General features: G+C 39.7%; 1 protein-coding gene and 1 non-coding gene across 4 annotated transcripts; one reads left to right on the top strand and one right to left on the bottom strand.

Annotated features, from left to right (window-relative positions):
- The first annotated feature begins 34,052 nt into the window (after window positions 1–34,052).
- Window positions 34,053–34,125, top strand: TRNAE-CUC (transfer RNA glutamic acid (anticodon CUC)). Its single transcript has one exon. It is a non-coding gene; the product is annotated as a tRNA-Glu (tRNA).
- Window positions 34,126–50,618: 16,493 nt separating this feature from the next.
- Window positions 50,619–58,422, bottom strand: TAC1 (tachykinin precursor 1). Of its 3 annotated transcripts, XM_055420222.2 has the most exons (6): window positions 58,296–58,422; window positions 57,151–57,247; window positions 56,653–56,697; window positions 56,159–56,182; window positions 54,565–54,618; window positions 50,619–51,071 (listed from the first exon to the last, which is right to left on the bottom strand). In XM_055420222.2, the coding sequence occupies exons 1-6, from the start codon at window positions 58,416–58,418 to the stop codon at window positions 51,022–51,024; spliced, it is 393 nt and encodes a 130-aa protein (XP_055276197.2). In that variant the 5' UTR covers window positions 58,419–58,422; the 3' UTR covers window positions 50,619–51,021. The 3 variants fall into 3 exon arrangements, with proteins under 3 accessions (XP_055276197.2, XP_055276198.2, XP_088688240.1); XM_055420223.2 differs by lacking the exon at window positions 56,653–56,697; XM_088832114.1 differs by lacking the exon at window positions 50,619–51,071 and having other exon boundaries at window positions 54,482–54,618.
- Between the last annotated feature and the right edge of the window lie 13,667 nt (window positions 58,423–72,089).

Genomic DNA, 72,089 nt, shown 5'->3' with positions numbered 1-72,089 from the left:
ATCACTGCAGATGCTGATTACAGCCATGAAATTAAAAGACACTTACTCCTTGGAAGGAAAGTTATTTCCAACCTTGATAATATATTAAAAAGCAGAGACATTACTTTGCCAACCAAGGTCCATCTAGTCAAGGCTATGGTTTTTCCCGTGGTCATGTATGGATGTGAGAGTTGGACTGTGAAGAAAGCTGATCGCCGAAGAATTGATGCTTTTGAACTGTGGTGCTGGAGAAGACTCTTGAGAGTCCCTTGTACCACAAGGAGATCCAACCAGTCCATTCTAAAGGAGATCAATCCTGGGTGTTCATTGGAAGGACTGATGCTAAAGCTGTAACTGCAATACTTTGGCCACCTCATGCGTCAAGTTGACTCACTGGAAAAGACTCTGATGCTGGGAAAGGTTGAGGGCAGGAGGAGAAGGGGACGATGGAGAATGAGATGGCTGGATGGTATCACCGACTCTGTGGATATGAGTTTGAGTGAACTCCGGGAGTTGGTGATGGACAGGGAGGCCTGGCGTGCTGTGATTCATGGGGTCGTGGAGAGTCGGACACGACTGAGCGACTGAACTGAAACATATTAAGGGTGTGTTTGTTTTGGTGGATGACTGTACAGAATGGAATTCTTTTTCTCTTTTTAATGTAGGTTTCATTATTATTTTAAAATTTTAACTGTGCTAGGTCTTCATTGGGGCACATGGGCTTTCTCTAGGTGATGCAAGGGTTTCTTGCTGCAGTGCATGGGCTGTAGAGTTTGCAGGCTCAGTAGTTATGGCTCACAGACTCTTCAGTTGCAGCGTGGGCACACTTGCCACATGGCATGTGGAATCTCAGTTTCCTGACCAGGGACTAATAGGTGTCCAGGAACTAATACAGGATTAGATCTGTCCTCTGCATTGGAAGGCAGACTCCCAACCACTGGACCACCAAGGAAGTCCCAGAATGTGGTTCTTTGGCCTTGGATAGTCACTCAGTATGTTGTCAAGTAAAACTAGTTGGTAGCTGTTGTAACAAACAAACACTCAGATTTCTGTGGGTTAACAAAATAAATGTTTTGATCTTTTTCACAGTCCAAAGAGTGTTTGATTGGCAGCTTTTCCTGTGATGATTCAGGTACCTATACTCTTTTATATGGCAGTTCTGTCATCCTCCAGTGTATTCTCAAATTTCTATACCAAAAGTTTTGCTTTCAACTACTTAGTAAGTAAAGCGAAAGAATATGGAAGATTCTATGAGACTTTCAAGAAGTCAAGCCTGTAATTGCTTTAAATTATTTCTACTCGCTTTCCATCAGCTGGAACTCTATCACATGACCCAACCTAATAGTCAGGAGGGCAGGAAATATTGCTTAGAGATGTTCTCAGGAAGAGGAGAAAAAACATGGATATTGAACAGTGCCAGAATTCTCTACTGCAATACATTTAGAATTATCTGGAACTAGGTCACCTTAGGAGAAGGCAACGGCAAGCCACTCCAGTACTCTTGCCTAGAAAATCCCATGGACGGAGGAGCCTGGTAGGCTGCAGTCCATGCGGTCGCTACGAGTCAGACATGACTGAGTGACTTCACTTTCCCTTTTCACTTTCACACATTGGAGAAGGAAATGGCAACCCACTCCAGTGTTCTTGCCTGGAGAATCCCAGGGACGGGGGAGCCTGATGGGCTGCCGTCTATGGGGTCACACAGAGTCGGACACAACTGAAGTGACTTAGCAGGTCACCTTAGATGAAGGCATACATCTCTCAGTTTCTTAAGCTTTCTGAAGTTGTTTACTCTCATCTCTAAATAAAACATCTCAGTATTTCTTCCTGTGTAATTGCAGAAAATTGCAATGAAGTCCCTATAGGATTCCTGCTTGTCACCTATCATCCAATAGCTTTTTTCCTTACTTGATGGTTCATTTCTGCTAGTACAGGTTGTTCCAGTTCATGATAAATATGAACACAGCTTTCTTTCTTCATTCTTTAAGATCACACCAACACAAAATAGAGAGCTAGTAGTTGGGATTATTAGCAAAGCATTACAGAAGACTTAGGTGGAGAATCAAGAGGGAAATCCCAACATGGAAAAGAAAGTTACTTGACATTGCTGTGTGAAAGCTCCAGTAACCAAACCCTGCCAAAGAAGCTGCTCCTTGGTTATTTCTCTCTGGATCCTAGGATCTAGCCTAATGGCATCATATGAAGGGCATTCTAAAACTGTCTCCGAGTTTCTTCTTTTGCTCCTCCCCAAACCAACCAACCAGCCAACCATTTTTCAGTTACCAGAAGAATCAACAAAATGATCATTTTAAGAAAATCAAACCTATTTGCCAGTCAATCAAATGACAAAACAATAGGAAACAGACAATCTGTCAAAAGGAAGTGTCTTTCTTTTCCACCATATTATAAACCAAAAAATTCCATTTTTTGGAATGACTCATTTCCTACACAAAGTCATTGGTTCTCACCTTGTCCATCTAAAAGTCTCTAAACAATTTCCCCAAATAACAATTTTCTCCCTAAAGTGCCCTCCTGCTTCCTAGAAAACTACATTTTTGGTCTTTACAATGGTTTTTTATTCTCTCTCGCATTTTTCCTCCTCCCATCAGTGTATATTCGAATTAATGCTTTCATAATTTCAAAAAATTATTTAAAAAGTATAAAGAAAGCTTAACTTTCAAGGATATTTAGGAAAACAGCAGATGTTTTCAAATGTAATTGCACATTAGAATTACCTGGAGAGAATCTAAAACTTGTTCTTCAGATCATACTCCGGACCAGTTAGCATGAAAGGAGGTGGTAGGAGCTATAAATCAATATGCTTTTTAAAAATGTTCTTCAAGTCATTACACTGTACAGCAAGATTAAAAACTACTAGGTTAAGGAGAGCTCCATTCTCAATTTTAAGGAGTTAACTTTTACATGATGGTCAAATTGCAACACGATATATGTGTTTACAAAATTAGAGAGCTAGGTGTACATTTAGAGCCATTTCTCTTGGGAAATAGCCTACAATTGGCTTGGATGATCACTGACACACTGGAATATGATGCACTGGCTTCCAAATGAAATGAGATTGCTATTTTCTCTGAAGGCAATAGCACCAACTATGGTAATCACTTGACTGTCAAATTTGTGTATTCCAAACCTCTCATTACCAGTTGAATTTTATCCATGGGTAATTAAAACACTTCACAATGACTATAATTTAAAGCAAAATAAATTTTATTAAATTTCCTATGGCTCAGATTATTAGACAGCTGGTAAAGCTTTCATAGTCAGTGATGTGAAATACCAAGAATGATTCAATAGCCTTAAGGAGATCTTAAGGACTTCCCTAGTGGCTCAGATGGTAAAGAATCTGCCAGCAATGCAGATCTGGGTTTGATCCCTGGGTCTGGAAGATCTCCTGGAGAAGGGAATGGCAACCCACTCCAGTATTCTTGCCTGGAGAATTTCATAGACAGAGGAACCTGGCAGGCTACAGTCTATGGGGTTGCAAAGAGTCAGACACAACTAAACAACTAACATTTTCACTTTTTCAAGAGATTTAAAACTCTCAGCCCACCCAGTGTCTAACCCTCTATTAATAAATTCATTTCAATATTAGTTCTCTGGGCCCAGAATTATCCTCTTAAAAGAGTGAAAATTGTCTGAACTTCTAGAATTCTACTTTTTCCAAAATTCAATACATGTATATAAAGGAATTAGAGAATTGGGCACACACATATGATATGTTCAGAGTTTTTCCTTCAAGGTGTCTTTCTTACTCTACTTTCAACTTTTGCTGATCAGAGACTGATTGATTGTGTTCCCTCCACTGTGGCTGCCCTTCTTAATTCCACATCTGTATGGAGTATCATTACATTTTAGTTTTTCCAAATCAGAAAATTCCAAGCCATCTTTGATTTTTTATTGTCCTTCACTGCTTAACTCCAGTGTCATCAAAATAATAATTTCTCACTTTGGAATATCTGTCAGATATTTTTCCTTCTCCGTGTTTTCACTGCTGCTTTTGAAGATCAGGCCTTTATTGCTGAACATTCTGGTTGATGTCCTAACTTTCATCATTCTCAATTCACCTTGCTCTTTTATGAACTTTGCCTTCTTGGTTCACCATTTCAGCAATCACCAACTCCTCAGCCTGCTTCTTAGGGCCTATGTAAAGAGGATATTTTCTGACTTTCCAACCTATTTCTTACTATTCCAATACCCACAGATGCTGATGGTGTAGATTTTCCATGTTGTTGTTCAGTCGCTAAGTCATGTCCTACTCTATAGATTATAGCCTGCCAGGCTCCTCTGTCCATGGTATTATTTCCCAGGCAAGAATACTAGAATAGGTTGCCATTTCCTTCTCCGTGGGATGTGCCCATCCCAGAGATCAAACCTGTGTCTCCTGCATTGGCAGGCAGATTCTTTACTGCTGAGCCACCAGGGAAGCCCAGATTTTCCATAGAGGAGTCATAAAAGAAATTTTTTTAATGTGGGGATGGTCTTAAGAGATCATTATTAGTTATCTTGAAAATTGCCTCAAATGTAACATAATACCCCAAAGATGCAGTCTAGTTCATTTACAGAAATCAACAGCAATTTACTTATTTCTCCCACGGCCAACTGCTCTGTGCCTTGTGTATATCACTGCCACTTGCCTCAGCTATAAAGAAATGATAGTAACTCCTGATCCCCATTCACTGCTTGTCACAATGAGCTGCAAAGGAGATGGTAGCCAGATAGATGTGGAACTTAGTACAAGTTTATGTGTCAAAAAGATGTTATTTTCAAAATTGAAATACAGCGTGCAAAGCTGATCCTTCAAAGATTGGCTCCTCCCACACTTATGAAGGTAGTACTGAGGTTAGCTTCCCCTCAGCTGCATCTCCTCTCTGAAAGTGGCTTAGTCTTCAAAACCTGCCCCCATCCCCAAGGGGCAGGCCACTGTGTTCAGATTCTCTGCCTTATAAATCACTCCTCCCAGCCCCTTGCATTCAAGGCAAGTGGAGAGTAAACCCAAGGAGAGCTAAACTTTGTACCTAAGCCAGTGGCCTACAGCTTGGCTGAGTCAATTATGCTTACTCTTCAGTAATACCCAGGAACACCCAGGGGACTGGCCAGGCCAGTTAATGGTAACTGAAGAATGCAAAAAAATCAAATAAAAACAAAACAAAATCAAAAAGCCCTGGAAAAATTTAAGTGCAGTTTCATCAACATTTTGCTCATTTTATTTCATTAATCTCCCCTTCCCTCTCTTACGTTTTTAAAACAGGTCCGTGACATCATATTGTTTCACCATGTTAAATTAATTAAATGAGACCTGTAGACTGAGGTGACTCTAAAGCCGTGGAGATCTACATAAGCAAACCAAAGTCTAAGTCTGTAAGTGCCTCAAGTAACAATGTTGAAACTGAAGGACAACCAATCACAGGCAGCCAATGAGGCTTTAGGCTGTAGTCAATCAATAATTTTCTTACTTTGCTTCCACCTTTTCTCTATAAAAGTCCCCCTGATGGCCTGTTTGTGGAGTGCTCCTAACAACTTTTGGTTTGGCTTTGCCTGATGCCCATCAATTTTTGCTCAAATAAAATCTCAAAATATAATATGCTTTCATTTAACAATCTTTAAATACTTCATTATGCATCTTCATTGTGGCATCACCGACTTGATGGGCATGAGTTTGAGCAAGCTCAGGGAGTTGGTGATGGACAGGTAAGCCTGGCAGTCCATGGGGTCTCAAAGAGTTGCACAGGTCTGAGTGACTGAACTGATGCATCTTTAACGTATGAAGTTTTGTTTACATTTTAACTGAATTAATAGTGTAAGGGAGGAAAAATAATTTTTCCTCTATACTTCTAAGTTCTTGGTTGAAATCCTTTGTAATAAAAGAAAATAAAATTATAAGCACGTGTCCCTTATGTATATACTGTTAACCAAAAAAAAAAGCAAGAGCTGCATATAATAGAGTTCATTTGGAGCCTTAGGAATTATAATTTCCCCTTTAATCTCTTAATATAATAAACTATATATATTATAAAATCAATAAATTTCAATAAATATTAATATATTATTATATAATATTAATATAAATATAATTATATTCATGATAATATTCATATATCATATTTATATTATTATATAATTATTAACATGATTATAATAAAATATAATATTAATACAACATAAATATTAATATACAAATCAACATTAATATTATATTATAACTAATATTACTGTATATTATAATAATTATATATGTTATATTATATATAAATATGGGCTTCCCTTGTGGCTTAGCTGATAAAGAATCTGCCTGCAATGCAGGAGACCTGGGTTTGATCCCTGGGTTGAGAAGATTCTCTGGAGAAGGGAAAGGCAACCCATTCCAGTATTCTGGCTTAGAGAATTCCATGGACAGTCCATGGGGTAGCAAAGAGTTGGACACAACTGAGTGACTTTCACTTCCATATATTAATGGATTTTTATATATATTATGTTTTATATTAAAATTTGTTCTCTATTTGGCATACAAACCCATTTAAATATATTTTATATTAATGGATTTTTCAATATTAATCTTTTCTCTAATTCTTGAATAAACTTAACTTAGTCATATGTATTTTTAAAAGGTTGTTGTGGAATGTTGTTTGCTAGTATCCTATTTGGGATTTGGAGTGGTCCATGATTTTCTGTGTATGTAATCTTCATCAGGCTTTGGTTTCAATGTTGTACTCACTTCAATAAAGGAATCTAGGAGTTTTGCATTTTTTTTTTAGTCTGTGATTTAGAGCAATTTGAATAGATTGACATTATCCATTCTTTAATAGTTGGAAGATTATCACATGTGATGGCCTATAGATCTTGTGCTTACATGGGAGCAGGGTCATTCTTCAACTAGTTCACTATTTCTTCTAGAAAAGTGACATGGTTACTTTCAAAAAAAGTGACATACTTTCAAAAAACCTTTGCTGGTGTCACTTTTCATAAATTATATTTTCCTGGAAAATTACACATTTCTTTGAGGTTTTTGATATATCTGTTCTCTATTTGGCATACAACTGTGAAGTAATCTCTAAGATTTTAAATTTCCTCTGTTTTGGTTGTTACTTCTGACTTGCAGTTTCTTATTTTGGTTGTATGTTCTTAAAATTCTTGTTCAGTTCAGTTCAGTCGCTCAGTCGCGTCCGACTTTTTGCCACCCCATGAATCACAGCACGCCAGGCCTCCCTGTCCATCACCAACTCCCGGAGTTCACTCAAACTCACCTCCATTGAGTGGGTGATGCCATCCAGCCATCTCATTCTCTGTCAACCCCGTCTCCTCCCGCCCCCAATCCCTCCCAGCACCAGAGTCTTTTCCAGTGAGTCAACTCTTCGCATGAGGTGGCCAAAGTACTGGAGCTTCAGCTTTAGCAACAGTCCTTCCAATGAACACCCAGGATTGATCTCCTTTAGAATGCACTGGTTGGATCTCCTTGCAGTCCAAGGGAAAGGTTAGCTAATTGTTTGCCTGTTTTTTAAATCTTTTGAAGTAACCTTATTTTTTCATTTTAAATTGTTCTTTTTACTAACATTAATTTATGCTTTTATTAATTTATTTCTTCTGATTTTTTGTGGCAGGTGCACAAATAAGAAGCAAAAAGCAAAGGAGAAAAGGAAAGATATAAGCATCTGAATGCAGAGTTCCAAAGAATAGCAAGGAGAGATAAGAAAGCCTTCCTCAGTGATCAATGCAAAGAAATAGAGGAAAACAACAGAATAGGAAAAGCAAGAGATCTCTTCAAGAAATTTAGAGATTCCAAGGGAACATTTCATGCAAAGATGGGCTCGATAAAGGACAGAAATGGTATGGACCTAACAGAAGCAGAAGATATTAAGAAGAGGTGGCAAGAATACACAGAAGAACTGTACAAAAAAGATCTTCACGACCAAGATAGTCATGATAACGTGATCACTGACCTAGAGCCAGACATCTTGGAATGTGAAGTCAAGTGGAACTTGGAAAGCATCACTATGAAAAAAGCTAGTGGAGGTGATGGAATTCCGGTTGAGCTATCTCAAATCTTGAAAGATGATGCTGTGAAAGTGCTGCACTCAATATGCCAGCAAATTTGGAAAACTCAGCAGTGGCCACAGGACTGGAAAAGGTCAGTCTTCATTCCAATCCCAAAGAAAGGCAATGCCAAAGAATGCTCAAACTACTGCACAATTGCACTCATCTCACACACTAGTAAAGTCATGCTCAAAATTCTCCAAACCAGGCTTCAGCAATATGTGAACCGTGAACTCCCAGAATTTCAAGCAGGTTTTAGAAAAGGCAGAGGCACCAGAGATCAAATGGCCAACATCTGCTGGATCATGGAGAAAGCAAGAGAGTTCCAGAAAAACATCTATTTCTGCTTCATTGACTATGCCAAAGCCTTTGACTGTGTGGATCACAATAAACTGTGGAAAATTCTGAAAGAGATGGGAATCCCAGACCACCTGACCTGCCTCTTGAGAAACCTGTCTGCAGGTCAGGAAGCAACAGTCAGAACTGGACATGGAACAACAGACTGGTTCCAAATAGGAAAAGGAGTATGTCAAGGCTGTATATTGTTACCCTGCTTATTTAACTTATACGCAGAGTATATCATGAGGAACGCTGGGCTGGAAGAAGCACAAGCTGGAATCAAGATTGCTGGGAGAAATATCAATAATCTCAGATATGCATATGACACCACCCTTATGGCAGAAAGTGAAGAGGAACTCAAAAGTCTCTTGATGAAAGTGAAAGAGGAGAGTGAGAACATTGGCTTGAAGCTCAACATTCAGAAAACAAAGATCATGGCATCTAGTCCCATCACTTCATGGGAAATAGATGGGAAAACAGTGGAAACAATGTCAGACTTTATTTTTTTGGGCTCCAAAATCACTGCAGATGCTGATTGCAGCCATGAAATTAAAAGACGCTTACTCCTTGGAAGGAAAAGTTATGACCAACCTAGATCGTATATTAAAAAGCAGAGACATTACTTTGCCAACCAAGGTCCATCTAGTCAAGGCTATGGTTTTTCCCGTGGTCATGTATGGATGTGAGAGTTGGACTCTGAAGAAAGCTGATCGCCGAAGAATTGATGCTTCTGAACTGTGGTGCTGGAGAAGACTCTTGAGAGTCCCTTGGACTGCAAGGAGATCCAACCAGTCCATTCTAAAGGAGATCAATCCTGGGTGCTCATTGGAAGGACTGATGCTAAAGCTGAACCTCCAATACTTTGGCCACCTCATGCGACGAGTTGACTCAATGGAAAAGACTCTGATGCTGGGAAGGATTGGGGGCGGGAGGAGAAGGGGACGACAGAAAATGAGATGGCTGGATGGCATCACCGACTTGATGGACATGAGTTTGAGTGAACTCCGGGAGTTGGTGATGGACAGGGAGGCCTGGCATGCTGTGATTCATGGGGTCGCAAAGAGTCGGACACGACTGAGTGACTGAAATGAACTGAACTGAACTGAATTTTCTTGTTCTTTTTCTAGTTTTTGAGTTGAATGATTAATTTTTATTATTTTCATTTTATCGATATTTAATGTTATTAATTTCCCTCTGATCACTGTTTTACTTACATCCCATAGATTCTGTTATATATTTTCATCAATATTTTTGAAGAAATTCTGCAATCAGTTTGTACTTCTATTTTGACCCAACAATTGTATAATAGTGAGTTGTTAAGTTTCCAAGTAGAAGGATTTTTAAAATTTTTATTATGAATTTATGGTTTATTGCAGTTACTAGATATTTTTGATTATTTGATGAGACATTTTCTATGAACAGTTTTAAAGAGTGTTCCATGTTCACTTGGTAAATGACGTGAATCTAAGTTTTTGTTTATTCTTGCTTCTCCTTCTTGTAGTTTCTGAATTTTGAAGGTTGTTGTTATGTTATTTGGGTACATAGATTTATTATGGCTTTTTGTAAATTATGGCCTTTAACATTAAAACTTGTCCTTCTTTGTCTTTCTCGATGCTTTTTGGGTTGAAGTATTGCCACACATCTAGATCCCAGGTTTTGATTTGTATTCATAGTATACTCTTGCTCATCCTTTTATTTGCAGCCTTTTGGAATTACTTTATATCTTGTATTCTGCAGTTATATTGACTTTTTTTTGGAGTCACTCTGAATGTATAAAAACACCTTTTCTGATTATAAAAGTAAATGTGCTTTCTGTGAAACAAATGGTAACTATAGAAAGTATAAAGAAGAAAAAAACCCAAGCACTTCTAACCCTCCACTCCAAGGACAACTGCTATTAGCGTTGTACTTCATTTACCTGTTTTTCTCTTCTTTGTAAAACATTTCTGATAACAATATTTCTATTTTATATGTTGCCTATTAAAAAAACATTATTCTTCAAGACATGAATTGCATCTTCCACTTGTAACCATCAATGGCAGTAAATTCATTTTTCTTGTGCATCCACATACAAATATTCAGAATATCCATGCATGCACTTATACTGAAGTACATACATTATTTTTTGAAAACTGACGTAGGGTTTCTTATTACAAACTTAAGTCCTCCAAATTCTGTGATTATGTGGACTATGTTGTCTGCTCTCTGGTCTGGCTAGCCTCTTCAATAGTGGGTCAAGATGAGTAGTGACAGCTGTCCTCCAAACTGGGCTTCTTCTGAAATGAAGGTGGCACTATTAATATTTAGCTCAGGATAAGAGGTATAAACCAAGAGATTCCAGGGAAAACTCGAATCTGTAATCATCTTATAGAGGAGCTCCATCCTGAGGATTCTTCCAGACATTCCTCCTGGTAGGCTGCCAACATTCTGGTACAGTTGAGGATGATGGGGTGTTAGACCTTCTCTCTCCCTTTTTTTTTTTTTGTTTATTGCATATATTCTTTCTTCTCAGCAATCTGATTCTTATCTAACTAACTGATGTTTTTTATTGCACTAGTCAAGAGTTGTCTATTTGTTATGATTATTGATCTTTCCTTGATGTTCTTCAACTTCCAGTTTGGTTTTCATGGTGAATCCAAGGGTTTGAAGAAGTTCTTGTGAGAATGACCTGTCTTTTGCTTCTTATCTTCTAGCTTTGTGTTTTCCCACTTCTTAGACTGTCTGCTCAATATATTACTTGTGCAAATGGCCTTTGTCATAATTTTGTCCTGTTTCTATATATTCTGTGTACAGTAGACATTGAAGATGCTGGAGACATCTCTATTAAATATCTTTATTTAAAGAGTTTTTGTTGGAGTATAGTTGATTTACAGTGTTATGTTAGTTTCAGGTGTACAGCAAAGTGAATCAGTTAAACATATACATATATTCACTCTTTTTAAAAAAGATTTTTTTCCCCACTTTTTTGTGTATTTTTTTCAATACAGAGCATTGAACAGAGTTCTCTGTGCTATAAGTAGGTTCTTATTAATTACTTATTTTACATATATTAGGGTATATAAGTCAATCCCAATCTCCCAGTTTATCCCTTGTCCCCTGGTAGCCATAAATTTGTTTCCAGCATCTGTGACTCTACTTCTATTTTATATCTATTAAATGTTTCTTTAATTTGCAAAACATCTGTGAGCTCAAACTTGCTTGACATGTTAATGTTCTTGGTTACTGCACATTCAACCTCATAGAGCTGAATGAGCGCAAAAGTCTGATCATTTAAGTAGGTAATTACAGTTCCTGTCTACTTGGCAGAGTGATGATATCAGTAGTTATAATAGCAAGAAACAACAAGAGCCCCAGTGAACAGCAAATTCTACACATGGTCAGATTTTTCTCTAACCAAGATGGTTTTCTGAACAGCTGTGTCATAAGCAAGGGCTTCTCAGGTGGTGCTAGTGTAAAGAACCCACCTGCCAGTGCAAGAGATGTAAGAGCTGCGGGTTCAATCCCTGAGTCAGAAAGACCCCCCTGGAGGAAGGTATGGCAACCCACTCTAGTATACTTGCCTGGAGAATTCCATGAACAGAGGAGCCTGGCGGGCTACAGTGCGTAAGGTCACAAAGAGTGGGACATGACTGAAGCCACTTAGCGCAGCACATCACAGCACAGCACCATAAGCAACGGTGTCATCAGTGTTTATGGCCCAGCTGAAATTCTGACCACTGACCTTCTGAATCTTGAGGATGTGGGAGAGCCACCACCAGCATGGTCATGGACCTGCGATGTGTCTTCACTGACTTCATGAAGGCCACAAAACATGCCATCACTCAGTTATCAAAATGAATATGGGTGAAGAAGATGTAGATGGAATTAATCTAAATCTTGTCCAAGATGCTGAAAACTTGTGTGTTTCAATTGTTCACAAACATGAGAAGCATCAGTTACCCTTCTTGTTCTCACTAATCTTATGTTTCCCTTGAACTTAACATTGAAATGATTGACCCTTGGTTAATGAAGTTTTCTGCACACAAAAAAGATGTCTCTAGTCCTTAGACATCAAGTATTTCTTCTTCAAAAGGGAGGATTAATACATAATATAACACTGCCACTGCTTCTTGTGTCAAATAAGATCAATAAATTTCATTTGACAGCAACTATCCTATTAAAGCTCTAAGCTGTGGCAATGGCACTTGGCTCATTGACAGTACTGAGACCAGTGATATTTCCAGAAGCGTTTGTGCCCCAGCATTGGGAATCATGAAAACTCTCCTGTGGTGATCTGCCAACTCGCCAAAGTAATCCGCTGCAATTTTGTTCATCTTCTACAAACCAAATTTTTAACAGATGATCTCCTTATACTTCATCTAGATTTTTGGTTTGCTTGTCTTACTGGATAATTGAATCATCAAAGTCAATTTCAATTACTCAATTGTACATTTGAAACCAAAAATCATGGGGTAACTTGACTATTATCTGTGGTCAATCATGCGGCTATAAAAGTGAAATATCTTGGATGATCCATTTCCCCTGAGCATTGGCAATGATCTTAGCCTTCTTATCTTGGGAGAGACCCTCTTGAATCTTTGGTATCTGTGACATAGGATAAGTGCCAATTTAATTTCATGTCTCTTCAACATGGTTTCTGGGGAAGACTGATCTGGCTCATTAGAGGAAGACAGACACAAGAGCCACCACATTCAATAATCTTATTATTTCAAAGTATAAAAATATAAAAGCTGGGCTTCCTGGAGGCTCATTGGTAAGGAATTTGCCCGTCAGTGTAGGAGACCCAGGTTTGATCCTGTTCTGGGAAGATCACACATGCCTTGGAGTAACTAAGCCTATGCACCACAACTACTGAGCCTGTGCCCTAAAGCCTGCGACCTGCAACTCCTGAAACCAGGGGCCACAACTCCTGAAGCCCACATGCCCTGGAGCCCATGCTCTGCAATAGAAGCCATTGCAATGAGAAGTCCATGCACCGCAGCTAGAGAAAAGCCCCCGCAGCAACGAAGACCTAGTGCAACTAAAGATAAATGAATACAATTAAAAGAAAAGAAACTCAATGAACTCAATCTTATCAAAATAAACACCGCATCAAAAACACCTTGAAGAAGTGGAAAAGGCAATCACTGAATATATTTTCAGTGCATATTCCCAACAGAGGTTTAGTACTAGGATACGTAAGAACTTCAATAGGAAGAAGATAAAGTCATTTGAAAGATGGCGGTGGGGGGGGGAAGGTATGGAATAGTTTACAGAAGATCAGAAAAGTAAACCTGAGTAATCAATAAAATGTTAAAAGATGTTCCATTTCATTACAAATCAGAAAACATACAAATCACAATCACTACTCCATCATGAAAAAATATATGATGATGAGTCCAAGTGCTAGCAAAGATGTGGATTGATGAAAACTCTTTGTATGCAGCTTGAGGAAGTTTGAATTGGTATGCCATTTTGGAGAACAAACTGGCAACGTCTAGTAAAGCTAAAAGAAAGCCCCCTGACCAAGAACCTCTAATGTTGAGAGTGTATCCTGAAGATTCTCTTACCAACATATCCAGGGAGAGGTATGTCAGTGTTATTAATGGCCTTTTTCACCGAGCATTGTTCAGTTATTGTAATTTAGATCATGCATGTCATTATAAAATTTTAAATTAGAATGATTTAGCTATATGAATACTTAATATAATTTATATTAATATAAATTAAACGGATGCTTGGCAAAAATACCCAATGGTTCTAACGCACTCATTCACTTCCTGTGCATTTATCATGTGCCTACCGCGTGCTGCATGGCATATTAATGCTGTGGCACATGAGATGAAGGAGACACTGCAGCTACTAGTTATTAAGCTAAGTTGAAAAATTACTCAAACACTCTTATCCCTGCTTGTATAAATGTGACTGTCCAGAGGCAAGTTGTGACCCTGAAGGGGAGGTAACACTTTCTAAACGAATCTACCTCTGTTTCCTGTTGTCTTTCTCTTTTGATCATAGATGGATAATAGTAATCACTGGCTGATGGGGATCAGTGATAAAGTTTTTGCTTACCTATATCCTGGGCTTTCATCTGTTAAAAGACATTAAAGACATCCATTTAGTCACTAGCAGGAAATGAATATCAGATACAAAATGGCTTGCGAAATTACAAAGCATGGACAAAAATAATTTCCTGAAGTTCCATCTTTCAGAGCAGTTCCATTCTTGGCTTCTAAGATGCAGAGGAAATAAGAATAAAACCTGATAAAGAAATAAGGGAAAAACATTTCTTCAGTACTTTTAGTACAGTATCTAATGCATTGCTCCTAAATCTTTTCAGAAGAAAATGATGTGTTTTTTAAAGATCTTTTTTTTTTTTAATCAGAGAAGGATGTTGACAACATCTGTGTCCCATTTATCAAATGCAGTGTCCTATATATATTTCAAGATGACAAACTGCTTTTTCTACTCAAGATATTCACCAAAGTCATGAACACTTCTTTCTTGGTTGGTAAATTCGATTTTAATCTCATAATCTTGATTTCAGGGCCTGGAGTGTTGATCTCATTGAACCTGTTTATGGGATGGAAATATTGCAGGCAGTCTATGTCCTACTCCTATTTAGAGATGAATACTTTTGTGTGAATTTTGGATGAAAATAACCTCAGACTATCGGCAACATGAAAAATGTTTCTTCTTTGATAAAATGATTCCTGCTTCTAGCATATGTGTCCCAACTGCACACCTCTGGATGGATGTTTCTGGCTTTGTGCAGCAGCGAGAAGAAAAGAGACTCTTTCTTTTTTTGCTTCTAGTCTTACTAGAACACTTTTGGAGAATCTCTGCTGTCCAGTTACTTTTTGTTTGCCCTGTTACTGCAGAAGCGATCCGTTCTTTGAGACTACAGCTATTTTATTCCAATACACTTATGTTGTTACTACTCTACAGAAGCAGAGTGCAGTCACATAGAAAATTTAGTATTGACATCAAGATTTGTGATGCCACACACACAGATGTGGAAGGTTTATTGCTTATGTAATGTGGCTTTCTGGGCAGAGCGGGGTTTGAGAAGCAAAGGAAGAAGACTGGCTTGAGGTGTTTATTCAAGTTAGGGGCCGGGGCTGGGGGTGAGGGTTCCCATATGCAGGAATGAGCTTGTGTAGTTTAATTTTTCAGTACAGCCAAAGGAAAAAGCACCCAGAGTTTCTTATTAGCTGGCCCAGATATGGGGCACACGACTCTGTGCGACCCCATGGACTGTAGCCTTTCAGGCTCCTCTGTCCATGGGGTTTTCTAGACAAAAATACTGGAATGGGTTGCTGAGCCCTACTCCAGGGGATTTTCACGACCCATAGATCCAGTCCAGATCTCCTATATCATTGGGCAGGTTCTTTACCACTAGTGCCACCTGGGAAGCCTGAAAAGTTGTCAGCAAACATTAAAAAAAAAAAAAAAGAAATGGATTCTCTTATGCTATGTGTATCCTCTGCTTCTATCAGAGCAATGACCCTCACCCTCCCTTTCATGAGAGAATAAGAAACAAATCTCTGTTTTTACAAAGACACCTACATTTAAAAATCCCTTCCCACCTGATACACAAAGTGCATCAAATCAGGAATTCTTTAACTTGGACTCATTTTCTCTATGTATTTGTAACATCGGGGGTTTTTTTTTGGCTGTGCTGGGTCTTCATTGCTGCTCAGGCTTTTGTCCTGTTTGTGGCAAGCGGGAGCTCCTCTCTAGTTGCGGTGTGCGGGCTTCTTGTTGGGTGGCTTCTCTTGTGGGGCACAGGTTCTGGGGTGCACGGGCTTCAGTAGCTGTGGCGATTGGGCTTAGTTGCTCCATGGCATGTAGGATCTTCCGGGATCGGGTAGGATTGGATCCATGTCTTCTGTGTCAGCAAGCAGATTCTTCACCACGGAGCCTCCAGGGACACTCCAACATCAGGTATTGTACTAAACTTTCTCTAAATTTAACACTTACTTACCTATCTTTTAATGTATTGCTTTTCAAATTTTATTTATTTTTATTATTATTTTGGCCATGCTATGCAGCATTTGGGATCTTAGTACTCTGTCCAGGAATTGAACCCACTCCCATGCGTTGGGAGTGCAGAATCTTAACCACTGGATTGTCAGGGAAGTCCCTACTTACATGTTTTTTGATGCTTATTTTTTTTTTTTAGCACTTGGTATGTTCAAGTACAGTTAAAATATGTGTTTATTAGCCCAAATCTGATTAAACACTTTTTAAATGAGCTGACAGATTTAGATCAAGCAGTGAATCTGGTCCCAGTCAGTACTTGGAATATCTGAGGAGATAGAAAGTGACATGAACAGGAAGAAAGCAGAGAGGACACAGGGCACCGTTATCTTCTGCGGGTTTGTAAGAGAACCCACACAAGGGAAAACAGCATGGGCAGAGAACACCCTTTTTCCTTCTGCTAGAGAGGGTGGAGGGTTCTAGGCAAGAGGGAGGAAATCATCCAAGAAGAAAACTAGAGAGAGAAGTATTCCTGGAATTGGGGGTGGGGGGGATCAAGCCCAGTGAGGACGTGGATGGGAAGTCAGTGCGCAGCTCAGCAGGGACAGGAAGATGTGTCTGGAGTTGTCATAGGCAAAGGCTCTGCCTGGGGCAGCGGCCAGTTCTGGGAGAAGCTCTTCTTCCTGGGATGGTGTGGAGCAGCCCAGGCTCTGGCTGGGATGGAGACTAGGGCTTTAGGACAAAGATGATGGAAAAACTGGCAAGGGTGTTTGTGAATTTCAGGAGGATGAGAAGATTATGATGTAAAATAGAAACAGGAGGAAATAGGTGACACAAAATGAAAGGATACTTTGGAGTCACGTTTCATACCAGGGGACGGATGAAAAATGGTGAAGGCACTTAGTAATTCTTAGGAGAAAAGCAGCAAAGTAAGTTGGGAACAAAATTCCAGATTATATTCATTAATATGTTCACACATTCAGTCATTATACATGACTGAATTGATTGCATGCTCATTATGTACCAGTGTTTAGGTACAGGGAATAAAAAGGTAGGAAAGATGAGGCTCTCCCTGAGGGGGCTGGTGGGCTAGTCCAGTGCTTGGAAGGGTGGAGGGATAATGTCTCAACTAGGGGCAAGTTCTGGGGAGGTTAGGAGGCAGAGACTGAAACCAGACACATTCCAAGATGATGTCTACATAGGCTTCAGGAAAAAGGAATGCTACTTTTTGCTTTTTCTAACTGATAGGTGCTATCTGTGGATACATTTTTCTAAAAATAAAATTTACTTTTAAAATAGAGATATAACTTAAATCTGAGCTAGGGGCTTCCCTGCAACTCAAGACATAGGTGAAATGGGTGTAGAACTTCAGTTTTCTGTGAATTTCCAAAGGCAAGTGTGGGGATGGGGCTAATTAATAATCTTAATATCACTCCATCTATGGAGTGTGGATCCTCACCAAGTCAACTCTCACATGAGACTCCATCTACAGGTCCATATTGTCCTATGGAATCATGGCATAATCTGGGTTTTCTTGGGGTGACAACCACAAAAAGAGACAAAGAAGCAAGGTTTTCTCTGTTCCTGGAAGGTCAACCCACTACATAGCTTTGGGCAAATGGAGTTACTCTGGGGCTGTGATTTAGGGAAGCTGAAAAATCCTTTAGCCCCAAAGCTGTCTCTCTTAGTTGCCATTTATGGCAATGTAAAGTTTCACCAGCAAAGATTCATTTATTTGGATTAGAACTGTGTACGTGTCCATAGAAGGGACAATGGGGAGCCATAACTTTCCATTAGAACTTGAGAAGATGAGTTTTCATCATGAAAACGGAGTGAGCCCTTGTGGCTGAGATACAGAACTCGGTGGGTTTTGGTGGTAGTGTAGAAGGAAAGACCAATCCTGAGGAGAGGGCGAGGGTGGGATGATTTGGGAGAATGGCTTTGAAACATGTATATTATCATATGTGAACCGAATCTCCAGTCCAGGTTTGATGCATGATACAGGGTGCTCAGGGCTGGTGCACTGGGATGACCCAGAGGGATGGGATGGGGAGGGAGGGGGAGGGGGGTTCAGGATGGGGAACCCGTGTACACCCAGGGTGGATTCATGTCAATGTATGGCAGAAGCAATACAATAATGTCAAGTAATTAGCCTCCAATTAAATAAATTTATATTAACGACAGCATCAAAAAAGATCTATTCAGTAAGAGATAGCCCAGGAGGGTGCAGTTGTGCTTACTGATTTCAGCAGCAGGCAGAAGGAGGACACAGAGACATAGACAGAAGGGGAGTGAGTGGGGATGAGAAAATGGAAGTGAATGGGAGGTCAGAGTGGAGGGCTGGTGACACTAAAACTTGGTTTCCCCATTAACTCAACTTCCCAGGGCCCCAACCCTTTGGTAACTTACTCTCAGTTGTTCAACTTCACTTTGAATTATTTTTCTCCACTCTTTTTTTTTTTAGTATTTTTGTGTATGTGTGTGTGTAGTTTTGCATTCCCTTGTCTTTCTCTGGGCACATTGGGGTGTGTGAGCACCACCTAGTTTGGACTAAGATCCAAAATTTCTATTTAAAATGTCCTTGCCAATATTCAGGAAATTTATACTTTTTTTTTTCAAAAGCCAAAATGTCCTTTGGCAGTAATGGAGTGTTTTGCAGCAAAAAGCTTTTAAAGATGATATAGTGTGGCATCACTTCACCAAATGCTATTGCAGCTTCAGGCGTTGTACACAGAGACTGTAGGAAAACAGTTCCAATGGTGGTTAATAAAGCTTGGTGCATGTTTGTACTTAACTATTAACTAAAGAGTTGTAGATATTTAAGCAGAATATCAAGTGGGAGAGCCAGCTGTGTCAGTGAACAAGGAGTATTCAAGAAAACCATTCTGCAGACACCATCTGAGTTTCAATAATGAGAACCTTCATAAATGCCTGGGCTGGGAGAAATGTTTTATTAATGCCATGTTACTGGTTGTTTTAGAAATGCTTTTAAAAATGGCTCTTGAAGCAGCCATGAAACTGAGATGTACAAGGGGAAAGTGGGACTAACCAAAGAGTGTTGTCTGGGGCCTCTTCAGGCAGAGACCAGCCCAAATGAGACGATGCTGTGGGCTGAGGATGGCTGAATAGGGACACAGGGCACTCGGAAGGTGAATAAGCAGGGCTCTATGCCACAGGGGCCAACATTGTGATGGCTTATTTCTACAAGAGTAGGTATGTTTCCAGCATCCAGATTCTGTGCTATTTGTTTTCTTGTCTATCCCAATGCCAGTATTATAATAGTCATATACTACCATTTTATAATAAATCTTGATACTGGGGGTATTTTTTTTTTTTTATAGAAGTTTAGACTAAGCTGAATAGAACAGCATTTAAACGTAAGTAAAGAATTCTCCTCATTATACAAAGGCACTTTTCTCCCAAAGTTTATTCTTTGTTTACTAAACTATTCTTACTATTTGCCTTTTGTTTTTCCGTTGGAATTTTATAAATTGTTTCAAGAATTGTAGGATGAACAGCTTGGCGAAACTTGTAGCCAGAGAATGAAATTACTATTTCTGAAACAAAAATGTTTTGGGGCTCAAGATAGTAATGAGGTACTGTGTGTGCATGCTAAGTCTCTCAGTCATGTCTGACTCTCTGCAACCCTGTGGACTGTAGCCCGCCAGGCTCCTCTGTGCTTGGGATTCTTCAGGCAGGAGTACTGGAATGGGTTGCTATGCCCTGCCCTTCTCCAGGGGACCTTCCCGACCCAGAGATCAAACCCACATCTCTCGTGTCTCCTGCACTGGCAGGCGGGTTGTTTACCACTCACGCCGTACTACTACACGCCTATTGGAATGGTGAAAATTCAGAACACTGACAACACCAAATGGGGATGTGGAGCAATAGAAACTTTCATTCATTTTTGATGGTCATACAAAATAGCATAGCTACTTTGGAAGACAGTTAGCAGTTTCTTACAAAATTAAGCATATTCCTACCACTCAGTCCAGCAACAGTGCTCCTTGGAATTTGCTCACATGGGTTAAAAACTTATTCCATACAAAAGCCTGAACACAAATGCTTATGTGGCTTTATTCATAATTGCCAAATCTTAGAAGCAAACTTAGGTGTCCTTTGGTGGGTGAATGGAGAAAAAACTGGGTACATCCTGACAATGGAATATTATTTGACAATAAAAGAAAGAGGCTATCAAGCCACAAAAGATATTTGAAGGAACTTCAAATGCATATTGTTAAGCAAAAGAAGCCAATCTGCAAAGGCTGAATACCATATGGCTCTAAGTATATGACCTTCTAGAAAAGGTAAAACTATGGGGACAGTAAAAAGAACAGTGGTTGCAAGAGGTTCTGTGGGAGAAATGAATTTTTTAGAAGTGTTGTTGGAGAATTTCCAGAATAAGACAACGAGACTGAACTAGGTTGAGACGGGTGCCCCTGCTGTTTGTTTTCATAGCATCGTATTCTCACCCAGAATGGGAGATTTCTGTCATTGTATTGCAGTTCAGGCTGCCTTCTGTTTGGCTGTAAGCTTCCTAAAGGGAGTGCTCAGTTTTATTTTTTGTTTTATTGTAAGTGGTAGCAGGAAACTTGACTCTTTTGTGGTGTTCAAAACATTTGAGGATGTGTTATGCTAATGACACTGTGTAATAAGAATCTAAAGAGGAGATGGGAGAAGTTTAAGGGAAAAAAAACCTCCAATGCTCATTTGTTTGAAGAAATGGAATAAAAATGAAACAATAAAACCTAAAAGCCACAGTATATCTGCCATGATCACATTTTGTGTTTAGACATGAGGATTTTACTTTCATAGGGTTCACTTACTCACAGAAAAATAAATTTGCAATTTGAGTGTGCTGCAAATTGCCTTCTAGAAAGTATCTTAGGTAGAGGCAAACAAGCTGTTCTTCCTTAAAAAAATACCCCTAAAATAGCTAACTTGAAAAATGTTAGTAAGCATTCCATTTAAAGGAAAATAATGGTGATTAGGCTTTTAGAGGAAAACACTTAGATATACTTTTGTTCCTTCTCCACTTATTCTGTATTTAATCGCTGCCCAGCCAGTTTTCTCTGCCCTTAGAAATTCACTATTTTCCACAGTGGCTTCCTGTTCTAGCCTCTCTTGATTTCTTTCTTTTTTGTTCCCCTTTGGTATTCTCCAGTGAACCCCCTTCCTCCCCTACCCCCTCCCACTAACTCACCAGGGTTATCTCTCACTTAAAGATATCAGAAGATGCCACAAGAGAGGGGCAAGACAAACCACTAACGGGGAAAAATAGCATCAGAGCCCAGTTAACTAACAAGGGTTTAGTATTAAGAAAGAACTTCTGTGAATAAATAAGAAAAAGGTAGACAATCCAGTAGAAAAAAAGTGGGAAAAAAAGAATGGAAATGCTATTTAACACTGCAGAGACTTCCCATCAAATTGGCAGAATCTAGTAAAACTGATAATACCGAGCGCACCCAAAGATCTTAAGCTGTGGGAACGCCCATCTGCTGCTGCAGAGAATGCATTTTGGCACAATCCCTTTTGAAAGTCTTTGAAAAACAGCTTGTATTACCTAGTAAAGTGGAACATGACTATACCATATGACCCAGCCATTCTCCTATCAAGTACATGCTCTTGGGAAGATTTGATACCTGTGTATTAGAAGGCAGATACCTGAATGTTTACAGCAGTAACATTTGTAACAGGAAAAACACTGGAAATACCAAAATGTTCATTTATTTTTTTCAGTCAGCTAAGTTGTTTCTGAATCTTTGCGACCCCATGGATTCCAGGACTCCAGGCTTTCCAGTCCTTCTCTGTCTCCCAGAGTTTGCTCAAACTCATGTCCATTGAATCGGTGATGTCATCCAACCATCTCATCCTCTGTCGTCCCCTTCTTCTCCTGCCCTCAATCTTTCCCAACACCAGGGTCTTTTCTAATGAGTCAGTTATTCGCATTAGGTGGCCAAGGTATTGGAGCTTCAGCTTCAGCATCAGTCCTTCCAGAGGATATTCAGGGTAGATTTCCTTTAGGATTGACTTGTTTGATCTCCTTGCAGTCCAAGGGACTCTCAGGAGTCTTCTCCAGCACCATCAATTCTTTAGTGCTCACCATAAAGATTATGGTCCAACTCTCATATCCGTACATGGCTACTGGAAAATACAATAGCTTTGACTATATGGACCTTTGTTGGCAAAGCGATGTCTCTGCTTTTGAATATGCTGTCTAGATTTGTCATAGCTTCACTTCCAAGGAGCAAGTGTCTTTTATTTTCAGGGCTGCAGTCACTGTCTTCAGTGATTTTGGAGCCCAAGGAAATAAAATCTGTCACTGTTTCCACTTTTTCCCCATTTGTTTGCCATGAAGCGATTGGACAGGATGCCACAATCTTAGTTTTTTGAGTGTTGAGTTTCAAGCTTTCAAGCCAGCTTTTTCACTCTCCTCTTTCACCTTCATCAAGAGTCTCTTTAGTTCCTCTTCACTTTCTGTCATTTGAGTGGTATCATTTCCATATTAGAGGTTGTTGATATTTCTACTGGTAATCTTGTTTCCAGCTTGTGATTCATCCAGCCAGGCATTTTGAATGATGTATTCAGTTCAGTTCAGTTCAGTTCAGTCACTCAGTCGTGTCCGACTCTCCGTGACCCCATGAATCACAGCACGCCAGGCCTCCCTGTCCATCACCAACTCCCGGAGTTCACCCAAACTCATGTCCACAGAGTTGGTAATTCCATCCAGCCATCTCATTCTCTGTCGTCCCCTTCTCCTCCCGCCCCCAACCTTTCTTACTCTTCACATAAACGTTAGATAAGCAGGGTGACAATATACATCCTTGATGAACTCCTTTCCCAGTTTTGTTCCATGTCCAGTTCTGTTGCTTTTTGACCTGTGTACAGGTTTCTCAGGAAACAGGTAAGTGGTCTGGTATTCTCATCTCTGAGAATTTTCCACAGTTTGTGGTGATCCATACAGTCAAAGGCTTTAGTGTAGCCAATGAAGATGTTTTTCTGGAATTCCCTTGCTTTCTCAATGATCCAACGAATGTTGGCAGTCTCTGGTTCCTACACCTTTTCTAAACTCAGCTTGTACATTTGGAAGTTCTTAATTCATGTACTTCTGAAGCCTAGTTTGAATTATTTTGAGCATAACTTTGTTGGCATGTGAAATGAGGGCAATTTTATGGTAGTTTGAACATTCTTTGGCATTGCCCTTCTCTGGTATTGGAATGAGAACTGATCTTTTCCAATCCTGTGGCCACTGCTGAGTTTTCCAAATTTGCTGACATAGTGAGTCATAGCAGCACTTTAACAGCATCATCTTTTAGGATTTTAAATAGCTCAGCTGGAATTTCATCTCCTCCACTATCTGTGTTTGCAATAATACTTCCTAAGGCACACTTGGGGCTTCCCTGGTGGCTCAGATGGTAAAGAATCTGCCTACAGTGTGGGAGACCCGGGTTCGATCCCTGGGTTGGGAAGATCCCCTGGAGGAGGACATGGCAACCCACTCCAGTCTTCTTGCCTGGAGAATCCCATGGACAGAGGAGCCTAGTGGGCTACAGTCCACGGGGTCGCAAAGCGTCAGACAATGACTGAGCAGCACTAAGCACAAGGCCCACTTGACTTCACACTCCAAGATGTCTGGCTCGCTAGGGAGTGACCATACCATTGTGGTTATCTGGGTCATTAAGAGCTTCCTTGTATAGTTCTTCTGTGTACTCTTGCCACCTCTTATTAAACTCTTCTGCTTCTGTTAGGTCCTTGTTGTTTCTGTCCTTTATTGTGCCCATCCTTGCATGAGATATTCCCTTGATAGCTCCAATTTTCTTGATGATATCTCTAGTCTTTCCCATTCTGTTGTTTTCTTCTATTGCTTTGCACTGTTCATATAAGAAGACTTTATTATCTCTCCTTGCTAATCTCTGGAACTCTGCATTCAGTTGGGTGTATCTCTCCCTCTGTCCCTTACTTTTCACTTCTCTTCTTTCCTCAGCTCTTTGTAAAGCCTCTTCAGACTATCACTTTGCCCTTTTGCATTTCTTTTTCTTTGGGATGGTTTTAGTCACTGCCTCCTGTACAATGTCATGAACCTCTGTCTGTAATTCTTCAGTCACTCTGTCTAGCAGATCTAATCCCTTGAATCTATTTGCCACCTCCACTGTACAATCATAAAGGATTTGATTTAGATCATACTTGAATGGCCTAGGGTTTTCCCTACTTTCTTCAATTTAAGCCTTGATTTCACAATAAGTAACTTTTGATCTGAGCCACAGTCAGTTCCATGTCTTGTTTTTGCTGACTGTATAGGGCTTCTCCATCTTTGGCTGCAAAGAACATAATCAATCTGATTTCAGCATTGACTATATACTGATGTCCATGTGTAGAGTTGTCTTTTGGGCTGCTGGAAAAGGATGTCTGCTATGACCATCATATTCTCTTGACAAAAGTCTGTTAGCTTTAGCCCTACTTCATTTTGTACTCCAAGGTGAAACTTGCCTATTACTCCAGATATCTCTCTTTTTGCATTCCAGTTCCCTATGATGAAAAGGACACATTTTTTTGTTGTTGTTGCTGTTAGTTCTAGAAGGTCTTGTAGGTCTTCATAGAACCATGCAACTTCAGCCTCTTCGGCATTAGTGTTTGGGGCATAGGCTGGGATTACTGTGATATTGAATGGTTTGCCTTGGAAATGAACTGAGATCATTCTGTTGTTTTCAAGATTGCACCTAAGTACTCCATTTCAGACTCTTTTGTTGACTATGATGACTGCTCCATTTCTTCTAAGGGATTCTTGCCCACAGTAGTAGACATAATAGTTACCTGAATTAAATTCTTCCATTCCTGTCCATTTTAGTTCACTGATTCCTACAATGTTAATGTTCAATCTTGCCATCTCCTGCTTGACCACATTCAATTTACCTTGATTCATGGACCTAGTATTCCAGGTTCCTATGCAATATTGTTCTTTACAGCATCAGACTTTACTTTTACCACCAGATACATCCAAAACTGAGCATCGTTTCTGCTTTGACCCAGCCACTTAATTCTTTCTGGAGCTATTAGTAATTGCCCTCTGCTCTTCCCCAGTAGCATATTGGAGAACATATTGGACCTTCTGACCTGGGGAGCTCATCGTCCAGTATTATTTATTTTTCCATTTTCATACTGTTCATGGGGTTCTCCAGGCAAGAATACTAGGGGTTGCCATTTCCTCCTCCAGTGGATCATGTTTTTTCAGAACTCTCTCCTATGACCTGTCCAACTTGGGTGGCCCTGCACAGCATTGCTTGTAACTTTATTGAGTTACAAAAGTCCCTTCACCATGATAAGGGTGTGATCCTTGATGATCCTTGAAGATCATGATGGGATTCTTGAAGATCATCACTTCCCTGCGATGAAAGGGAAGTCTTCATCAAGATGGATAAATAAATATGGAATAATTGTACAGTAAATTACTACACTGCAGTGAAAATGAATCCACTTCAGTATATACATAACATGAATGATCTTAAAGGTATTACCTTGAACAAAAGAATAAAGTTAGAGAAGAAGAGACGCAGTATTATTTCACTACAGATGTTCAAACATGGGGACACACAGGTTGTAAAAACTGAGAGATTAACTAGGGATTGATTGCAATTTCAGGATAGTAGTTACCCCTGACTGAGAAGAGCAAGAAGGGGTCCAGCCAGTGAGAGCACGGAGTGGCTTGTGGGGGTGGGATTATTCTATTTCTTGATATGGGCAGTAGATATATGAATGTTTAGTTTATTTAAAAGATACAGAAGCTTTCTATATAAACTTGCATATAAGTTATATTTTATAATTTTAGCAAAAGGCACATATATGTGGGAAGTAACTTCCCTCAGATCCACGGTCAGCTTAATTTGACCTTGATGCCATTAATTGTGTTCTTTTATTTCAGACCTTTCTCTTCCACTCACTGGGCAGCTGCTTATTTATGCCTTTTCCGTTTCCTTCTGTCTCCTTCAATATTCTTCTGTCTCCCTTACTCTTCAGTATTCTGATTACAGGCCACCAACCTGTGAGCCTGTCTCAGTATTGTCCCTCCTGGGTCTGGAGAGCAGTAAAATACAGAGAAGAAATGGTTCATATCTAGGCAAGAACCACGGAGAAGGCAATGGCACCCCACTCCAGTACTCTTGCCTGGAAAATCCCATGGACGGAGGAGCCTGGTGGGCTGCAGTCCATGGGGTCGCTAAGAGTTGGACATGACTGAAGCGGCTTCACTTTCACTTTTCACTTTCATGCATTGGAGAAGGAAATGGCAACCCACTCCAGTGTTCTTGTCTGGAGAATCCCGGGGACGGGGGAGCCTGGTGGGCTGCCATCTATGGGGTCGCACAGAGTCGGACATGATTGAAGTGATTTAGCAGCAGCAGCAGCAGGCAAGAACCGAATTATGGAACTTAATAAATTAATTAATTACCTAAGCTTATATTAACTGGAGACTGTGTGCCAAGCTGGCTGCTAAGTTTTGGGGATAAAGCCCTTATCCCAGAAGGGAAGCCACAGCCTGTTTCAGCCTGGCAGGCAGGTGCCCTCTGGGTTGCCAGGACTGGTCACCTGGTGATGGTCGCCGTGGCAGGGCTGTTTTGGGGAGCATATCTATGTCTACTGCAGGGGAAGAGGTGGCAGCTATATAATAGATTTGCTCTTTGGACTCAAAGTCCACACATGGGATCAAACCAGTCAATCCTAAGTGAAATCAACTCTGAATATTCACTGGAAGGACTGATGCTGAAGCTGAAGCTCCATCATTTTGGCCACTTGATGCTGAGTCAGCTTATTGGAAAAGACCCCGGTGCTGGGAAAGATTGAGAGCAGAAGGAGAAGGGGGTGACAGAGGATGAGATGGTTGGATGGCATCATCGACTTAAAGGATGAGTTTGAGCAAATTCTGGGAGATAGTGAAGGACGGGGAAGCCTGGTGTGCTGCAGTCCATGGGGTCGCAAGGAGTCAGACATGACTGAGTGACTGAACAACAAGATGAAAGAAATGTTAAAAACAAAGCAGATACTTTAACACTAAATAGAGGAACTGTTAATAAACAGAATGGGAAAGACTAGTGGTTAATAAACCCATGCAATGAGGTTCTTCTCTTTCAAGCTTCCACAGTGCTGTTTTATTCCCTATATATTTTGCATTAGCCATGAACTGTCACTTCCCCCACCCTCCAACTTTGTCTTCTTCAGTATGTTTTTACTTGGTCTTTTCAGGTTGGGTATTAAGACTGTAAGAGAGAGAGAACTTGCATTTATATCCCACATGGAAGTTAACAGGTAATCTTGCATATGGTATGGCTAAATAAGCATTTAGGGCTTCCCAGGTGGTAAAGAACCTGCCTGCCAATGTAGGAAATGTAAGAGATGCTGGTTGGATCCCTGGGTCAGGAAGATCCCCTGGAGAAGAAATGGCAACCCACTTCAGTATTCATGCCTGGAAAATCCTCTGGTCAGAGAAGCCTGGGAGACTATAGTCCGTGGAGTCATGAAGAGTCCAACAGCTGAAGTGATGTAGCACATAGCCATATAAGCGTTTATTAACTGATTTGTCTAACATGGTTTCAACAATAGGATTGAACCTAATATTTAGTGCTATTTGGGTATATCTACCTGGGTGTTCATTGGAAGGACTGATGCTAAAGCTGAAACTCCAATACTTTGGCCACCTCATGTGACAAGTTGACTCACTGGAAAAGACTCTGATTCTGGGAGGGATTGGGGGCGGGAGGAGAAGGGGACGACAGAGGATGAGGTGACTGGATGGCATCACCGACTCGATAGACATGAGTTTGAGTGAGCTCCGGGAGTTGGTGATGGACAGGGAGGCCTGGCGGGCTGTGGTTCATGGGGTCTCAAAGAGTCGGACACGACTGAGTGACTGAACTGAACTGAACTCACAGTGAACCAAATTGACCTCGATGGTTTATTTTTCTAAGAAGAGTAGCTTGTATTTCTTATAAATGAAATATCTCAGATGTTTCATTTTTTTATTATTCTTTTTTCTATTTTTTATTCTATTTTTTCTGTTATTCAGATGTTCTTTTTTATTTTTTTAATTTATTTTTAATTGGAGGATAATTGCTTTACAGTGTTGTCTTGATTTCTGCTGTACAACAACGTGATATTGCTATAAGTATAGGTATGTCCTCTTCCTCTTGAACCTCCCTACCACCCCACCCCCATCCACACCTCTAGGTCATCACAGAACATCGAGCTGAGCTTCCTGTGCTCAGCAGCTTCCCACTAGCTGTTTATTTTGCACATGGTAATGTATATATTTCTCAGTATATACTCTCTCAATTTATCCCACCCTCTCCTTCCCCTGCTGTGTTCACAAGTCCATTCTTTACTTCTGTGTTAGACTCTGAGATTCTAATTTGTAAATTAAAGATAAACTTAATAGCATGCAGGAAAAATGACAAATCCTTAATATTTGACTTGTTTCTTCCTTAAAAATCCTTTTTAAAAATTCAGAGTAATGTAACCCTTTACACTGTATAATGTATGTACAAAATGAAAACATCCTTTTTATAGCATCCCACCTACATACTATGGAGTAGGGAATGGCAGCCCACTTCAGGGTTCTTGCCTAGGAAATCCCATGGACAGAGGAGCCTGGTGGGCTGCAGTCCATGGGGCGCAAAGTGTAGGACACGACTGAGCGCAGCCTGGCACACAGCAGCACCTATGTAGTATGATTTAAGAGAAGGGCTTAGAGTGCACTTCAAACACAAGGTGTCATCTTCAATATGTGCCCTTTACTTTGTTGCTAGAAGTTGTTAGCTATTTGTGTAGTACATTTCTTTTCTGTTTCAATAATCTACCTACCTGTTCCATTGGACAGAAACGTGTAAACAGGTAACCGGAGTCAGCATTAGAGAAAGAACTTGAGCATGATGTAGTTTAATTATATCATGCAATGTTTCTGATTTTTGAGGGAAAATTAAGAGGTTGGCAAAGTCATGCATTTTAGACTCAAAGAAGTGACAAGCTGTAGATAAAACAACATACTTGGAAACTTGAGCCACTGATAATCTTAACCTAAGTAAAACATGAGTTTTTATGAACAAGTTTGGGTTCAAGATGCCAAGTTTTTGAAGGGCTGGTCTCATACATTGCCTAAGTTTTGTGGTTTCAGGATTATTCTCATGCTTCCCAAAACCTTTTCCCATCCATTGGTTGAGACTATAAATGTCTATGACAGTGGGCAATCCACTGAATTTCAGCTTTAAAGTGAAATTGCTCTGGGAGGATATAACACAATGGTTTAAATTCAAACTAAAGCCTCTGTTACTGATACCAGATCCTTGGTTAGAGCAGGTTTTGGTAGATAGACAAGAGAAGAGATGGTAGGATGGATCATAGTAAGCATTAAAAATCCAAACTAAACAGTATCTATATATCATGATTTCTTAATAAAATGCAAATGACAGTTACTTCTAATGTGTCAATGTCGTACGTAGAGTTTTAGTGTACCTGTGCGTTTATGTGGAATATATCAGACATTGATTCTGTACCTATTTGCCTTTTGCTAGTGAGTTCTTTATCACACTCTGATCTTGAGAATCATGACGGATACCACGTTTAAACATTTATAAAAAGGTGCACCAATGCAGCGGACATGAACTTGGGCAAATTCTGGAAGATGGTGAGGGACAGGGAAGCCTGGTGTGCTGTACTCCATGGGGTTATGAAGTGTTGGACACGACTTGGTGACTGGACAACAAAAAGGTGTTTAGTAGATGCCCTTTGAAAGACGCAGAACACAAATCCCCTCCTGCATGCCTGTGCCATGAGACACAGGTAGAAATCAACAGACTACTACTGTTACTTCCTTAGAAGCTCAATTTTGGCTATCCCAATTTTGCTATAATCATGGGCTTCCCTGGTGGCTCAGAATGTAAAGAATCTGCCAGCAATGCAGGAGACTGGGGTTCGATCCCTGGGTCAGGGATGTTCCTGACCATGTTCCTGACCATCTTCTGAAGAAGGGACCAGCTTCCCACTCCAGTATTCTTGCCTGGAGAATCCCATGGACAGTCTATGGGCTGCAAAGAGTCAGACATGACTGAAGTGACTTAGCACGCATGCACATTGTTAGTAGAAGGTGGCTCAGACAGCAAAGAATCTGCTTCCAGTGCAGGAGGCCCAGGTTCAACCCCTGGGTCAGGAAGATCCCCTGGAGAAGGGAACGGCTACTCACTCCAGTATTCTTGCCTGGATAATTCCATGGACAGAGGAGCCTGGCAGGCTACAGTCCATGGGGTCTCAAAGAGCATGACTGAGGGACTAACACTTTCTCTTTTCATTGTTAGTACATGATAACTGACAAATGGTTTGGTGTCAGTTATACTAAAGGCAGAGTTAGTACAGAATGTTTCTTTCAGTTCAGTCAGTTCAGTCGCTCAGTCGTGTCCGACTCTTTGCGACCCCATGAATCACAGCACGCCAGGCCTCCCTGTCCATCACCAACTCCCAGAGTTCATTCAAACTCATGTCCATCGAGTCGGTGATGCCATCCAGCCATCTCATTCTCTGTCGTCCCCTTCTCCTCCCACCCCCAATCCCTCCCAGCATCAGAGTCTTTTCCAGTGAGTCAAGTCGTCGCATGAGGTGGCCAAAGTATTGGAGTTTCAGCTTCAGCATCAGTCCTTCCAATGAACACCCAGGGTTGATCTCCTTTTCATCCAGGACACCCAGGTTCAATTCTTCATGCCACCGGTCACTGCGGCCTCGCCAAGATCAGAGAGACAAATGAGGAGTCCCTGAACTGAGTTTTGTCTTTTAATGATCAATATATTGAATGCTTGTGAATGTTGGATTTGCTGTTTTATGTTGGACTCTTATAACTGAGAAATTATCAAACGTTCTTTAACTCAACATTCACTGCAATTTTAAAATAACTGGACACCTTCCCTAGTATTCTTCATGTGCATTGACTGATCACTATTTGACAGAGAGGGTGAATGAGACACTTTAGGTTTTAAGAAGACCAGTAATGGATGGAGACATGCATTCTGGTAAAAAACTGGTGGTTTGCTTGCATGGGATGCTCCTCCCCTCCTTGAAACCTACCGAAGCTAAGGGAAGTGAGGATATTCTAGGTACAAACTAAAACATTGCAATTTAACTTCCAACCAAGAAAAATTAAAAATGAACCCTGAAGCTCCTCAATGAGATGAATTAGGACAAACACTGAACCATCAAAGAAAAGAAATAAGAGCTTTGTTAATTTCCTGGAATATGGAAATCAGAGAGCCCCAAATCATTTTGCCTCTTAAAATCTTTTGAAAGGGAAAATATTTTTAAATACGCTTTTAAATTAATGAAAAATGTTACACAAAATTAAGACAAATCATGTGAAAGTGGGAACTCCAGCCTAGGATGTAAGTTTGCAGCCCACTGGCCTGGAGCAGTGTAGTCATTCTCAAAGTGTGGTCCCTGGACACCAGCATCACCTAGCAGGGTGTTGAAATACAAATTCCTAAAAGCTGGAGAAGACTCTTGAGAGTCCCTTGGACTGCAAGGAGATCCAACCAGTCCATTCTAAAGGAGATCAACCCTGGGTGTTCATTGGAAGGACTGATGTTAAAGCTGAAACTCCAATACTTTGGCCACCTCATACGACGAGTTGACTCACTGGAAAAGAGTCTGATGCTGGGAGGGATTGGGGGTGAGAGGAGAAGGGGACGACAGAGAATGAGATGGCTGGATGGCATCACCGACTCGATGGACATGAGTTTGAGTGAACTCTGGGAGTTGGTGATGGACAGGGAGGCCTGGCGTGCTGTGATTCATGGGGTTGCAAAGAGTCGGACACGACTGAGCGACTGAACTGAACTGAGCCTGGATGAAAACCAGGAATCTTAGCCACTAGAGCAGCAAGGGCTAGAGGCCTGGATCTTTGCCTCCAGTGAAAAATGTATCATGGAAACAGAAATGAAAATTCAGGTACAAAGTTTATTATTAGAGACAAAGCACAGCAACAAGAGGGGGAGCACACAGAGCAACAGTGTGTTTAGGAGACAGAAGCAAGGCAGAGATGCACACCCAGAGAGAAACGGTGTAGGTGTGCCCCTAGTGAGGAGGAGCACAGTAAAGAGGCAGTTAAGTCTTTCATATAGGTCAGTTCTTTACAGTCTGTGTCTTCCTTCAGGCCAATTATCTGGTTTCTTTTTCCACACCCGACCTACCCTGGGACCCTCCCCTCGGGTGCACACTCACCCCTCAGCCAAGATGGATCTCAAAGTGAAGTCTTCTGGAAGGAGCAAGGCTTTATGGCCTGGCATTATCCCTTGACTTTTGACTCACAAGGAGCCTTTCTGTGCATGTGCAGTGTCTCCTTTTTCCCAAGAAAGAGGGGAGTGGAGATCCTTTAATCCTTTCAAACAGGTTTTTGGCTCTCTTTGTCCTTTCCATGACTATTACCTCAAGGTGTTCACAAGAGACAAACACTGGCTGTTTAGCCTGTTTCTATTGTTACTTCCATTTCGGAGGGCAAACAGGAGGCTGACTGTAAATGCCTTAATTGGAGCCCATCTATCTGTTGTCTCAGGAAATGCTAGTAGTAGTAGGTATCCAGCCTGAAGCCCCCTTCTTTGTGCCCCATGAAATGCAAGCAGGAGGCCAGATACAAATGTCTAACCCAGAGCCCATCTTTCTCCTAACTCATCTCCAGTGCCCATCACAAAGCCTGATGCCCAGCAGGCATTCAGTAAATGTGTGGTCAAAAAGCAGTGTTTGAATGAATGAACTAATGAAAGATGAAGAGGGGAGCGCTAGCAACTGCAGTAAAATATGAGACATGAGATTCAGTTCAGTTCAGTCGCTCAGTCGTGTCCGACTCTTTGCGACCCCATGAATCACAGCACGCCAGGCTTCCCTGTCTATCACCAACTCCCGGAGTTCACTCAAACTCATGTCCATCGAGTCGGTGAGCCATCCAACCATCTCATTCTCTGTCATCCCCTTCTCCTCTCACCCCCAATCCCTCCCAGCATCAGAGTCTTTTCCAGTGAGTCAACTCTTCGCATGAGGTGGCCAAAGTATTGGAGTTTCAGCTTTAGCATCAGACCTTCCAATGAACACCCAGGACTGATCTCCTTTAGAATAGCTGATATCAAAATGGTGATAGTTTCAGGTGAACAGTGAGGTGACTCAGCCATACATTTACACGTATCCATTCCCCCCCAAACTCCCCTCCCATCCAGACTGCCATATAACATTGAGCAGAGTTCCCTGTGCTATACAGTAGGTATTTGTTGTTAATCCATTTTAAATATAGCAGTGTGTACATGTCCATCCCAAACTCCCTAACTATCTCTTCCCCTATCCTCCCCCTGACTCAGCAACCATAAACATTTTTATCCTTCTAGAGCAGCTTTGACATTTCGGCGTTCTGATATTTCCTTCACTTTTAGGTCAGTCCAGCAATATTATTATTGAGTATCTAAAAGAGATAACAAATCAGCTCCCCAGAATATTTGCTCTATGTGATGAAAAAGCATGTAAAGTGAAAAGGAGACTGGTTTAGATGGTTACATTACCATTTTATTTAAACAAATCCTCAACTACCCATTATAATGCAGTGGTATATTTTTTCAGCAACAGAACGTTGATTTTTACTTTAATAATAATTTGATTTTTAATTTTTATTAACATAAGAATACCACAAAAGATTTACCCTGTTAAAAACCTTTTGAGGGACTTTCCTGGTGGTCCAGTGGTCAAGACACTGTGCTCTCAATGCAGAGAGCCTGGGTTCGATCCCTGGTCAGGGAACTAGATCCCACAGGCCACCACAAATAGTTCACATGCCACAGCTAGCAGATCCTGCAAGCTGCCATGAAGATCGAAGATCCTCAGCGCTGCAACTAAGACCTGGCACAACCAAATAAATAAATATTTTTAAAGAAACTTTTAAGTGCACAATACAATATTATAAACTATAGGAATGATGTCGTAAGCAGATCTTTAGAGCTTATGCACCTTGCTAAGTGAAACTTTATGCCCATTGATTAGTAACTCTCCATTTCTCCCTCCCTCCAAACCCTGGCAACCATCATTCCACCCTTTGCTTCTACAAATTTGACTACTTTAGATCCTCATAGAAGTGAAATCATGCAATGTTTGTCTTTCTTGACTGGCTTATTTCACTTAGTATAATGTCCTCAAGGTTCATCTGAAGAATTTCCTCCTTTTGGAAGGCTTCCCATGTGGCTAGTGGTAAAGATCTGCCTACTAAGTGATGTGCGTTCAATCCCTGGGCTGGGAAGATCCCCTGGAGGAGGGCATGGCAACTCACTCCAGTATTCTTGCCTGGAGAATCATGGGCAGGGGACCCTGGTGGGCTTTAGTCCATGGGGTTGCAAAGAGTCACACACAACTGAAGGAAGTTGTTTGTGTGTACCTCCTTACATTTTCTTTATCCATTCATTTATCTGTGGACTTTTAAGTTGTTTCCAGATCCCTAGCTATCATGCTAATCTCTTCAAGATCCTGATTTTAATTTTCTTGGATAAATACATAGAAGTGGGAATGCTGAGTCACATGGTAATTCCTTTTATTTATTTATTTTTGAGGAATCTCTATGCTTTTTTTATATAGAGGCTGCAAAAAATATATCTATTTTGCAAATTTTCCCCATCATCAGTGTACACGGATTTGTAGGGGCATATTTTCTAAAAATTCAGTGGAACTGTTGTGGAACCCAGGTTGATGTGCCCAGTGCTCAGTGAGGCCAAGCAAACTGAAATGTCAGTTTGGAGCAGGTTTACTGCAAAGACCAAGAGAGGAGTACAGGAGCTCAGCTCAAAAGACCCAAACTCTCAAGCAGTCTTCAAGGAAGAGTTTTTAAAGGCAAATTTTGGGAGAGGGATACATGAATTTCTTCTAACTGGTAAATGGTGACGTAATAGGGTGAAGACCTATAAGACCTTTTAGAACTAACACCCAAAATAGATGTCCTTTTCATTATAGGGGACTGGAATGTGAAAGTAGGAAGTAAAGAAATACCTGGAGTAACAGGCAAATTTGGCCTTGGAACACGGAATGAAGCAGGGCAAAGGCTAATAGAGTTTTGCCAAGAGAACGCATTGGTCGTAGCAAACACCCTCTTCCAACAACAGAAGAGAAGACTTTACACATGGACATCACTAGATGGTCAACACCGAAATCAGATTGATTATATTCTTTGCAGCCAAAGATGAAGAAGCTCTATACAGTCAGCAAAAATAAGACTCGGAGCTGACTCTGGCTCAGATCATGAACTCTTTATTGCCAAATTCAGACTCAAATGGAAGAAAGTGGGGAAAACCACTAAACCATTCAAGTATGACCTAAATAAAATCCCTTATGATTATACAGTGGAAGTGAGAAACAGATTTAAGGGACTCGATCTGATAGGACAGAGTGCCTGATGAACTGTGGACAGAGGTTCGTGACATTGTACAGGAGACAGGGATCAAGACCATCCCCAGGAAAAAGAAATGCAAAAGAGCAAAACAGCTGTCTGAGGAGGCCTTACAAATAACTGTGAAAGAAGAGAAGCAAAAAGCAAAGGAGAAAAGGAAAGCTATACCAGTTTGAATGCAGAGTTCCAAAGAATAGCAAGGAGAGATAAGAAAGCCTTCCTCAGTGATCAATGCAAAGAAATAGAGGAGAACAATAGAATGGGAAAGACTAGAGATCTCTTCAAGAAAATTAGAGCTACCAAGGGAACATTTCATGCAAAGATGGGCTCGATAAAGGACAGAAATGGTATGGACCTGACAGAAGCAGAAGATATTAAGAAGAGGTGCAAGAATACACAGAAGAACTGTATAAAAAAGATCTTCATTACCCAGATAATCACGATGGTGGGATCACTCACCTAGAGCCAGATATCCTAGAATGTGAAGTCAAGTGGGAAGCATCTCTACAAACAAAGTTAGTGGATGTGACGAAATTCCAGTTGAGCTATTTCAAATCCTAAAAAATGACGCTGTGAAAGTGCTGCACTCAATATGCCAGCAAATTAGGAAAACTCAGCAGTGGCCACAGGACTAGAAAAGGTCAGTTTTCATTCCAGTCCCCAAGAAAGGTAATACCAAAGAATGCTCAAACTACTGCACAATTGCACTCATCTCACATGCTAGTAAAGTAATGCTCAAAATTCTTCAAGCCAGGTTTCAGCAATATGTGAACCGTGATCTTCCAGATGTTCAAGCTGGTTTCAGAAAAGGCAGAGTAATGAGAGATCAAATTGCCAACATCCACTGGATCATCAAGAAAGCACGAGAGTTCTAGAAAAACATCTATTTTTGCTTTACTGATTATGCCAAAGCCTTTGACTGTGTGGATCACAATAAACTGGAAAATTCTTAAAGAGATGGGAATACCAGACCACCTGAACTGCCTCTTGAGAAACCTGTATGCAGGTCAGGGAACCACAGTTAGAACTGGACATGAAACAACAGACTGGTTCCAAGTAGGAAAAGGAGTATATCAAGGTTGTATATTGTCACCCTGCTTATTTAACTTATATGCAGAGTACATCATGAGAAACTCTGGGCTGGAGGAAGCACAAGATGAAATCAAGATTGCCTGGAGAAATATCAATAACCTCAGATATGCAGATGACACCACCCTTATGACAGAAAGTGAAGAAGAACTAAAGAACTTCTTGATGAAAGTGAAAGAGGAGAGTGAAAAAGTTGGTTTAAAGCTCAACATGCAGAAAACAAAGATCATGGCATCTGGTCCCATCACTTCATGGAAAATATATAGGGAAACAGTGGAAACAGTAGCTGAATTTATTTTCCTGGGCTCCAAAATTACTCCAGATGGTTATTGCAGCCATGAAATTAAAAGACGCTTACTCCTTGGAAGGAAAGTTATGACCAACCTAGACACCATATTAAAAAGCAGAGACATTACTTTGTCAACAAAGGTCCATCTAGTCAAGGCTATGGTTTTTCCCGTGGTCATGTATGGATGTGAGAGTTGGACTGTGAAGAAAGCTGATCGCCGAAGAATTGATGTTTTTGAACTGTGGTGTTGGAGAAGACTCTTGAGAGTCCCTTGGACTGCAAGAAGATCCAACCAGTCCATCTTAAAGGAGATCAGTGCTGGGTGTTCATTGAAAGGACTGATGTTGAAGCTGAAACTCCAATACTTTGGCCACCTGATGTGAAGAGCTGATTCATTTGAATAGACCCTGATGCTGGGAAAGATTGAGGGCAGGAGGAGAAGGGGATGACAGAGGATGAGATGGTTGGAATGCACCACCAACTGAATGGACATGGATTTGGGTAAACTCCGGGAGTTGGTTATAGACAGGGAGGCCTGGTGTCCTGTGGTTCATGGGGTCACAAATAGTCGGACATGACTGAGCGACTGAACTGAACTGAACCACAGCTTTCTTATCCATTTATCTGCTGATGGACATCTATGTTGCTTCCATGTCCTAGCTATTGTAAACAGTGCTGCAATGAACGTTGGGGTACACGTGTCTCTTTCAATTCTGGCTTTCTCGGTGTGTTTGCCCAGCAGTGGGATTGCTGGGTCACATGGCAGTTCTATTTCCAGGTTTTTAAGGAATCTCCACTCTGTTTTCCTTAGTGGCTGTACTAGTTTGCATTCCCACCAACAGTGTAAGAGGGTTCCCTTTTCTCTGCACCCTCTCCAGCATTTATTGCTTTGCAGACTTTTAGATAGCAGCCATTCCAACTGGTGTGAGATAGTACCTCACCATGGTTTTGATTTGCATTTCTCTGATAATGAGTGATGTTGAGCATCTTATCATGTGTTTGTTAGCCATCTGTATGTCTTCTTTGGGGAAATGTCTGTTTAGTTCTTTGGCCCCCTTTTTTTTATTGGGTCATTTATTTTTCTGGAATTGAGCTGTGTGAGCTGCTTGTATCTTTTTGAGATTAATTCTTTGTCAGTTGTTTTATTTGCTATTATTTTCTCCCATTCTGAAGGCTGTCTTTTCACCTTGCTTATAGTTTCCTTCATTGTGCAAAAGCTTTTAAGTTTAATTAGGTCCCATTTGTTTATTTTTGCTTTTATTTCCATACTTTGGGAGGTGGGTCATAGAGGACCCTGCTGTGATTTATGTCAGAGAGTGTTTTACCTATGTTTTCCTCTAGGAGTTTTTACAGTTTCTGGTCTTACATTTAGATCTTTAACCCATTTTGAGTTTATTTTTGTGTATGGTGTTATAAAGTGTTCTAGTTTCATTCTTTTACAAGTGTTTGACCAGTTTTCCCAGCACCATTTGTTAAAGAGATTGTCCTTTCCCCATTGTATATTTTTGCCTCCTTTGTCAAAGATAAGGTGTCCATAGGTGCATGGATTTATCTCTGGGCTTTCTATTTTGTTCCATTGATCTATATTTCTGTCTTTGTGACAGTGCCATACTGACTTTGTGGTATAGTCTTAAGTCAGAAAGGTGGATTCCTCCAGTTCCATTCTTCTTTCTCAAGATTGCTTTGACTAATCGAGGTTTTTTGTATTTCCATAGAAACTGAAGTTATTTGTTCTAGTTCTGTGGAAAATACCATTGGTAGCTTGATAGGGATTACACTGAATCTATAGATTGCTTTGGGTAGCATACTCATTTTCAGTATATTGATTCTTCCAATTCATGAACATGGTATATTTCTCCATCTATTTGTGTCATTTTTTATTTCTTCAGTGTTTTATAGTTTTCTATATATAGGTCTTTTGTTTCTTTAGGTAGAAGTATTCCTAAGTATTTTATTCTTTTCGTTGTAATGGTGAATGGAATTGCTTCCTTAATTTCTCTGTTTTCTCATTGTTAGTGTGTAGAAATGCAGTGGATTCCTGTATGTTAATTTTATATCCTGCAACTTTACTATATTCATTGATTAGCTCTAAGTGTTTTCTGGTGCTGTCTTTAGGGTTTTTTATGTAGAGGATCATCTCATCTGCAAACAGTGCGAGTTTAACTTCTTTTCCAATCTGGATTCCTTTTATTTCATTTTCTTCTCTGATTGCTGTGGCTAAAACTTCCAAAACCATGTTGAATAGTAGTGGTGAGAGTGGGCACACTTGTCTTGTTTCTGACTTGAAAGGAAATGCTTTTTTCATCATTGAGGATAATGTTTGGTATGGGTTTATAATATATTGCTTTTATTATTTTGAGGTATGTTTCTTCTATGCCTGCTTTCTGGAGGGTTTTTATCATAAATGGTGGTTGAATTTTGTCAAAGGCTTTCTCTTCATCTATTGAGATAATCATATGGTTTTTATCTTTCAATTTGTTAATGTGTATCACATTGATTGATTTGCAAATATTGAAGAATCCTTGCATCTCTGGGATAAAGCCCACTTGGTCATGATGTATGATCTTTTCAATATGTTGTTGGATTCTGTTTGCTAGGATTTTGTTAAGAATTTTTGCATCTATGTTCATCAGTGATATTGGCCTGTAGTTTTCTTTTTTTTGTGGCATCTCTGTCTGGTTTTGGTATTAGGGTGATGGTGGCCTCATGGAATGAGTTTGGCAGTTTACCTTCCTCTGAAATTTTCTGGAAGAGTTTGAATAGGATAGGTGGTGGTACCTCTTCTCTAAATTTTTGGTAGAATTCAGCTGTGAATCCACCTGGTCGTGGGCTTTTATTTTTTGGAAGATTTTTTATTACAGTTTTGATTTCTGTGCTTGGGATGCATCTGTTAAGATTTTCTATTTCTCCCTGGTTCAGTTTTTGAAGGGTATATTTCTCTAAGAATTCATCCATTTCTTCCAAGTTGTCCATTTTATTGTCATATAGTTGCTGATAGTAGTCTCTTATGATCCTTTCTATTTCTGTGTTGTGATTTCTCCATTTTCATTTCTAATTTGATTGATTGGTTCTTCTCCCTTTTTTCCTTGATGAGTCTGGTTAATGATTTGTCTATTTTATTTATCTTCTCAAAGAAGTAGCTTCTAGTTTTGTTGATTTTTGCTATAGTCTCCTTTGTTTCTTTTTCATTTATTTCTGCCCAAAATTTTATGATTTCTTTCCTTCTACTTACCCTGAGGTTCTTCATTTCTTCTTTTTCTAATTGCTTTACGTGTAAAGTTAGGTTATTTATCTGATTTTTCTCTTCTTTCTTGAGGTAAGCTTGTATTGCTATGAACCTTCCCCTTAGCACTGCTTTTACTGTGTCCCATAGGTTTTGGATTGTTGTGTTTTCATTTTCATTCATTTCTATGCATATTTTGATTTCTTTTGTTGGCTATTCAGAAGCATGTTGTTTAGCCTCCATATGCTTGTATTTTTTATAGTTTTTTTTCCTGTAGTTGACATCTGATCTTACTGCATTGTGATCAGAAAAGATGCTTGAGATGATTTCAGTTCTTTTGAATGTACCAAGGCTAGATTTATGGCCCAGGGTGTGATCTATCCTGGAGGAGGTTCCATGTGCACTTGAGATAAAGGTGAAATTCATTGCTTTGGGGTGAAATATCCTATAGATATCAACTAGGTGTAACTGGTCCATTATGTCATTTAAAGTTTGTGTTTCCTTGCCAATTTTCTGTTTAGTTGATCTATCCATAGTTGTGAGTGGAATATTAAAGTCTCCCACTATTATTGTGTTACTGTCAATTTCCCCTTTCACAAGCATTTGCCTTACATATTGCGGTGCTCCTATGCTGGGTGCATATATATTTATAGTTATTATATCTTCTTGGATTGATCCTTTGATCATTATGTAGTGTCCTTCTTTGTCTCTTTTCATGGCCTTAATTTCAAAGTCTATTTTATCTGATACGAGTATTGCTACTCCTGCTTTCTTTTGGTCCCCATTTGCATGAAATATCTTTCCCAGCCCTTCACTTTCAGTCTGTATGCGTCCCTTGTTTTGAGGTGGGTCTCTTGTAGACAGTATATATAGGGGTCTTGTTTCTGTATCCATTAGCCAGTCTTTGTCTTTTGCTTGGAGCATGCAACCCATTTACATTTAGGGCAATTATTGATAAGTATGATCCTGTTGCCATTTACTTTGTTGCTTTGGGTTCGAGTTTATACACTCATTCTGTGTTTCCTATCTAGAGAAGATCCTTTAGCATTTGTTGGAGAGCTGGTTTGGTGATGCTGAATTCTCTCAGCTTTTGCTTGTCTGTAAAGCTTTTGATTTCTCCTTCATATTTGAATGAGATCCTTGCTGGGTGTAGTAATCTGGGTTGTAGGTTTCTCTGTTTTATCACTTTAAGTATGTCCTGCCATTCCTTCCTGGCCTGAAGTTTTTACTGAAAGATCAGATGTTATCCTTATGGGAATCCCCTTGTGCGTTATTTGTTGCTTTTAATATTTGCTCTTTGTGTTTGAGCTTTGTTAATTTGTTTAATATGTGTCTTGGTGTGTTTCACCTTGGGTTTATCCTGTTTGGGACTTTCTGGATTTCTTGGACTTGGGTGCCTATCTTCCCCATTTTAAGGACGTTTTCAACTATTATCTTGTCAAGTATTTTCTCATGGCCTTTCTTTTTGCCCTCTTCTTCTGGGACTCCTATGATTCAAATGTTGGGGTGTTTAACATTGTCCCAGAGATCTCTGAGGTTGTCCTCATTTCTTTTAATTCTTTTTTCTTTTTTCCTCTCTGCTACATTTATTTCCACCATTCTATCTTCCACCTCACTTATCCTTTCTTCTTCCTCATTTATTCTACTGTTGGTTCCCTCCAGAGTGCTTTTGATCTCAGTTATTGCATTATGCATTATTGATTGACTTTTTTATTTCTTTTTGGTCCTTGTTAAACATTTCTTGCATCTTCTCAATCCTTGTCTCTAGTCTAATTATCTGTAAATCCATTTTGTTTTCAAAGTTTTGGATTATCTTTATTATCATTATTCTGAATTCTTTTTCAGGTAGTCTCCCTGTCTTCTCTTTGGTTTTGTGGGCATTTATCATGTACCTTTACTTGCTGAATATTTCTCTGTCTTTTCATCTTGTTTAGGTTGCTGTGTTTGGGATGGCCTTTCTGTATGCTGGAAGTTTGTGGCTCCTCTTTATTGTGGAGGTTCATCCCTGTGGGTGAGGTTGGACGAGTGGATTGTTAAGATTTCCTGGTTAAGGAAGCTTGGATTGGTGTTCTGGTGGGTGGAGCTGGATCTCTTCTCTCTAGAGTGCAATGAAGTATCCAGGAGTGAGTTTTGAGGTGTCTATGGGTTTGGTGTGATTTTGGGCAGCCTGCATTTTAATGCTCAGGGCTATGTTCTTGCATTGTTGGAGAATTAATGTGGTATGTCTTGCTCTGGAACTTTTTGGATCTTGGGTGGAACTTGGTTTCAGTGTAGGAATGGAGGCTTTTGGATGAGCTCTTCTTGATTAGTGTTCCTTGGTGTCAGGAGTTTTCTGGTATTCTCAAGTTTTGGATTTAAGCCTCCTGCCTCTGGCTTTCAGTCTTATTCTTATAGTAGCCTCAAGAGTTCTTCATCCATACAGCATAGATGATAAAACATCTAGGTTAATGGTGAAAAGATTCTCCATAGTGAGGGACACCCAGAGAGGTTCACAGAATTACATGGAGAAGCGAAGAGGAAGGAGGGAGATAGAGGTGGCCAGGAGGAGAAGAGGGGGAGTTGAAAGGGGAGAGACAAATCTAGCCAGTAATCAGCTCCCTAAGTGTTCTCCACAGCCCTGAACACCCAGAGAGATTCACAGGGTTAAGTAGAGAAGGGAAGGTGGAGGGAAGAGATTGAGGTGACCTGAGGGAGAAAAGGGAGAGTCAAAAGGGGAGAGAGCAATCAAGCCAGTAATCACACCTCTAAGTAAAAATGGGTACTGAAGATTAGATTCTTAAAGGTACAAAATTGATAACAAATACCAAAAAGCAAAGATTAAAAGTCTAGAGTAGAGGTTAGATACTCAAAAATACAATATTAAAAATACAAAATAAAATCAATCACAAAAATTATTTAAAAAATATGAAATTTGCTTTAAAAATAGGGTCTTTTTTTGCAAGGGAATATTAGGTTATAAATATGTAAATTAAAGGAGCAATAAAGAACTTAAAATATTTTAAAAATTAAAAAAATTTAAAAATGATAATAATAAAATATATCTAGGAATTTCTCTGGAGCTGTTGAGGGCAGTGGGGTCAGTTTAGTTTCAGATAGTTCCTTGTTCCTGCTTATACTACTTCTGAAGGTCTATAGGCCGCTTCCAATGTTTAGTCAATGCTAACTACAGGGTTTTAACCTGTTGCACCTGTCACTTCCAGAGCAGTTCCCCCTTCTTTGTTTATTTTGGCTTCCTCTGTTTGCAAGTCTCTCCAGTGTCTAAGTTCCACCCTGGCACAAGGGGGCAAAGGTTGTCACTTACTTAGGCTCACTTGTTCAGTTGTGCTGTGGGGAGGGAGGAACACTGCAAACAAATATCCCTGGTGTGTGTGGGGAGTGCTCGCGGTGTCTGGGTCATGCTGGATTTGCCCCTGCTCAGGGCGTGTGTGCTTTACCAGTCTACACTGCTCAGGCTCCAGGTTGCTCTGCAGGGGAACTGTCCAAAGCGGTCCCTGGGTTTTGTGCACTTCCCAGGTCTAAGCTGCTCAGGTTCAGGTTCTCGGGTACTCCACAAAGGCACAGACTCAGTTGGGCATTTGTTTTGTGCCCTTCCCAGGTTGGAGCAGCTCAGGCATCCAGATGCTTGGCAAGCGCACTGTCCCAGGTAGGCTGTGTCTTAATCACCTCCCTGGTCCCAGACGCTCGGTTTCCTGGGTGGGCTGTAAGAGCACTGTCTCAGGTGTGCCGTGGGTCTCCTCTGGGGAGCTGATCTCTGGCTGCAACCTTCCTGGCAGAGGTCAACCATCCAGGATCTCAGGAAGAGTTGATTAGCAGCTGGGAGGGTGCTCACAGTTTGGTGGAGGATGCTGTCTCTGGGGCGGAGACTGCCCCTCACCTTCTGGCTCTGGCTGTCGCCTGCCTGCTTCTCTGCCTCTGGCTGGGGGGGAATGTGCCCATCCACAGCCGGCTCACTCTCCTTTGGTATTCGCTCAATCCTTTGTTCTGTGAGCAGGCCAGGCTGTGCCTTAGGTTAGAACTTTCTGCAGGAAACTTCTTTCTCTTTCTCTCTTTTTTCTCTCTCAGATTGTCCTCAGGGCCTTCAGGCCTGGTCCTTACCCTAAGCATGCAAGCCGCATCTCCCTGTTCAGCCTTGGCTCACTGGTGGCAGATGCTAGCATTTGGACTACATCTCTGCTGGGAGTTGTGGTTAGACACGTATTCTGTGTTTGTTTTTTTCCCTCCCAATTATGTTGCCCTCTGCAGTCCGTGGGGTCGCTAAGGGTCGGACACGACTGAGCGACTTCACTTTCACTTTTCACTTTCACACATTGGAGAAGGAAATGGCAACCCACTCCAGTGTTCTTGCCTGGAGAATCCCAGGGACGGGGGAGCCTGGTGGGCTTCCGTCTATGGGGTCGCACAGAGTCGGACACGACTGAAGTGACTCAGTAGCAGCAGCAGCTGAGATTTCAAAGCTTCCCACAGACCTGCCAGTGAGAGGGTTTCCTGGTGTTTGGAAATTTCTCCTCCTTCACAACTCCCTCTCCAGTATGGGTCTCAATCCCTAACTCTTTTGTCTTTTATATTTTGTCCTACCTTCTTTAGAAGAGAATGGGCTGCCTTTCTGGGTGCCTGGTGTCCTCTGCCAGGGTTCAGAAGTTGTTTTGTGGAAGTTCCTCAGCATTCAAACGATCTTTTGATGAATTTGTCGGGGAGAAAGTGGTCTCCCCATCCTATTCCTCTGCCATCTTAGCCCAAGGCTATATTCCCACATTTTTGCGGAGCTGTCAGTTTGGAGTTAATTTCTCTCTTGAGCTTTTAATTTCTTCCCATACTTTTTGCCCAACAACTGTCTTATCAACAGCTTACAAGGTTTCCCTATTCTCTGTGTCCTAGCCAACCCTTGTTACTTCTTGTCTTTTTGATGACAGTCATTCTAACAGGTATGAGATGATATCTCATTGTGGTTTTGATTTGCATTTCACTGATGATAAGCAATGTTAAACATCTTTTCATATACCTGTTGACCATTTGTATGCTCTGTGCAGAAAAATGTCCATTCAGGTCCTCTGCCTATTTTTAAACCAGATTATTTGTGTTTTGTTTGTTTTTGTTATTGAGTTGTATGAGTTCTTTATCTATTTTAGATACTAACTCCTTATCAGATACATAATTTGAAAATATTTTCTTCCAATTCACAGGCTACCTTTTCATTGTGTTGATTGTTTCTTTTGCTGCACAGAAATTTTAGTTTGATGTAATCCCAGTTGTTGATTTTTGCTTTGTTGCTTGTGATTTTAGTATCATATCCCAAAATATTATTGCCAAGACCAAGGAGATTTTCCGCGTTTTCTTCTAAAGGTTTTGTGGTTGAAGGTCTTACATTTGAGTCTTTAATCCATTGCAAGTTACTTTTTGTGAGAGGTGTAAGATAGGTGTCCAATTTCATTCTTTCTTTTCTTTGCATGTGAATACCCAGTTTTCCCAGCACTATTTATGGAAGAGACTGTCCTTTCCTCATTGAGTATTCTCGGCTTCCTTATCAAATATTAGTTGACTGTGTGTGTGGATTTACTTCTGGGCTCTTGATTCTGTTCCTTTGGTCTCTAAATCTTTTTTATGCCAGCATCATGTTGTTTTGATACACTATAGTTTTATAATATAGTTGGAAACCAGGAAGTGTAATGCCTTCAATTTTTTTCTTCTTTCTCCATATTTCTTTGGCTATTTGGGGTCTTCTGTGGTTCCATACATGTTTCAGGATTGTTTTCCTATTTCTGTGAAAAATGTCATTGGAATTTTGATAGGGATTACACTGAATGTGTAGGTCACTTTGGGTAGTATGGACATTTTAGTAATATTAATTATTCCAATCCATGATCACAGACTCTTTCCCCATTTGTGTCTTCTTCAGTTTTTTGCCACCAATGCCTTATGGTTTTCAGTGTTCAGATTTTCACTCACTTGGTTAAATTTATTCCTATTTGTTTTTGACACTATTGTAAATAGGATTTTTTTCTTTATTTCATTGTCAGCTAATTAGTTTTCAGTATATAGAAACACAAGATGACTTTTATATGTTAATTTTGTACTCTGTAAAATTACTGCAGCCTACTGAATTTGTGTATTAGTTCTAACAGTTTTTTGGTGATATCTTTAGTGTTAGATCAGTTCAGTTTAGTTCAGTCGCTCAGTCGTGTCCGACTCTCCACGACCCCATGAATCACAGCACGCCAGGCCTCCCTGTCCATCACCAACTCCCGGAGTTCACTCAAACTCATGTCCACAGAGTCGGTGATGCCATCCAGCCATCTCATTCTCTGTCATCCCCTTCTCCTCCCGCCCTCAACCTTTCCCAGCATCAGAGTCTTTTCCAGTGAGTCAACTCGTCGCATGAGGTGGCCAAAGTATTGGAGTTTCAGCTTTAGCATCAGTCCTTCCAATGAACACCCAGGATCGATCTCCCTTAGAATGGACTGGTTGGATCTCCTTGCGGTACAAGGGACTCTCAAGAGTCTTCTCCAATACCACAGTTCAAAAGCATCAGTTCTTCGGCGATCAGCTTTCTTCACAGTCCAACTCTCACATCCATACATGACCACGGGAAAAACCATAGCCTTGACTGGACGGACCTAAATGCAGTCTCTGAATCCTGTCCCATGACTAATGCAGCAACCTAAGTTCCCCATACCTTCTGAGAATATGAACATTGAACAATTCTCAGAATTGTTCTGACAATAGTTCTACAAATAGTGGAACTCTGACTGACCTTCATCAGTCTAATATGTGAATTCTTTAGGCTATCTGCTCTCCAGCAGAACAGCCATCTTGAGCCTGTTGTGATGGTTAATAAAGGCTTAAGCTAACAGCTTTTAGTTGGTTTTTCTTCTTTCACAAATTCATACTTTGGTTAGATATTATTTTCTTAAAGAATTTTTGGATTTTGTTTTTGGGTCTCATGGCACCAGGGTTGCTGATGAAAAGTCCCTTCTGCAGTGCTCAATCCTGGGGTTGACACCTTCCTCTGCAACCTCTGCATTTTCCTGTGGCTTACAGGGCTGTGGCTTACAGCTGTGGCTTCCCTGTGCTTTCTTTTCAAGGAATCTGGTCCTTCTGGACAATTTCTGATTCAACAAAAGTCCTTATTCTGCTTTTCACAAATCCCAACATATTTATTAATTTCTGTATGTACCTTTAAAAAATGCTTATAATGATTTGGTGTTAAAAGGGGGAGATTTCAGCATGTGCTCAAGTTGAAATAAGATTAATTTTGTTTGTTTCTTTGGATGGAGCCACATGAAGCTTTATCCTTGGAGAGTAGAATTGGTGTTCAGAGAAGGGCTTGTGTTTTTACTCTCTTCATTTCTCTATTTGAATTTCTGCTTATGAGTTTCCTTTAGTTTCAAAATAATGAAGTACTTGGGCTTCCCTGGTGGCTCAAGTGGTAAAGAATCTGCCAGCGGTGCAGAACACCTGGGTTTGATCCCTGGATTGGGAAGATCCCTGGAGAAGGAAATGACAACCTACTCCAATATTCTTGCCTGGAGAACTTCATGGATAGAGAAGCCTGGAGAGCTACAGTCCACGGGGTCACAGAGAGTCGGACAAGCTGAGTGACTTTCACTTTCACTAATGAAGTACCTGATGTACTGGGCATCTTCTCTTCCTTTTCTACCTCCCAGTGTGCTCACCAGCTTTCTCCAGCTGCTATGGTGCCCTATCTGTGCAGCTTTCCAGAGGGCACAGTATGCAGAGTTCCAAAACCTTTGTTTTCCAGGTGGGTTTGCCCAGTAGACGTGCCAAGAGTGGATCAGACAGGAAGAGGAGGGTGGGGTTGGGGCACATATTCACTGATCTCCTCACTCTCTTATTCCTCGCACCCCCATGTTGACTATTCCGTGTCTGTTCGTCTTCCTATGAGGAGAAGGCCACCAGGTGGCCCTTGGCGCATAGAGATGCTCACTTCCTCATCTTGATCCTTTAGGCCCACAGGCCGCAGCAGCTCCAAGGATGCTAGCCTGGAGACCACATTCCATTGCTGCCTCCTCCACATCCTGCCCACACCTTTGTGACGCAGCGTGAGCATCATTTATTTTTGCCCTGGATCCTGACCAAAACAGAACCCCAAAAACAAACCTCAAACCAAAGCAATAAAGTATTCAGGTAACTTAGCTGTACAGATGGATCTTTTTGCTGTTTTGTAACAGAATAAACATATTTTAGAAAGAATATAGGTGAAGAAAACTCATTTTAGTTGAAAGTATGCCACAGAGCGGAAGTAATAGTAAATATTTCATGAGTACAAACTTCAAGCTGAATCTCTTTCCTGCTCAGCTGTTGCTAGGTTTCTAAGCCTGGAGGGAGAGCAGGCAGCAGTGCAGACTGTCTGATGGGGGTCTTCACACAGCACCATGGATCCTGCTGCTTAGACTTACAGAATCTCAGAGAGTGAAGGACTGTGGGACTGGCTGACCCATTGACGTGCAGCACAAAGGGCCACTCAATTTGTGAAACGGTTCTAGATTTAACTTGTGTGATAACTGTTTAGAATTGACCCCTGTGCTGCTGCTGCTACAATGTGTCTACAAAAAGCATTTATTGGCTATAATATAATGCTAATTTTCTCTCTGGGGATTTTGAAGAATAACTAATAATGGCAGCAGGTAACATTCACAGAATGCTCACAGTATGCCGGAGATCATGCTCAAAGCTTGACATGCATCATGTCCTGTGACCCTCCCCTAAACTCCATATGGCTACTGTCCTCTGTGTAGAGTGGTGCATGATAGTAGTTGGTGGCATCACTAGTCCAGTTTTACTGATAAGGAAAACAAGGCAGAAAAAAGTTAAGGGACTTGCCCCTCATCACACAGCTGTTAAGTAATGGAGTAGTTTGACTTTGAACCCCACAGTCTTATCCATTACAGATTCCTTCCTTTTAGAACATCTATGCAAAAAATATATATGAACATAAAATGCAGAAATACTGCTGTGTGCCTAACAATATACCAGATATGTTGTTCTATGTCACTAAACACACAATAATGCCATTTTAAGTGGTGCCATAATTTTCAGTTGTGTCAATATGCCAGTTTGCTTAATCAATTTCATTATTAGATATTAATTTGCTCTGCTATTTTGGCCTCATAATTCCTTTCTAATCCTGACTCATCTCATATCATAATCTCTTACCTCAACATTTCATTGAGCTTCATATCCTCAACTGTAAAGTGATAATATAATCTGTAGTATTTAAATGTGTAGTAAGGAAAATCAGTTCATTGGAGTTTTTTGAACAAATTGTTCATTTAAAGATATAAAGGTTAAAATATGCTTTAGCACTCATGTGTCACAAATGGTTTTAACATTGATCTAAAACAGTCACTAGTCCAGAAAATACTTGCAGAATATTATTTCACTGAGCAGTGCTTGTCCTGAGTTATTTTACCACTTGTCAGTATTTAACAGTATGCAATCAGAAAGGCACTTGGCAATCCTTCCCTCAAATATATACACAGGAGCTTTCCTCTGATTGCTCAGTATTTCTGATACATGTGCTTCTGCTGGAGTGTTACGGGCACTAGTAATTCACAGGCAGTTCTTAGAAATGTAAGAGAGGGGCTCTATCTTTGTTACGGGGGTGATGCCATATTATCAGTTCCCTATCTTTCTGTATGTTCCAGTGACCTTTGTGAGAGTTTGGTTTAGTGTCTTAATTCTAGTGAGACTCTAACACTGGTGCTCTTACCCCTGGGCTTTAAGGAGGACTGAAATAGTACTGTGCTGATGTTTTACTCAACAAGGAAATAATCAGTAAAATGCATCTTTAAAATAGATCGTTGCTGTATTTGTAAAAGGGAATCATAGGCACATGTAAACGGAACTGAGCCTTTACTGTATGGATAACCAGAATGTAATTGTTTTCTCCATGAATGATCCCATGCCAGTGACTGAACAACAAGTGCATGTGTGTGGGGAAGAGAAACTGTGATTACATTTAGTCATTTTCCTTAAGAAAGAGAAATTTAGTATCTTTATGTTTCATTATTTTACAGCCAAAACAGGTTGGAACATATCTCATCAACTGAAAGAAAGGTTGCCAATTAGACAGAAAGGTTAATGAAAGAATAAGACACAATTTAAGATACTTCTTCTTTTATTTAAAATGTTAACTATTACGACACATTGTACAATAAAATAGAGACCTTAGAATCACAGTAAAACTTTTTAAACATCTCTATATAGTCACAAAACATGAAACATGCTGCAAGGATACAAACACAGTTTGATACCAACTCTCAGTACATTTTCACCATGAAAACAAATGGAGAAGCACAGCCTAGATGTGGATTTCTTTTCCTTAGTAGCTGACGTGACTGCTTCCAAGAAACAGAAATGATTCCTTCCTTTGGGGAGGATATCTTTGATAGGTTTTTACAACTTCATTGAACACTGTGCTTTGTTGAGAAATTACCACTGATTTCTACTTCTGACTGAGTTGTCATATTAGAATTACAACACATTTTTTTTACAACATATATTGCCACAATATGAAAAATAAATACTTCTTGAGTTTCAAACTCAAAACAACAATTATTAAATAAATAATTATTCCTCATAGTGCATGTCTCATTTTACCTTTCCTTGACCACTGACACAAATGAAGCTCAATAAATGTTAGGTAGTCTATTTACGTCTTCTTTCATAATCCTGCATCACACTCCTTTCATAAGCCACTGAGAACAAAGAGAAGGTAAAGGGTTTGTTAAGAGGATCTCCGACACAGATAAACAAAGTTCAAGGCCTAGGAAATTTATTTTAAACTCATTACTTTATCCCTCCATCGAAGTATTTCTTAGAGTCTTATTTGTGCATCTTCGATTCGGGTCTCAGTCTTTATCCTGATTGACAGTGATCTATCCACAGAATTCTTGGTTATTTTGGTCATCCTTATAGACTTGATGCCCTCAAAATGTACTTCCACAATATATTGCACTATTGATTCTCCATAGCTTTCTCAAGCAGTGACAGACACCCTGGTGATTTACAGAAAAGACAGTGCCTAAAGTAAACAGGAATAGTAGGAGGATGAAAGCAAAATGTGGGACTTTTATTCCAGGATATAGTCAACCAACTATATATAGGTCACGGGCCAAATCCACTCCACCATCTTTTCTTGTAAATAACATCTTATTGGAACATGGCCACACCCATTCATGTATGTATTGTCTTTGCCTAAGTTAGTCAAGTGTTAGTTGCTCAGTCGACCCCATGCATTATAGCCCACTGAGCTCCTCTGCCCATGGAGTTCTCTGGGCAAGAGTATTGGAGTGGGTAGCCATTCCCTTCTCCAGGTGTCTTTGCCTACTTTAACATTAAAATGGCAGATCTGAGCAGTTCCTCCAGAGACTGCATGGTTCACACAGTCTAAAATATTCACCATCTGGCTGTTTACAGAAAAAGTTTGCTGATTTCTGGTATGTGGTGGTGGTGGTGGTTTAGTTGTTAAGTTCTGTCTCATTCTTATGACTTGATGGACTATAGCCTGCCAGGCTCCTCTGTCCATGGGATTTCCCCAGCAAGAATACTAGAGTGGGTTGCCATTTCCTTTGCCAGGGGATTTTCCTGACCCAGGGGTCGAACTCATGTTTCCTGCATTGGAGGCAGATTCTTTACCACTGAGGCACCAGGATAGGGGTACCTAATAGTGTAAAGGTTTCTTCCTGTCCTCTGGATTCCTTCCAGTAACAGACTGTCCATGAGATTAAAAGCAATCTCATTGTCTGTAAGGAGGGTAATTGTACCATCTAAATACAACATAGTTTTACTTACCTCCTAGCACCCTAAATGGCCTGTGAAAGATTAATCACAGTTTCCAAAGGTATTTAACATATAGCTAGCAAGTAATTTAAGTACTCTGACTATCTGGAGAGAAAAAAGTACCAAATTATATTATTATATTAAACATAATTTCAAAGGGGTCTGTAGCCACAAAAGAATAAGGATCAGATTGTTGTGATCAAAATACTTATGTCCATTTTTCATTATTTTAGCTAATCCTTTATACACTTAGATTTACATGATAAATGATTTTTAAAAGTACCACACTTTAAAAAATTCAGTATGCATGGATAAAATACTGACTTTAAGTAGAAAGAACTGTGAAAGACATCAGGAATCATAGATGCCACTCTAACCAATTTTCTCAGTGAGAAGGGTTTGCTGAAACAGAAGGTAGGTAAGGCTCCAGTGTTGTCGCTTCCCTCCTTTACCACTGAGCAGATGCTCATTAGTATACAGCATTCACTTAAGTGAGGTCAACAATAAGCTGAATGTTTTTAATTGTGTACATGTCAAATATGTACACAAACATGTACAAAGCATTCGTAACATAATTCTATTCCTCAGAGAAGGGAGGTGAATGCTAATGTAAACTGACCAAAGACAGATTAGTGATCAAGCTGGAAAACAATGTCTTAACTGGAAGCAAAGTTCTTACCTGGTCCTCGAACCCTCTAAAACTGTAAATGTTTGTGTGTATGAACTGATGAGGGTTTCCCTGGGAAGATGGTTTCTAGGTTTGTCAGATTGTCAAAGGTCCTTACCACAACAGGGTAAGGATCAGATGGTTGTAGAAGGTGATAGACACCATGATAACTTGCTTCAACTAATTATATGCCACGGTACCTGATTGGTTATAGAGTACATGTTTGCCCATGTTTTCCTTTGATATTTTCTTAACTAAAATGGAGGAGCAAAGATTTAGTCATAGATTGATTGTGATTCATTCAATGATTCTATTTAATACTATCTATAATTATATTACTATTTTAAGTACCTTTAATAGCATCTAATCTGTTCCAAACTGCACATATTTATATTATTTGTAAAGTTAAGCATGTTCTGAAACCTGTATCAGTTCTGAAAATGAAAAGTTGATGACTGGCATGGTTTCAAGAAAACCACAGGTATATAAGGGCTAATGTACACTTCTGATACATATAACACCAATGTGGTTTAAACTTATATTCCAGTTTTAAAAGCTGGAAGATAATACATAGCAATAAAACAATTTTAGTGTTTCATTATGTACATTCACAACTTCTTTAAAATTGAGAACCCTCCAAATTACTGATGAAGAAATACAAAAGTAGTATCTAAAATTTCAAGGTAGAGAACCAATATACAGGCTAAAATACCTCATTTTTGCTTGACTTTTTCAGATTAGTTAAGTCAGCATATCTTAGTTATAGATTTTCAGGAAACTGGAAATACTCTAAATGGGTAAGATGGGTGATGATTACTTTCTAATTAATTACACGATTAGTATTTTAATGCTAATTTCACTGAAGGTAAAAAGAGAATTTGAATAGCTTTCCCAAGAAAAATAACCTATGGATTATATAAGGCCTGAATGAGCTTAACAAAATATCAGTCTCTAGGAAAATGATATAGGGGTTATTTAACGTTGAAAATACTATGATGAATGAGTTAAGAAATGAGTTTTCAGATCTATACAAGTGGCATTTACATAAAATATAGAAATTAAAGAAAAGAAAGGAAATATGCAGCCTTTATATCAAGTGAAAGAGTTGTTCAGAATTAAACTGGGTTATGAAGAGAACTATAGCACTCCTTCTCTTTAAGGGTTTTATAGCCAGGACTGATTATAACCCTCTAGGATAATTTGATGGTTTCCCTTTTTAAGGCACTGGAATGGACTATGTTACTCTCCTAGTGTTAAACGTTCATCAGGAGGTATAGAGTATGAGCTATTATAATTTCATAAAGAGCAAGTGATTTGTAAAAATGGATTTGTTTTTATTTCTGTGTCAGAAGACTGTCAGATTTAACCTTTTGTAAGACTTTCTAATTAGCTTGGTTTTAATCCCCCCTCCACCTTCCCCACCCCTCTTACTTCAGTAAGGTAAAATATAGCTTATTGAACAGATAGAAAGGGTATTGGACTAGCCCAAAGATTCGGGTTAGGTAATGATTAAAAGGGGAAGACACTGGGAGTTTGAGAAAGATAGACTGCTGTGGTTGTATTAGCTCGCTCAATCAGCTATAAATCCATTCTTGGATTTATTTATTGCAATTAGATTTTTTTCAACATAAGCACTCATTTTAATTTTATTATTCCTGTTTAATAGTTTGAAAAGAATGCCTCAGAGAAAGTAGAAGTAGATTTAAGACACTGTTTATGTCCAGTCACGGTTTTATACATACCAGAATTTAAAGCTCTTTTGCCCATTAGTCCAACAAAGGAATCTGTTTTATGCCCTGGAAAAATACATTTAGGGGTATTTTAATATGTATATATCTGAGGAAATAGACTGTTATTACTAGTACCAAGAAAAGCAAGCTTCCAAATATATGCCTATATAATAAACGCACAACGATTTCACGTTTTGGTGAGCCTGAAGAAACAAAGACTCCTAGTAAGTCTTAGTAAATAAAATAATACAGTGAAATACTTTTCTCAATTCTATATCTACATATTAGCAAGTACACTTTATTCATATTCCATTTTATGTGTTTTATATAATGCTTTAAATATTGTTGCTATTTGAGCAAGCTTTGATTTTTAGGAAGTCAACTTCACATATGTGTGATAGAAATAACCTCATATTACTGAATATGTTATGTTTCTCAGGAAACTAAAGTTTAGTTAAATCAGAATCTTATATTTAATAATTATAAATTTCTAAAGGTCATTATTTCTATTTTACTGGATTAAAAAAATATTTCCTTTGGAAAAAGTATGTTTTGAATTAATAGAGTATATTTATTTTCATCACATAGAATTTTGCTGTATATAGTTCCTTTGAAAGTAAAATCCTGAGAAAATAAATATGAATAAGATTTATTTTCAAAGATGAAATTTGGAAAGGATTATTATTTTAACCCTAGTGGTAGAATGTCTCTTAGTTTATACTACATGACTGCTATCTTAGTGTGGCCTGCTCTGCCCTTGGTGAGCCAGAATCCAAGTTGGATTGGACCTTGGGCTTCGTGAGTGTGATTAAGATGGATCCCTGGGACTTTCCGCAACTCTGGTTCCATTAACTAGGAGATTGCAATCTAATGACTGTCAAGTGCCACAATTCTGCCATCTTTGCTGCCCTAAGAATGTTTCACTATGCTTGGAAAGACTGAGGTCTCCCATCCCATCATGGAATCACAAAACTATTGATACATTTCTATCTTTACTTTAGTATGGATTCTCTACTCAGACATTCACTTCATCTTCTTAACTGACTGCTGGATTACTCTAATAAATTATGTCAAAATGGAATCCAATATACTAAAATGAACTCGGAGATGCCTACAAATGCTTCAATTTTTGTTTTTGCTTTTGTATTTGCAGTGGAAGTGGCAGGGTGAAAATGAGGGAAGAGGAATGTGTGATGGATTTTTACCCCTAGGATTGAAATTCTTACCTAAAACTAACAATTTGTATGAATTAAAGGCCTCCTCCCTATTTCCCTTTTTTCCTCTTCTTTTTTCTTTCTTTAGCAGTTTAAAATAACAACAAATATTTATTATCTCAGTTTCTGTGAGTCAGGAATTCAACAACAGTTTAGCTGGGAGCTAAAGGATTTTTAATATAATGCATCTTTATGGTAGGTATGATATTTTTAAACAACAGAACTTTAAACAATTATGTTCTGGATGTAATATGAGTATCCTCCATTCTTAAATCGTGTTAATTAAAAATATCAAGTCCTACATTACAACAGAAAATTAGATATTATATAAAATGGAATGCAATATAATTTATATTTGCATTTGATAAATGTCAAAATAATCTGGAACTTACTTTTGTGAGAAAGCTGGCCATGTCCTATAGAAAGAAAGATAAAATTAGCAAACAATAGATTTGTTTAAAAGGAGCTACATTTTAAAAGAGAATTATAAAACAAATTGATTTTTAAAATAATGCAACATTTCTCATTCATGTAATATCCTGAGGAATATAGCAGAACCATAAATGCTAACCAAATTATTAATAATAAAAGCAATGTTTTGGCAAAAGGAATAGTTTTAATTGGTTTACATGGGCCACAGATTCAAACTGAGGTCTGTGAAACTTCTGAGGTCTGCTAATAACTGCCTGACCACACCACGTCTCTTGTTTTCTTATAAGAGACATGTATTCAAGGTCCATCACCTCTGATTCTCAGGAGAGAGAGAGCAAACACATCTCTTCAACAGGCATTATCAAGAATCTGTATCTGAGTCCACAAAAGGCTTTCTTCATTTTCACACATGTGCATTCACAATAGTAAAATAAAGATTTATAGAAATGTTTACCATAAAGGGCCTTTAACAGGGCCACTTGCTTTTCAATTGAGGAATCTGACAAGAGACAAATTGACGTTAACCACACATTCCACTGATGGTGTGATGAATTCAAGGAAATTACTTTTCTATCAGAAGACACTGGCAGCTGAATCTACTCCAACCCCAGTGATCTAAAGTCAGTTTTCCACAAGCACTGAGAACCTACTGAGTACCCTGAGCCTTCCTGTTGCTTGTCAGTTTGGATCCTTGGGCAAGGAGGAACTTAGCTAAGGTTAGTTCTGTTCCTGGTGGTTCAGATGGATCTCCCTCCCTCCGTGGGCACATGTGTGTTAGTGAGGTGAGGGCCAGAGTCGTGCCCCAGGAGATATACCCCTTTTAGAGTGGAAATCTCTGCTCATAGAGCAAGAGAGCCTGGGTACTCTGAGCACCAGCTAGAGCAGTGTATGTGTGGGAGTGTATGTGTGTGGGTTGCCCAGAGAGACAGAGAGGGACCACTGCCCATCTCACCAGCATCCCGTTTGCCCATCAATCCAAAGAACTGCTGAGGCTTGGGTCTCCGAGCGATTCTCTGCAGAATATGCTCAAAGGGCTCGGGCATTTCCTCCTAGAGGACAAACACACGGATGAACGGGCTTGAAGGCAACCAGTTCGAGGCACTGGGAATCCGGAGTGCGTTGCAGCCTCGGGCAAGTCCTGGCGGTGGGGCCAGGCCAGGATTAGAGAACCAGCTCCGAGGAGAGAGGAAGCCGAGCTTCCTCACGCCTGGGCGCTCGCTCTCTCCACCCTCCCCGCCCAGTTGGAGTCCCGCGCCTCCGCCTCCAGCTAGCCCAGGCTTGCGGTTAGCGGGACGCGCAGTGCCTCCACGCCCTCAGAGCGCCTTCCGCTCTTTGCTCCCAGCACCCGGACCCTCACTCAGCAGCCTCTCTGCTACCGGACTTTGTCTCATCTCAAGCGCTGGCTTCGGCGACCTATCACCGCCGTAAATGCATACAGGTGTGTGTGGCGGGGGACGGGGAGGGACTGGCCGGGGCTGGTAGGTAGGGATACAGCGCTTTAGAAGCGACTAGCAGTGAGTGATTCTCACTGTTCCTGCTGCATGTGGGTCCCTCGCGCAAACAGCCTGTGAGCATCGGAAGGAAAACTTGCCGCTATGTGTTCAGGTCAGTAAAATAAAAGTCAAGGCCGGACGCTAGCTTCCCACCCACCTGCGCCTCTCTAGGCCCCCAGCAACTGGCCACTTGCCCCTGCTCTTGCCTGCATCAGACGCGCTCTCCTCTGTCCCTGCCCAGCGTTTCCAAACGCCAGGCCCTTTTGCAGCGGGACTAGTTCCTGAAATCCGCGTTACCAGGGGATGAAACCTTGTGAGGTTTCCAGTCTTGTGAGGATCCCGGGATCTTTAGTGAGGGTATTATTCCTCCAGAGAGTTCCTGAGACCCGACGATGGAGAGGAAACTTGGTTCTTGGTTGCGGGACCCAGGGGAATGACGTTCCTTTACAAGCCCTCGCAGCGCGCCCCATTGCCTCTGGTTGTGATCCCGGAGCCCGCTAGGGTAACTAGGGTGCTATCGCTGGGGGTGATGGTGGGATGGTGGTAAGTGAAAGCTCCTAAACCCGTGAAGAAGGACGCAGGCCCTCTAGGGACCGGGTCTCACCTTGATCTGGTCGCTGTCGGACCAGTCGGACCAATAATTGAGATCATCGTTGGCTCCGATTTCTTCTGCAGACAGTTGAGTGGAGACGAGAAAAATCACTGCCAAGGCCACGAGGATTTTCATGTTGGATTTCTGGGAAGAGTAGGGAGAAGAGGCAGAGGGGGAAAAAAGAATTTTTGATTCCCTGAGAGAATTCAGGGTCGATTGAAACAAGACAACCCGCCTAAAGGGCTAAAGTCCTGCATGTGCGCGTTTGGAAAGAAAGCTTTCCTAAAAGCTTCTCAAATTCCCTTCTTCCTAGATCCCAAATCCCCAGCTTCCAACCACCAATCCATACCTTCAAGCCAGGAGGCTTTACGGGTGGAAGACAAGGAAGGATAAAGCACTTGGGATACCCGTTTCCTCGCAGCCCCCCGGTTGTCCCCCGGCTGTTTCCCCGCTGTCCGCAGCAGCCGCCCATCCAGCCCCGCTAGACGCCGCCTCGGAAGGTGCGCGGCGCGGAAAGCGCGCGCTACAGCGCGCGGGCACTTACCGCAGCTGACCCGCCCGGGGGCTCCGCTGGTCTGAGCACTCGCGGGGCTTGCGCACTCTCGGTCGCAGCAACGATGGAGCAGGTCAGCAGCGCGCTCTTTCGCCTGCTGGCTGCCGCGCGGTATTTATCCCAGGCTCGCCGAGTCTCGGGACCCACGTGACACGCTCCCCACGCGACTTTCTGCTCAATATTTAATTAACCGCCTCCTCTCCTTTCGCTTGCGTCTGATTGAGTTTCCGAGACGGTAATCCGTCGGTGCGCATAACATCTGGACCCAATTGGGTTCAAAATGACGCAATTATAGGAATATCGAGTTCTCGCCATCCAATACCCAGCGGCCTGTCTTCTTCCGTCAGCATATCTGACGCCCCCTCCCCTCTTTCTTCGGAACGCGGTTCCATGACACCTGAGATTACTCATCAAAGCAAAGTGACTCATTCCTCGGACTTAGGCAACTTTTTCTTGCCGTGAGAGGATAAGTTGCACTTCTAAGGATGGCCAAATAACTTCAGATATTAAAATATTGTCGGAAATCAGGCTAAGAAAGGAGAACTTCAAATGGGGGGGCGCATTTTCCCATTTCCGTCTGCAGAGTATCTTAAGTGTTTCTGAGATACTGCATCTTTCTGTGAGCAGAACAACCTTCTCTCAAATCAACTAGAATACTGGCTTTTTTTTTTTTTTCCAGTAATACAGAAAGACTTTCCAGTCCCATAGGATTTCAAAGGATGAAAGCAGATTTATTTTACGTTTTGGAGACGGGGACATTTAAACGTGGCATCGAACGAAGAACTTTCATATCAGTGCCATTTTAGGATATCTTTTGTTCAAGATGTACAGGGTCCTTCCTGTTTGTCACTAAAGATTTCTTAAGATCCTTCATAGATTTCTCGTGTGTGTAATAAGAATAGTGAAGATGTTAATTGGACAGTCGTTATCAATACAAGGCTATTAAGCAAATAGCTTCTGTACAGATATCACAGGTTTTCATGAGCCCATGGTTTGCCTTGTAGACTAAATGACTGTTGTATCTGGGGTGGTGTTGTGTTCTCCCCTTTCCTTAGTAAATACTATGTTTTCCAGTTGATTCTGATGTTCTTAGTGTAGTGCATAAAGGAAATAATTTATTGCAACTGACTTAAAGCCACGATTTTTTCTCTAATATTTGTTGTTCTTTCTTAAGTAACCTTGATGTTTGAATTTTTGTGTGTCTATCTCATTTCTTTATGCCTAGCCTCACAACAGGAGGCATTCTATTCTTTCTCTTTATAATTTTTATATGGAAAATTATAAACTTGTACAAAAGTAGAGAATCATCCACTTGAAACACTTTGCAAGTTTCACTTTGTAAGTTTCACTTTGTATTTCCCCACAACTCAGATTATTTCAAAGCAAATCTCAGCCATAATTTCAACTCTAAATATTTTGTCATGTCTATAGAAAGGATAAAAAAAAAGAACTATGCTATTATTTCACCTAAAAGCAACATAAAATAAAATAATTTTTTATATTAATGTCCAGTGTTCAAATAGTCCTCATTGTTTTATGGGTCCCTCCCCCATACACTTTACTGGTTGAAGTCAGAATTGTAATGAAGTTTATAAATTGCAATTAGTTCACATAGCTCTTAAATCTAATAGTCCCTAATCTATAGTCCTTTCTCTCTGTATTTTATGGATAAGAATTGCTCACTATAGTGTCCTAAGTTTGGGAGTTTGCTGATTGCCTCCTAATGGTTTCTTTTAACTTGTTCCTCTGTTCTATTTCCAGTTAATTGGTATTTGTATCTAGAAGTTTAATGTCATCTTGGTTCGCTATTTTTGACAAAGTTACTCTGCATGTGTTGTTAGGAAGCACATGATATCTGGTTGTTTCTCCTTTTGAGAGTTAGCCCCTGTTGCTGACCATTTTGGATCCATTTACTTAGTAGTACTTTCAAAATAGTGTTACTATGATTTTATCCTTCGTCTTTTATTTATTATTCAACCTATTCCTTCCATATAATATTTTTTCAACAATTATGTAGTTACTCTAAGACATGGCTAATATAGGAAAGATAAGATAAGTGCTTGATTACTTCCTTTTACCAATTATTAAAATAATGAATTGGTATATTAATACATTCAAATATGGCCCTCCCCCTCCAGATTTAGTATCATTATGACCTCATTTATTTAAACACAATTGAAGTATTTCCATTCTTCAAAGAAAAATAGAAGGCCTCCTTCTTGTCTTTTATTTTTTGACATTTATTTATTTATTTTAATTGGAGTCTAATTGCTTCACAATATTGTAGTGTTTTTTGCCATACATTGACATGAATCAGCCACAGGTGTACATGTGTCCCCATCCTGAGCCTCGCTCCCACTCTCTCCCCATACCACCCCTCAGGGTTGTCCCAGTGCACTGGGTTTGAGTGCCCTGTTTCAGGCATGGCACTTGGACTGGTGATCTATTTCACATAAGGTAACATACATGTTTCAATGCTATTCTCTCAAATCATCCCACCCTCGCCTTCTCCCACAGAGTCCAAAAGCCTGTTCTTTATATCTATGTCTCTTTTGCTGTCTCACAAATAGGCTCATCATTACCATCTTTCTAAATTCCATATATATGCATTCAGTTCAGTCAGTTCAGTTCAGTTCAGTCGCTCAGTCGTGTCAGACTCTTTGCGACCCCATGAATCACAGCACGCCAGGCCTCCCTGTCCATCACCAACTCCCGGAGTTCACTCAAACTCATGTCCATCGAGTTGGTGATGCCATCCAGCCATCTCATTCTCTTCCATCCCCTTAACTCAGAAGGAAAAACAGCAATACAGTATATTAATATATGCATTATATAATGCATGATATTCATTATTATGTAATGATAATACAGTCTTCACTCTGTATAATAGGCTCCAGTTTCATCCACTTCACTAGAACTGATTCAAATGCATTCTTTTTTAATAACTGAGTAATATTCCATTGTGTATATGTACCACAGCTTTCTTATCCATTCATGTACCGATGGACATCTAGGTTGCTTCCATGTCCTGGTTATTATAAACAGTGCTGCAATGAACATTGGGGTACATGTATCTCTTTCAATTCTGGCTTCCTCGGTGTGTATGACCAGCAGTGGGATTGCTGGGTCATATGGCAGTTCTATTTCCAGTTTTTTAAGGAATCTCCACACTGTTCTTCATAGTGGCTGTACTAGTTTGCATTCCCACCAACAGTGTAAGAGGGTTCCCTTTTCTCCACACCCTCTCCAGCATTTATTGCTTGCAGACTTTTTGATAGCTATTCTGATTGGTGTGAGATGGTACCTCGTAGTTTTGATTTGCATTTCTCTGATAATGAGTGATGTTGAGCATCTTTTCGTGTGTTTGTTAGCCATCTGCATGTCTTCTTTGGAGAAATGTCTGTTTAGTTCCTTGGCCCACTTTTTGATTGGGTCATTTATTTTTCTGGAATTGAGCTGCATGAGCTGCTTTTATATTTTTGAGATTAATTCTTCGTCCATTGCTTTATTTGCTATTATTTTCTCCCATTCTGGAAGGCTGTCTTTTCACCTTGCTTATAGTTTCCTTCGTTGTGCAAAAGCTTTTAAGTTTAATTAGGTCCCATTTGTTTATTTTTGCTTTTATTTCCAATATTCTAGGAGGTGGGTCATAGAGGATCCTGCTGTGATTTATGTTGGAGAGTGTTTTGCCTATGTTTTCCTCTAGGAGTTTTATAGTTTCTGGTCTTACATTTAGATTTTTAATCCATTTTGAGTTTATTTTAAGCTGAAACTCCAATACTTTGGCCACCTCATGCGAAGAGTTGACTCATTGGAAAAGACTCTGATGCTGGGAGGGATTGGGGTCAGGAGGAGAAGGGGATGACAGAGAATGAGATGGCTGGATGGCATCACCGACTTGATGGACATGAGTTTGAGTGAACTCTGGGAGTTGGTGATGGACAGGGAGGCCTGGCGTGCTGTGATTCGTGGGGTCGCAAAGAGTCGGACATGACTGAGCGGCTGAACTGAACTGAACTGAACTGATGGTGTTAGAAAGTGTTCTGGTTTCATTCTTTCACAGGTGGTTGACCAGTTTTCCCAGCACCACTTGATAAAGAGATTGCCCTTTCTCCATTGTATATTCTTGCCTCTTTTGTCAAAGATACGGTGTCCATAGGTGTGTGGATTTATCTCTGGGCTTTCTGTTTTGTTCCATTGATCTATATTTCTGTCTTTCTGCCAGGATCATACTGTCTTGGTGACTATAGCTTTGTAGTAGAGCCTGAAGTCAGGCAGGTGGATTCCTCCAGTTCCATTCTTCTTTCTCAAGATTGCTTTGACTATTCGAGGTTTTTTGTATTTCCATAGAAACTGTGAAATTATTTGTTCTAGTTCTGTGGAAAATACCATTGGTAGCTTGTTATGGATTGCATTGAATCTATAGATTGCTTTGGGTAGTATACCCATTTTCACTATATTGATTCTTCCAATCTGTGAACATGGTATATTTCTCCATCTATTTGTGTCATCTTTTATTTCTTTCATCAGTGTTTTATAGTTTTCTATATATAGGTCTTTAGTTTCTTTAGGTGGATTTATTCCTAAGTATTTTATCCTTTTCTTGCAATGGTGAATGGAATTGTTTCCTTAACTTCTCTTTCTGTTTTCTCATTGTTAGTGTATAGAAATGTAAGGGATTTCTGTGTATTAATTTTATATCCTGCAACTTTACTATACTCTTTGATTAGCTCTAGTAATTTTCTGGTGGTGTCTTTAGGATTTTCTATGTAGAGGATCATGTCATCTGCAAACAGTGAGAGTTTTACTTCTTCTTTTCCCATCTGGATTCCTTTTATTTCTTTTTCTTCTCTGATTGCTGTTGCTAAACCTTCCAAAACTATGTTGAATAGTAGTCATGAGAGTGGGCACCCTTGTCTTGTTCCTGACTTTAGGGGGAAAGCTTTCAATTTTTCACCATTGAGGATAATGTTTGCTGTGGGTTTATCATATATGGCTTTTATTATGTTGAGGTATGTTCCATCTATGCCTGCTTTCTGTAGTTTTTTAATTTAATCATAAATGGGTGTTGAATTTTGTCAAGGACTTTCTCTGCATCTATTGAGATAATCATATGGATTTTATCTTTCAATTTGTTAATGTGGTGTATCATATTGATTGATTTTGGAATATTGAAGAATCCTTGTATCCCTGGGATAAAGCCCACTTGGTCATGATGTATGATCTTTTTAATATGTTGTTGGATTCTGTTTGCTAGAATTTGTTGAGGATTTTTGCATCAATGTTCATCAGTGATATTGGCCTGTAGTTTTCTTCTTTTGTGGCATCTCTGTCTGGTTTTGGTATTAGGGTAATGGTGGCCTCATAGAATGAGTTTGGCAGTTTACCTGTGACTTTCTGGAAGAGTTTGAGTAGGATAGGTGTTAGCTCTCCTCTCAATTTTTGGTAGAATTCACCTGTGAATCCATCTGGTCCTGGGCTTTTGTTTGTTGGAAGATTTTTTATTATAGTTTTGATTTCCATGCTTGTGATGGGTTGGTTAAGATTTTCTGTTTCTTCCTGGTTCAGTTTTGGAAGGTTATACTTTTCTAAGAATTCGTCCATTTTTTCCAAGTTGTCCATTTCTGTCATATAGTTGCTGATAGTAATCCCTTATGATACTTTGTATTTTTGTGTCGTCTGTTGTGATTTTTCCATTTTCATTTCTAATTTGGTTGATTTGATTCTTCTCCCTTTTTTTCTTGATGAGTCTGGCTAATAGCTTGTCTATTTTGTTTATCTTCTCAAAGAACCAGCTTTTAGTTTGTTGATTTCTGCTATAGTCTTTTTGTTTCTTTTTCATTTATTTCTGCTCTGATTTTTATGATTTTTTTTCCTTCTACTAACTCCAGAGTTCTTCTTCTTTTTCTAGTTAGAAGCAGGCTCCTTCTAATCAGTGCTCAAATTATCCCATTTCCTGACCAGAAGAAGAAAGATGATCAGAAGGTGTCTTTTCTAATTGACCCCTGAGTATATGCCTTAAACAGGCTTTAATAGCTTTCTTGTTTTTAGTGAGACAGGATATTCTATGTTTAAGTTGTGTATTTCCTGCCTCAAACCTGCAATTTGAGGCAAACCTTAAATTTGGTATTAAGGAGCTCTTGTTTCTTTTGCATTAGAAATGAGAATTAGAGACCATAATCTAGGTATTATGGGTGCACACTGCTATAAATTCTTCATTGTTTCATGAGTTTTTCAATGAATGGAACCAAAAATGTGTGTGTGTGTGTGTATGTTTAAAATCATGAATATATTCTGGCACTTTCTGTTCCAATCAGGATACTAGCAGGTCTTTCCTTAACGTTTTCATTTTTCCATCTTCCTTTCCATGCCAAAAAAATCCCAGTTCCCAGTGACATCAACATCATTACTCAGTTGCTTTATCTTAATACATGATGCCAACATAATCAATAATATGATTATTAGAAACATACTAAGAGTTTTATTGCATTTTAAAAAATCTTTAGATATATCACACAGGGTATATTCAGTCAATTTACTGTGTGTTAAAGTCATTTTAAAACTTCTCTGTATGATTATGTTATCAACTCTCATATACACAGGTTCATTGCTCACTTTGCTCTTGAGTTTTAGGAATTGCTTTCATTAGAATTATGTAAAATACATAGTTCTAAACTCAGATATTCAAAACACAGTAAGTTCAAAGAAGTATAGTTTCAATACCTGTTCCTTCATCCTCTTCCTTCTAGTAACTATTTTTTTTTAGGGTTTTAGTCTATCCTTTTGTTATTTTTATTGTTGTTGTTATTATATTGTAAGCAAATATGTATCATATCCCTCTCTGTCTTTTCATACCTAAAGTGGGGCATTTTATTTTTTAAATTAATTAATTAATTTTGCTTTACAATATTGTATTGGCTTTGCCATACGTTGACTTGAATCTGCCTTGGGTGTACATGTGTTCCCCATCCTGAACCCCCCTCTCACCTCCCTCCCCATCCCATCCCTCTGGGTCATCCTAGTGCACCAGCGCTGAGCATCCAGTATCATGCATCAAACCTGAACTGGAGATTCATTTCACATATGATAATTTACATGTTTCAATGCCATTCTCCCATATCATCCCACCCTCACCCTCGCCGTCTCCCACAGAGTCCAAAGGACTGTTCTATACATCTGTGTTTCTTTTGCTGTCTCGCATACAGGGTTATTGTTACCATCTTTCTAAATTCCATATATATGCATTAGTATACTGTATTGGTGTTTTTCTTTCTGGCTTACTTCACTCTGTATAATAGGCTCCAGTTTCATCCACCTTATTAGAACTGATTCAAATGTATTCTTTTTAATTGCTGAGTAATATTCCATTGTGTATATGTACCACAGCTTTCTTATCCATTCATCTGCAGATGGACATCTAGGTTGCTTCCATGTCCTGGCTACTGTAAACAGTGCTGCGATGAACACTGGGGTACACGTGTCTCTCAGTTCTGGTTTCCTCAGTGTGTATGACCAGAGGTGGGATTGCTGGCTCATATGGCAGTTCTATTTCCAGGTTTTTAAGGAATCTCCATACTGTTCTCCATAGTGGCTGTACTAGTTTGCATTCCCACCAACAGTGTAAGAGCGTTCCCTTTTCTCCACACCCTCTCCAGCATTTATTGCTTGTAGACTTTTGGATAGCAGCCATTCTGACTGGCGTGAAATAATTTCACAATTAGTATGGAAATATAAAAAACCTCGAATAGCCAAAGCAATCTTGAGGAAGAAGAATGGAACTTGAGGAATCAACATGCCTGACTCAGTCTCTACTACAAAGCCACAGTCATCAAGGCAGTATTGTACTGGCATAAAGACAGAAATATAGATCAATGGAACAAAATAGAAAGCCCAGAAATAAATCCACACACTTAGAGATGCCTTATATTTGACAAAGGAGGCAAGAATATACAATGGAGAAAAGACAATCTCTTTAACAAGTGGTGCTGGGAAAACTGGTCAACCACTTGTAAAAGAATAAAACTGGAACACTTTCTAACACCATACACAAAAATAAACTCAAAATGGATTAAAGATCTAAGTGTAAGTCCAGAAACTATTAAACTCCTAGAGGAAAACATAGGCAAAACACTCTCTGACATAAACCACAGCAGGATCCTCTATGACCCACCTCCCAGAATATTGGAAATAAAAGCAAAAATAAACAAATGGGACCTAATTAAAATTAAAAGCTTCTGCACAGCAAAGGAAACTATAAGCAAGGTGAAAAGACAGCCTTCAAAATGGGAGAAAATAATAGCAAACAAAGCAACGGACAAAGAATTAATCTCAAAAATATACAAGCAGCTCAATTCCAGAAAAATAAAAGACCCAATCAAAAAGTAGGCCAAAGAACTAAACAGACATTTCTCCAAAGAAGACAGACAGATGGCTAACACACACATGAAAAGATGCTCAACATCACTCATTATCAGAGAAATGCAAATCAAAACCACAATAAAGTGGGGCATTTTAGATTATTTTTTTTCAGAGTTGCTGATGTGCTTTATGAAATAAACACAGCTATTTCACAAATTCTTCCCTGTTAGCTCAATGTAACCAGGTGCATAACTCTGTTCAGATGCTGTATGTTGTATTAATAAATGTTCCAGAGTACATTAAAAGAAAAAGCTCTTTCATAGAATTGAGTAATAAACAGTAATGAGATAAAAATTGATCAAAGAATACACTTCGCACCTTTCTATGTCATTCATTAATTGCTAACTTAGTGCTCCTAGTAAGGTCATGCACTTATTGATACACTTTCTCCTTGAACATTGCATGGTTTGGGCTATTTATATTCTTTATTTCTTTTATTTGGGATATTTATACTCTTTATTTTATTTCCCAAAACACTGAATGTATTTTAAAATGTCCATATCAGTAAAATACATATGTCTGCGAAGTAGAATGGTGAAAAAGTAAACAGTAACAAATCAACTTTTGTGTTTTTAAATTAAAAACATACAGGAAAATGCAAAGAAAAAGTACTGCAATTCATTTTCTCATAATCTAGAATAAAACAGTTAGCATCTTGATCTGCTGCTTGCAATTTTTAAAGGGAAAAAAGTCACCTAATTTTTTTTTTGTAAAATAAGACATGTTCTTTATAAAAAATAAAGCAATGCAGAAAAATACAATAATGTGTTTTTAAAAATTACCCAAAACTCAGAAATTGTCACTCTTAACCTTATTTGAATATATTTTTATGCATATTATAAGTTGAAGAATGTAGCAGTAGTCACAAATAAATAAAAGTTATGAAAGTAGGATGAGTTCCTACTAGGAAGTATTTTTAATAAAAAAAAGATAGCTCCTTATATTTTATTTGACTTTAGTAGAAGATAAAAATGAAAAATGTTTCTTCACCACAAGGTATTTTTTCATTAAAAAATCTATTAATGCTAAAAAAAAATTTAGAAATAAATTTAAGAGGCTAGTATGGAACATTAAAAAAATAAATATTTGGAGAGTATCTATTTATTTCTTGTTTTAAAAGATGAGGGCATTGGCACTCAAACATCCTCCCATCTCCCTTACCCCCACCTCCTAATTTTTATTTTAACATTATTTAAATTTATAGCATTCACAATTATTTTTGCTACTCTACTTTCATTAGTTGTCTTCTATTCATTCTATATTTAAACAGACTTAGGTTCACCACAATTTTTTAAATTTAGCTTTGCCACTGTCAAGTTTATTTTCAATCATCTTTTATTTGACTGGATGTTGCTATCAAGCAATTTTTTTTTATTCCTCAAGAAGAAATCAAACATATTGCATTCATTGAGTTCTTTCATGCCAGTGAATGCCTCTCAGTGGTTCCTATGGTTGAATGGCATCTTGAATAGTTGTAATATTTTTATTTTATTTTGTTTTATTTCATTCTATTCTATTTTATTCTATGCTGCTCCCCAGGGGCATGTGGAATTTCCTTGACTAGGAATTGAAACTGCACTCCCTGCAGTGGAAATGCAGATTCTTAACCACTGGGCCACCAGGGAAGTCCAGTTAAAATATTTTAAAATTAAATTTCATCATTCTCAACACTTTATGGACACTTTTTCATTGTCTTGTAGAACTGAGTGTTGTGGAGAATTCTGAGGTGGGATAATATTTCCTCCTGCTTAGATATGATTTGTTGTTTTACTTAAGTATCTGAGGAATTCTTTCTTTATCCTTTACATTTAATAGTTCACTTAGGACATGTCTTATTGTTGGTCATTTCACATTTAATTTTCTTAGTGTGTCATGAACTTTTTGTTTTGCAGATTATTCTCTGTTCATTTTGGGGAAATTCTATTGTATTATGTCTTTGTGAATATACCTTTAAAATGGAAATTCCACTTCAAGAATATTATGATCTTTTTTTTGATTATAAAAATTATACATTATATTTTATTATGTATATATTGTCATATGTATATTTTGTATCTACAATATTCTTCCAAATTTCTTTCTTTACCCTTTTCATTCACATTCACTTAGATTATTTTACCTTTCCCTCTTTTTGTCAGTAATTTACTTTTGTGTCAGTAATTTGTCTTGCTGAATCTGAATTGCTTATTATTTCCAGAAACATGTTGCATAGTCCCTAATTTGTTCTCACAGACGAGTAATTTCCTTTTTGTCATCTCATTTAATTGCTTTATTATTTTATTGGTATAATCTTATTTTATTGAATTTATGTTCTTATTAAGGTTTTCTTGGTGTTAAGTAATTGAGGGAGTTTCGTTCTGTTTCCTGAGTTGTGTTTTCTTCAAGTTCAGTGGTAAAATGCATGAGTTTTGTGCCAGTGCTGCTGATATAAATCCAGGCTTAGCCACTTGCTAGCCATGTCTCAATTTCCTAATCTGTCAAATAGGATGATAAATAGTACTTACCTCTAAGGTTGCTATGGGAGTTAAATGTGTCAATACACATGAGGAGTGAAGAACAGTGGTCAGTACATGCAATGAACATTTAACTATCATCGTTATTCTAGGTGGCTATGTGTATGTGCATGGTTTACTTTATGTGTCAATGTGGCTAGGGCTATGTTCAATTGTTTGGTTAAACGCCAGTCTAGATATTGCCATAAAGTTGTTTTTTTTTTTTTTTTAGATATGATTAGCATTTGAATCAGTAGACTTTGGGTAAAGCCATTCTTCTACATTATATGGGTGAATTTTGTCCAATCAGTTGAAGGTTTTAAGAGAAAAAACAGGTTCCCTAAGAAAGAAGGAGGTTTTGTGAAAATAGACTTTATTATAATAAAATGTCTTTTTAAACAAATGCCCTCACCATTCCACACCCCCAGAAGACCAAGGTGGGGGTAGGAGTTCAAACAATCTCCCACCACAGCAATGGAAACATGCAGAGACACTCACCCAGCCACAGTGTGAGGGGAGGGGTGCTAAGGGGAGTGGGGGGACAAACCCCCACCCCACTCTGAACAGGGAATGTATGAAAATAGTTGCATAAATCTGTCGTCTCCCCCAGCCTCCAGACTCCAACAGGGGCCAGAGGAAAATGATGCAAAAGAGAAAAAACAGGTTCCCTAAGAAAGAAGGAATTCTGCCTTGACTCAATACATCAAGTCCTTGCTGAGTTTCCAGCCTACCAGGCTGCCCTGTAAATCTTAGATTTCCCAGCCCCCCAAACCGTAGGAACTAATTCCTTAAAACGTTTAACTGATTCCTTAAAAACCAGCCTCTCTCTTTCTTTCCTTCTTCACACATACACCCCCCACCCTGCCCCCCACTGGTTCTGTTTCTCTGGAGAATCCTAAGCAGTGTGTAATATATTTGCACAGTTTCTGGGCCATTCTCTTCATCTAGATTTGCTTGGATGATTCTGGACAGAGTGGGCTTGACTGTTTGCCTCTATTTCTTTAATACTGGAGGGTTTTTTTTTCCCTCTGAGGACTAGGAATGTTGCCCTCTGTTCACTTTTGTTAGCCTGAGGAAATGACAGGGGAGGGGAACTTGGATGAGGTATGGTGTGGTCTCAACACCTCATCTCAGCTCTTTCCCCTGAGATTCTGTGAAGTGTATTGTTCCATGTCAATTCCCTGGTTGGAAGGACTGTTCCTGTCTTGCAAGGGGCCCTTGGACTGAGTTCTGTGTGCCTGACAGCTTCCCTCCAGTTCCCTGAGTGTCAGCTCTGTTCTCTTCCCTGGGGTCACCAGTTTCTCTCAGCCACTTCTATTCTTCAGGTTTTGGAAGAAAATAATGATCTGCCCATTCATGTGTAGCATCATTGAGAATTCTCAGACTTTTGTCAATTTACAAACAAAACTCTTTGCAGGTGATGGCAAGATTAGGGACTCTTGTGGAGACAGGCAGTGATGGGCCTGTCTGCTTTGCTCCAGAGTTTTCTGTTTCTTTCTTTGGTTACAGGTTCTTGAAGATTAGTGCATTAGCTGGATTGTGACTCTTGATTTGTTTGGTGGCTGATGGTGGATTTTAATTTTTTTTCCTGGGAGTTCATGATTTTTACTTTATTTTGTAGGTGTTAGAAAAGGCCTGAAATAGTACAATGTTCATGTTATCTGACTTGTAAATGTTTGTAGAATTGTTGGATATCATGTATGCCACATGGATGCCTTAGTTCTTGTTGAGTTGCCCCAGCCTCCCTAACTTTAGAAAATCTGGGAGCACTGCTGTTGCTGTAAATCCGATATGGGGAGAATGTGCTGTCTGAAGGGCAAAGTCCCTTTTCTGCTCCCTGACACACTGGCTTAGCTTTTACGTGTTCTTCACCTAGGAAGTCTTGCTGCTATTATCACTTATTTTTTACTTGTTGCCTCATGGAAATTCTAATGTGCTTTATTAATTTTTCAAGTGTACTTGTGCCAATCACTCTTTTAAATCCTTCCAGCCTCTATTATTATCAGGCTCTGAGTTATTGTGCATTTGCCACTGCATAGGAAGAGACCCCACTCCAGAGGCAAAGGGAGGGTTACAAGTTTCTGCACTATCTGAGGTAGGCTAGAGGGGATTTTAAGCAGTTCTACTCAAAACCAGGTAATATAAACATGGTTTCATCAGGAAATACTAATCCCTTGCATCTGCTTTTTTTTTTTTTTAATTGCGGTATAGTTGCTTTACAATGTTGTGTTAGTTTCTGCTGTTCCGTGAAGTGAATCAACTATATGTATACATATATCCCTTCCCTCTTGGCCCTCCCTCCCACCTCCCCATCCCAAGGTCACCTCAGAGCACCAAGCTGAG

This window comes from Moschus berezovskii, chromosome 3 (assembly GCF_049115385.1).
Source record: "Moschus berezovskii isolate FMDL1 chromosome 3, NW_MosBer_1.0, whole genome shotgun sequence".
Classification (NCBI taxonomy): Eukaryota; Metazoa; Chordata; class Mammalia; order Artiodactyla; family Moschidae; genus Moschus; species Moschus berezovskii.
Note: the sequence above shows the minus strand (reverse complement) of the source record. Positions and strands in the feature narration are given on the sequence as shown.

What these genes read in the sequence shown, in the direction of transcription:
- TAC1 (XM_088832114.1), bottom strand. Translation starts at nt 58,418, where the DNA reads ATGAAAATCCTCGTGGCCTTGGCAGTGATTTTTCTCGTCTCCACTCAA. An exon ending in CCGACAGCGACCAGATCAAG is followed by an intron (nt 57,248 to 58,295) that starts GTGAGACCCGGT and finishes TTTGTCCTCTAG; the next exon opens with GAGGAAATGCCCGAGCCCTT. An exon ending in TGGCCAGCTTTCTCACAAAA is followed by an intron (nt 54,619 to 56,158) that starts GTAAGTTCCAGA and finishes GTATTTTTCCAG; the next exon opens with GGCATAAAACAGATTCCTTT.